A 72,089-nucleotide genomic window follows, 5' to 3' on the forward strand; every position below is an offset into this window, starting at 1 on the left:
CAATACCGTGTGGTACCTTTCGGACCTAATATCTCTGTTTGTGCCTTCGTACGTGTGATGTGCCATGTTTTACGACCAGCTTTAAGTAATAAAATAACAGTCTACGTAGATGATCTGTTAAAAGCAACTCCTACCTGGGAAGAACACATAGCTTTATTAGAGGAAGTGTTAGAGGCTATTGAGAGAGGCGGCATGAAACTAAAGATTGAAAAGACAGAGTGTGTTAAAGAGGAAATAGGCTTCTTGGGATATACGATAAGTGGAATAGGTATTCTGCCTGACCCAGGCAAGCTAGCAGTCATTGAAAAATTTGAGGCTCCCAGGAACAAGAAGCAGTTGAGATCGATGTTCGGTCTTTTCGGCTTCTATAGCCGTTTAGTTAGTGATCAGGCTTTTAATGCGCCCTGTCTGCACCTCCTGCTGAAAAAGAATATCCTTTGGGTTTGGACAGCAGAATGTCAACAGGCGTTTGAGGTGCTTAAACAATCTTTAAATAATAGTCCTATTTTACATCATCCTGATTTTGAAAAACCATTCCACATGTCTGTTGATGCTAGTGGCTACGGTATAGCTGTGGAGGTATTCCAAGTAGAAACTTTCGCAAGTCGATCTTTACAAGCAGCAAAGCGAAATTATGGCATCTCAGAACTAGAAGCATTGGCAATTGTATTTGGGGTACAGAAGTTTGAGCAGTATCTATTAGGTCACAAGATAATTGTTTACAGTGACCATAAGGCGTTGACCTTTTTAAAGAACTGTAAGTTGAGGAATGCTCGTTTGGTAAGATGGTCATTGTAACTCCAGCAGTTTGACCTTGAGGTAGGATATATTCAAGCGAAAGACAATCTGGTAGCTGATGGGTTATCTAGAAGTGCGGAGCTCTGTGATGACGCGGGAATTACAGCAACAGACCTAAATGAAGTTCGAATGTTTGCATTGCACGAAGTAAAGGAAGAAAGTGCATTAAAGAGAGTTATTAAGAACTTGAGACGTGAGCAGAATGCAGATGACCAACTGACATTAGTGAAGAGCTACTTAGGAAATGCGAACTACCCTAAGGTTTCGCAATACTATTGTCTCCATAAAGGTATTCTGTTTAGGAGGAAAACGGTAGGTGTTTCGGAGTGGAAGCTGTGCTTTCCCTCACAACATGTAGACTTACTAATCGACTATGTACACCTGAGGTATGAGCACTACGGTGCAAAGAAGTGCATTGCAAAATTAAAAGAGAAGGTAGTGTTTGACAACATGTACCGCCGTGTGGCCAAGCGTCTAGCATCTTGTGTAGTGTGCCAGATAGTCCGTGCTGCTAACACCAGAATACAGGGGGATATGCATTCAGTAGAGCCTACTGAAACCCTAGAATTACAGGCTTGTGATTTCTTTGGCCCTCTTCCTGTTTCGAGAGGTGGTTGCACCCATGTTTTTGTTGTTGTGGATGAATTCAGTAAATATGTTAAGCTATACCCAATTACGTTGGTAGAAAATTGGAAAAGGATTTCTTCGTGAACGTTGGCGTTCCGAAGAATTTGCTGTCAGACAATGGGCCCCAGTTTACTTCTGATAGATTTAAAGAATGCATGGCTAAGGCCGGTGTGAAACATCTGAAAATATCTGCGTATTTCCCCCAAGGAAATACGAGTGAACGTATTATGAGAGAATGAATAGGCTTTGCAGGACTTATTGTGCTCGGAAACACTCAATTTGGGCGGAGCACATTAAGTATTTTTAGGATGTAATTAACAACTTAAGGCATGACGCAACTGGTTTTGCGCCTTGCGAATTGATGTTTGGCCAAGAACCGCACAATGTGATTGCAGATATGGTAGAATTCCCTATTCTAACGCAAATATCCACAGACGAGAAGAAGTTAAAGGCTAGGGCAAATATAAAAAAAAGAGCATGGGAAAGGAAGAAGAGTCATGACGCGAAAGCTGTACCCACCAGTTTCGAAATAGGTCAGTTAGTCCTTGTCAAAACCAAGGAAAAATCAAAGAAAATAAATGCAGAAACAAAGAAATTTATGTTCGTATACCAAGGACCTTTCAGGATCGTAGGAAAACCACATGCCAATGCATATAGGCTAGAGTACCCTAAGAGTAAAAAGCTATTAGGTCTCAGGAACGTGATCGACCTAAAGAAATTCATAGGTAGTGAATGAATGCTGTAGGGAGGAGGTTGTTCTGTAGCCTCTACACAGTGTGGCAGCTGTGCAGTCCCAGCTGTGTGAGATCTTCTTTCCAATTTCAGGTCTCACTCACTCTTCATCTTTCCTATCTACAAAAATTTCGACCCCTTCTTTCCAATACGAAAATTTCCTGAAACCAATGAATGCTATAGGGAGGAGGTCGTTCTGTAACCTCTTCACAGTGTGGCAGCTATGCAGTCCCAGCTGTGTGATATCTTCTTTCCATTTCAGGTCTCACTCATTCTTCATCTTTCCTATCCACTAAAGTTTCGACTCCTATTTTGCAACACATTAAATTTTCCGTCATGGCTACTAAGCCATGAGTTCTGTAACCATTCTATCCACGGATTAGTAAAGAAAAATACCTAATGTGACAAACCTAACAGTGACGTAAACAATAGAGAAGTATGACGTAATTAAGATATAAATGTATTTGAATAACAATAATGTATAGAACCATGGTAATATAGTAAGTACAGAGTGTTGTCTTATTGGAAATGGTCCCACAATAATATTTTAAAAAGATATACAAATTCGTGTACAAGCAGGATCTGAAGTGGCAGTAAAACCTAGTGTATGCATTAAAGCTAACTAATAAATAGTAAGAAAGAGTGCTTAGTGTTATGAAAAATTTGTAGAAAAGTTGTAAGAATGAACTCACCTCGTGTAGCAAGGAATGGCAGTGTAATAGAATTGAGCAGTGTTTGTCGTTGAGACGTGAAGGATACGTCCCTGAAGTATTTATAAGATTGGAGCTGGCCGTTATTTGGTGTAGTGTGTGACAGGACACACCTACACGTATTGAGGTTATGAGTTGGAGGCGTGAATGCGACCATAGGTACCCTTAAGTTAGATGAGACAGAGCAGCTCATGGTGTCCTATAGGTTTAAGGAATTTAGCATTACGCTCGTCCATAATTACTTGATGCACTTTGGTGGTAGGTCGAGAGAGACTACCTGAGGTTTCAGCGTCCGATCGGGTGGAAATGGATTGCCACGTGAGCAAACTGATTAGCTGCAATACACTATGGATATGAAATAAATGTGCTATCCTGTGCTTTCAATTTTAATGGAGTGAGTATTACTTGAGTTCATACACTAACAAAGTAAATAAATAAAATAATGACAGACGTGAAACATTATTGATAGCTCAGCATAAATACTCTTCGATGAAGTGAGTACACAATTGCAGATGTGGAACTGACACAGCAGCAGAGGACTAATAAGTGGATTTTGTAGTCAACTAAACGTAGTGTGTTTTGAACACTCAGAACTGTACTATTACCAAAAGTTACTCATATGTACAAAGAAGCTGGGAAAACCACCACTAATCAAATATACTCATACTATCTCTAAGAATAAGGTAATCAAAGATGAGTCAGCTAAGTGAATAAAATACAGATTTGTCAGGAATGTACCGAGCATTGGTTCAGTGTTCCGGCCCAGAAATAATATATTGAAATTAAATAGGATTCATGATTGTACGCCTTGAGCATAAATTTTCTCTAGTACGTGACTAACGGCGTTTTGAGCCATTTGTTTACCGATTTTATGACAATTAAGTAACCACGAGAGTAATATTGAAAAAGTGCTGTTAACTTTGTTCCAGCAAAATATTGAAGGATAAAATGTATATATCCCCATTTCATTGTGACCCACCCATAGAAATTAAGTGAACAGAGTCTGAGGCACTCTTTTGGTTTGTTCTACAGGACAAACCAGATAATGGCAGCCTGGTAGCTGCGTGAAAGCGTGGAGTGACTTGGACACAACTCACAGTGACCCCTCCCCTTTCCCCATATAATTTAGAGTGAATGTAAAGGACGCACACCATAGCAACTTCCCCTCCTCTACCCATGTGAAAGGATGTGTAGAACGCCAGCCAAAGCGGCTACAACCACGTGTGTAAAAATTATTTGTAAAATTATCTTCCAGGTTTAGAAAAGACTGCTAAGATATAATCATCTGTTTATGTATCTTGAATAACTTTTATTTTTTTTGAGTTTGTGTATGTAAAAATGTATTTAATGGATTTGAGATTTCCTTAATTTTATATATACAGGGTGTTTCAAAAAGAATACCACAACTTTAGGAATTTAAAACTCTGCAACGACAAAAGGCAGAGCTAAGCACTATCTGTCGGCGAATTAAGGGAGCTATAAAGTTTCATTTAGTTGCACATTTGTTCGCTTGAGGCGCTGTTGACTAGGCGTCAGAGTCAGTTGATGCTAAGATGGCGACCGCTCAACAGAAAGCTTTTTGTGTTATTGACTACGGCAGAAGTGAGTCGACGTCAGTTGTTCAACGTGCATTTCGAACGAAGTATGGTGTTAAACCTCCTGATAGGTGGTGTATTAAACGTTGGTATAAGCAGTTTACAGAGAATGGGTGTTTGTGCGAAGGGAAAAGCTCTGGACGGCCGAGAACGAGTGATGAAAATGTAGCACGCATCAAGCAAGCATTTGTTCGCAGCCCAGGAAAATCGACTCGCAGAGCTAGCTGAGAGCTGCAAATTCCACAATCAAATTCACTGGTCACTCAGTTAACGTGTAAAATGCGAAGGCGACTCTCCGCAATTAGAAATGCATGTTCTCACAGCAGCTGACGTCAGTGTGGTCGATTTCCTGTTCTCTTTCTAAGACGAATGCATCTCTCACAACTTCGTTGTCAACAGGTGTAGAACATTGACCATATCCATCAGCCTCTCAAATAGCTATTACGTCTTTCAATGGTCCTCTTGATCTCGCCTTTCAAGTGCCTATGCGCAATTTTTCATTATGCATTATTTTTGGACCTAACATAAACTTGAAAAATGATATTTATTCCGATGCTGATAGAATTTTCCGAAGGTATGGCACTGTAGTTGCGTTTTGCAGCTATCAGAATGTATCATTACTTACGAACTTACGAACAGACGCCACAGTAGCTGCGGCGTAGTAACCGTACTTCGCAAGATCTCTGTTAAACCTTGAGCCCCTGAGCACACGACACACACGCAACACTCCGTAATTGAGACTGACGGCCTCACGCGACGACTGCCCGACTTTGTTCGGGGAAGGAATTTATCAGGGCGTGGCCCATCCCAGGGTACAAGGCAAACATGGCTAACGTGCCACTCCCTTTAAACGCAGAGGCTTGATCAGTAGCTACATGTGCCCCGCTGAAAGTAAGCCACATGCATGCATATGGCTTACGTTGCGCTTGCACGAATTTATCATTCGATTTAATTTCATGTGATGTATCTGATCATTCTATTTAATTCATGTAATGTATCTGATCATTCGTGTCCATATTTCCACTATCATTAACAGTTTTGTTGTTTTAAAGCAAGGATAGGTGAATATGTCATCATAAATCTGTAATGCAAACCTGGAATTTTTTTCTTCTGTAAGAATAAAACTCAAAACAATGTGTAACCTGTTTTCCAGCGTAACTGCCATGTTACCAATATTAAAGCTTTCATTTATTACTTAAACACAGCCTTAGGACATTCACTACACTTTTTTGTCGGGATATAAGCTGAAGGTGACAACATTGGAACATTTTCAGGAGAAAAACATGAAACTCAAATGTTTCGAATGCAGTTCTATAAATTCACAGTGCAGCTTCAGCGAGACACTATCGAATGTCACTTATCATCTCAGGATTTGTAGTGATAATACTTCCAAACCGTATCCGGAACATACATTTTTTGGCCAGTTTGACACAAAAATTGGTCGCCAGTGATGAGAACTACAAAGCTGTGAGCTGTTTCCTGCAGATGATACTTAGGCTTACAGCATGGTATCTCCTAAAATCTCAGGTGTCAAAAAGTTGAAATTCACATAAGGATTCTGTTGGCTCTATGGAGAAATTATCAGGAGCATTTATATTGACCTAAGTTGGTATTGATAGCAATGTAAGACAGTTACAATAACTTCGCTATCGTACTTCGTCGGACTATATGAAACAGCACTTGTGACAGATAAACTGAGTGGAACGAAAAAGAGACACTCGAAGGGTCTGCAGTATGCTGGAATCGAAAGACGTAGAAAATTTTGTGGAAAGGTAAGTTATGGAATGAGTAGGTTCTCTGCAGGATCGGCGAGGAAAGAAACATACGGAGAACACCAAAAAAAATGGTTCAAATGGCTCTGAGCACTATGGGACTCAACTGCTGAGGTCATTAGCCCCCTAGAACTTAGAAATAGTTAAACCTAACTAACCTAAGGACATCACAAACATCCATGCCCGAGGCAGGATTCGAACCTGCGACCGTAGCGGTCTTGCGGTTCCAGACTGCAGCGCCTTTAACCGCACGGCCACTTCGGCCGGCGGAGAACACCAACAAATGGTTCAAATGGCTCTGAGCACTATGGGACTTAACAGCTGAGGTCATCAGTGCCCTAGAATTTAGAACTACTTAAATCTAAGTAACCTAAGGAGATCACACACATCCATGCCCGAGACAGGATTCGAACCTGCGACCGTAGCGGTCGCGTGGTTCCAGATTGGAGCGCCTAGAACCGCTCGGACACAACGGCCGGCAACACAAACAAGAGGAAGGAATAGGATGATAAATATGTGTTAAGACATCAGGGAATCACTTTCATGGTAGTATAGGGAACTGTACAGATAGGAATATATCCAACAAATAACTGAAGGCTTTGTGTGTAAGCTACACTGTAAGGTAAATACGTTGGATTAGCAGTGAAAGTTGTGAGGGGACACATAAAACGGGGTAGAAGGCTGACCAGAAATAGATAAATGGCAAAATCCCTATAATATTTAGAGAAGAGACTATATTTTGTTTCATAACGTAATGGGTCGCTAGACTTCCCTGTGAGGACGACAATGGCCGGAGACGACCAGCAGATACCGACGTGATCGATGCTACTCATTCTCCTGATACTAAGAGCAACAGACACTATTACTCAAATTTCTATTGACTTTGGTAACGTTTTTATCTACATTCACATTGTCATTACAATGCTATGGTTATGGTAGCAGTATAGCCGATAACTAAATCAAAATATGGTCACACAGATCTGACAGAAGATACAAATAAGAACAAGAAAGTGTTTACATTGATTTCAGCGGTCTCATTCAAATTTTAGATGTGTGCATTGAAAGAAATCGAATGAGTGTGTAGTCATGTTTGTGCTAGTACAGTCTTGCACCTTTAAAATTTCATACAATTGCTAAAGCTAAATATTATTATCGTATTGCTTACTGTGCCTCGTGTCACTGAGCCAATTTCAGTCTGTGCACTGTAGATTTCTGAGGTTTCTTACACTGCATTCAGCGAATGCTATAAGGCGTCATTCACTAAATACTTTGCCGCCTCATCATTTTCTAAGGTAAGGCTGTTACATTCAGCATCGACGAGTACATCTACATCTACATTTATACTCTGCAAGCCACCCAACGGTGTGTGGCGGAGGGCATTTTACGTGCCACTGTCATTAACTTCCTTTCCTGTTCCAGTCGCTTATGGTTCGCGGGAAGAACAACTGCCGGAAAGCCTCCCTGCACGCTCGAACCTCTCTAAATTTACATTCGTGATCTCCTCGGGAGGTATAAGTAGGGGGAAGCAATATATTCGATACCTCATCCACAAACGCACCCTCTCGAAACCTGGAGAGCAAGCTACACCGGCCAGCCGCGGTGGCGTGCGGTTCAAGGCGCTTCAGTCCGGAACCGCGAGACTACTACGGTCGCTGGTTCGAATCCTGCCTCGGGCATGGTTGTGTGTGATGTCCTTAGATTAGTTAGCTTTAAGTAGTTCTAAGTTCTAGGGGACTGGTGACCTCAGATATTAAGTCCCATAGTGCTCAGAGGCATTTGAGCCAAGCTACACCACGGTGCAGAGCGCCTCTCTTGCAGAGTCTGCCACTTGAGTTGGCTATACATCTTCGTAACGCTATCACGCTTACCAGATAACCCTGTGACGAAACGCGCCGCTCTTCTTTGGATCTTCTCTATCCGACCTGGTACGGATCCCACACTGATGAGCAATAATGTTATTTCAATAACATAATTGATCAACATAAAAATGTAGCGTTCATGCCCGTAATTTGTGAGTCAAACATCCTGAAATCCACGTCTCATCCGCAAACATCATCGACTTGTTTCCACTTCTTACTAAGCGAATCAAAACGAGATTTATCAAATCAGATTTTAAACTCAATAATATTAGCCCAGAAACCAATGGCTGATATGAGCGTATGTGGTTTTCACGTGAGAATAATTTCCTTATCGGATAGTAACGCTTTTAAGCGTATCATACAGTTGATGCAGAAACAAAAAAAAACCGAACTCATAACGGCGAGCAGCTGTACACCTGTGAAACTGGACGTTGCAGTTCTGCTGTATGCGGAGAGTTTCCTCTGAAAATCGCATCATAACAATCGAATGCGTAACATATCGGCTGTATAGACGTCTGGCAGCTGTCACTTATCCCACGTCGCTACAACTAGTTAATCCTGGAGAGTGGGAGATGGACTATGTTGTTTTCTTTTCGTGTGCACAGGAATTACAAATGTCACTGCAGCTGCAGATTGGATATGTGAAAAAAGGAAGAGATTTTTAGTTATCCCGAGTGAGTTAGCAGTGCCTTTACTGTTTAGCGGCTTAAAGACACGTTTTATTTCTTTCATTTCAGTCATTTCTCCCAGCTTAAAACTCGATTCAGCTACGAATTACAGAGTTTTCTGGCATACGTGCGATCCATTACGAGCCTGTAGTTGAGCTCAGAAGAGAGGGACGCGTGTGGAAAATACGAATTCAACTATCACAGGCACAAATAATTGTTAAGTAAGGCACGAACGTTCTCGACATTCAGTTGTGAATATGCAAATGCAAGAATCGAATCAGCAGAGAGCATGGTAGTTGGTATCTTGGTGTTGGACACAACTAATGACCTTCATGCGTCTGTCATTTATGTTAAGGAACTGCTTTCTTTAGTTTTATATCTGTTGGTGTATAAAGTAAACAATACGGGAAATTAACTGGATTTTAGAGTCGTTTGTGTATTTCTGATCCTATCCTGCGTACTCCAAATGTTTTGAGTTTCATACTAAACAAAATAAGCTGCAAAGAATTAACGCGTCAAAGATTGTTGATACTTTTTGTATGTAAATTCCGTCGCATTTATTTCATATAAAAATGGTTTCTATAGTCATTAGCTAATAACCATATTATATTGATGAATAAACAATAAATAGTGAATGGATCTCATGCATCCCTACCATAGGTTCTCTCAAAACTAACAGATCTGTCTACATCTACATCTAAACCCATACTCCGCAACCCACCTGACGGTGTGTGGTGGAGGGTACCTTCAGTACCTCTATCGGTTCTCCCTTCTATTTCAGTCTCGTATTGTTCCTGGAAAGAAAGATTGTCAGTATGCCTCTGTGTCGGCTCTTATCTCTCTGATTTTATCCTCATGATCTCTTCGCGGATATACGTAGGAGGGAGCAATATACTGCTTGACTAACCGGTAAAGGTATGTTCTCGAAACTTCAACAAATGCCCGTCCCGAGCTACTGAGCGTCTGTCTTGCAGAGTCTTCCACTGGAATTTATCTAACATCTCCGTAACGCTTTCGCGATTACTAACTGATCCTGTAACGAAGCGCCCTGCTCTCCGTTGGATCTGCTCTATTTTTTCTATCAACTCTATCTGGTACGGATCCCACACTGGTGAGCAGCATTCAAGCAGTGCGCGAACAAGTGTACTGTAACTACTTCCTTTGTTTTCGGATTGCATTTCCTTAGGATTCTCCCAATGAATCTTAGTCAGCCATCTGCTTTATCGGCGATCAACGTTATATCATAATTCCATTTTAAATCACTCCTAATGCCTACTCTATGATAATTTATGGAATTAACTGCTTCCAATTGCTGACCTGCTATATTGTAGCTAAATGATAAAGGATCTTCCTTTCTATGTATTCGCAGCACATAACACTTTTATACATTGAGATTCTATTGCGCCGCGCGGGATTAGCCGAGCGGTCTTAGGCGCTGCAGTCAAGGACTGTGCGGCTGGCCACGGTGGACGTTCGAGTCCTCCCTCGGGCATGGGTGTGTGTGTTTGTCCTTAGGATGATTTAGATTAAGTAGTGTGTAAGCTTAGGGACTGATGATCTTAGCAGTTAAGTACCATAAGATTTCACACACATTTGATTCTATTGCCATTCCCTGCAACATGCGTCAATGCGTTGCAGGTCCTCCTGCATTTCAGTACAGTTTTCCATTGTTTCAACTTCTCGATGTACTACAGTATTATCCGCAAAAAGCCTCAGTCAACTTCCGATGTTATCCACAAGGTCGTTTATGTTAAATGTGAATAGCAACGGTCCTACGACACTCCCCTGCGGCCCACCTGAAATTACTCTTCTCTTCGGAAGACTTCTCTCCATTGAGAATGACATGCTGCGCTCTATTATCAAGGAACTCATCAATCCAGTCAAACAATTGGTCTCATAGTCCTTATGTTCTTACGTTGTTCATTAAACGACTGTGGGGAACTGTATCGAACGCCTTGTGCAAGTAAAGAAACACGGCATCTACCTGAGAACCCGTGTCTGTGGCCCTCTGAGTCTCGTGGACGAATAGCGCGAGATGGGTTTCACACGATCGTCTTTTTCGAAACCCATGCTGATTCCTACAGAGTAGATTTCTAGTCTCCAGAAAAGTCATTAAACTCGAACATAATACGTGTTCCAAAATTCTACAACTGATCGACGTTAGAGATACAGGTCTATAGTTCTGCACACCTGTTCAACGTCGCTTCTTAAAAACGGGGATGGCCTGTGCCCTTTTTCAATCCTTTGGAACGCTACGCTTTTCTGGAGACTTACGGTACACCGCTGCAAGAAGGGGGGGGGGGGTGAGGGGCATGTTCCTTCGCGTACTCTGTTTAAAATCGAACTGGTATCCCATCAGGTCCAGCGGCCTTTCCTTTTTTGAGCGATTTTGTTGTTCAACCCCTCTCTCATCTATTTCGATATCTACCATTTTGCCACCTGTTCGACAATCTAGAAAAGGAACTACAGTTCAGTCTTCCTCTGTGAAACAGCTTTCGAAAAAGAAATTTAGTATTTCGGCCTTTAGTCTGTTATCCTGTGTTTCAGTACCATTTTGGTCACACATAGTGTCTGGTCATTTTGTTTTGATCCACCTACCGCTTTGACATAAGACCTAAATTTCTTAGGATTTTCTGCCAAGTTAGTACATAGAACTTGAATTTCGAATTCATTGAACGCCTCTCGCATAGACCTCCTCACACTACATTTCGCTTCGTGTAAATTTTGTTTGTCTGCAAGGATTTGGCTATGTTTACGTTTCCTGTGAAGTTCCCTATGCTTCCACAGCAGTTTTCTAACTCAATTTTTGTACCACGGTGGCTCTTTTCCATCTCTCACGATCTTGCTTGGCTCACACTCATCTAATGCATATTGTACGATGGTTTTGAAATTTTTCCACTGATCCTCAACACTATCTGTACTTGAGACAAAACTTTTGTGTTTGGCCGTGAAGTACAGTGAAATCTGCTTTTGCTAAACAGAAAAATCTACCTACCGTTTTTAATATTTCTGTTTACGGCTGAAATCATCGATGCAGTAACCGCATTATGATTGCTGATTCCGTGTTCTGCGTTAACTGTTTCAAATAGTTCGGGTCTGTTTGTCACCAGAAAGTCTAATTTGTTATCGCCACGAGTCGGTTCTCTGTTTAACTGCTCAAGTTCATTGGTTCGCTGATTTACTTAATGTATGTAACTAAACTTAAACGTTGTCATTGCATGTTAGGTTACAACGAAATATAATTCTAAAAACTGTCCAGGAACTTATGAGTAGCTTAATGAAACGTACTAGTGAACTAAATACACAGACAAGTGTGATTGTGGTTTTAGGTACACTCCTGGAAATTGAAATAAGAACACCGTGAATTCATTGTCCCAGGAAGGGGAAACTTTATTGACACATTCCTGAGGTCAGATACATCACATGATCACACTGACAGAACCACAGGCACATAGACACAGGCAACAGAGCATGCACAATGTCGGCACTAGTACAGTGTATATCCACCTTTCGCAGCAATGGAGGCTGCTATTCTCCCATGGAGACGATCGTAGAGATGCTGGATGTAGTCCTGTGGAACGGCTTGCCATGCCATTTCCACCTGGCGCCTCAGTTGGACCAGCGTTCGCGCTGGACGTGCAGACCGCGTGAGACGACGCTTCATCCAGTCCCAAACATGCTCAATGGGGGACAGATCCGGAGATGTTGCTGGCCAGGGTAGTTGACTTACACCTTCTAGAGCACGTTGGGTGGCACGGGATACATGCGGACGTGCATTGTCCTGTTGGAACAGCAAGTTCCCTTGCCGGTCTGGGGAATGGTAGAACGATGGGTTCGATGACGGTTTGGATGTACCGTGCACTATTCAGTGTCCCCTCGACGATCACCAGTGGTGTACGGCCAGTGTAGGAGATCGCTCCCCACACCATGATGCCGGGTGTTGGCCCTGTGTGCCTCGGTCGTATGCAGTCCTGATTGTGGCGCTCACCTGCACGGCGCCAAACACGCATACGACCATCATTGGCACCAAGGGAGCAGCGACTCTCATCGCTGAAGACGACACGTCTCCATTCGTCCCTCCATTCACGCCTGTCGCGACACCACTGGAGGCGGGCTGCACGATGTTGGGGCGTGAGCGGAAGACGGCCTAACGGTGTGCGGGACCGTAGCCCAGCTTCATGGAGACGGTTGCGAATGGTCCTCGCCGATACCCCAGGAGCAACAGTGTCCCTAATTTGCTGGGAAGTGGCGGTGCGGTCCCCTACGGCACTGCGTAGGATCCTACGGTATTGGCGTGCATCCGTGCGTCGCTGCGGTCCGGTCCCAGGTCGACGGGCACGTGCACCTTCCGCCGACCACTGGCGACAACATCGATGTACTGTGGAGACCTCACGCCCCACGTGTTGAGCAATTCGGCGGTACGTCCACCCGGCCTCCCGCATGCCCACTATACGCCCTCGCTCAAAGTCCGTCAACTGCACATACGGTTCACGTCCACGCTGTCGCGGCATGCTACCAGTGTTAAAGACTGCGATGGAGCTCCGTATGCCAAGGCAAACTGGCTGACACTGACGGCGGCGGTGCACAAATGCTGCGCAGCTAGCGCCATTCGACGGCCAACACCGCGGTTCCTGGTGTGTCCGCTGTGCCGTGCGTGTGATCATTGCTTGTACAGCCCTCTCGCAGTGTCCGGAGCAAGTATGGTGGGTCTGACACACCGGTGTCAATGTGTTCTTTTTTCCATTTCCAGGAGTGTATTTTTACACACTTTCTAGTTACGCATCTTACTAACCCCAGTCCCATAAGAGGCACTAATTACAAATAATTAAAGTATGAGTTTATACAGAACTGAGTTTTCTAGGGTCACTGATGTATCTGACGATATCCCTGCCTTTATCAGACACTTGTGACGGAAAGAAGATAATCCAAAATATAATCACTAAATAGTAGATGAATGATTATCCATCCTTATAGATCTGTGCTGCAAATCTTGGAAACGTTGACGAAAGTTACGAATTTACGTAGCAAACATCCCAGTACGTTCAGTCACACTGTAACGCGAGGCTTTTCTTTGAATGTGTTCGTGTACTTTCACGGCGGGTGCTATGTTCATACTACACGTTACTAATACGTCTTAGTTGTATACCTTTCCTCTGTGGCTACTGTTCCACCATTGCTGTAGAACACTTTGGCGGCGAATGAATGTGACTGCTGTGGCAGGACCATTTGTCAGGGAATGTTAGATTCAGAGGGCGTAAGTTGTGACAGATAGGCAGCTCCATTTCAGAGACTGGTGCTTCTTTTGAATGCAGTTCGTTGAAGGGAAGAATAAATAAGACATTAGTGGCACACAAAACGACATGTATACGGAGAAATTATGATGAAGATATGTTTTAATATTTGAATGTGGATTTTTGCCCTGCGACTCATGTGGATTACGAGCATTATTGATGTTTTCCCGCATAAAATCAGCAACGTGAGTGAATAACATGTACAGAGTTAGAAATGAATTCTTGTGACTATTCTGATTCGCCCCTCCACGAATTCCTCTCGTACACCAACCTCTGCCTTTCAGAAGGCCACTTAGTACCCTACGTGTTGAAGAGGAAGTCCCAAACTCCGAGTAGCGTAGGGGGAAAATGCGGCAGACCTGCACTGCCGACTAGGCAATGTCCTAGCGAACGTTGTTTGCCATTGCCTTCCACCAACCGTAATGTAGATGAATGATGGTGATGAAGACGACACAACAACACTCAATCATCTCGAAGCAGGGATAAATCCCTGACGCTGCCGGGAATCGAACCCGGGAACCCGTGTGCGGGAAGCGAGAACGCTACCGCACGAACTGAACTGTTTCTGGGATGTATTCCAATCTCAGTCTTCCCGTACGATTCTTAGCCTCTAGAACTTCCTTTACGAGTATAAAGTGTATCCCTTCTTCTTGTCAGTATTTTCCACACGTTCATTTCTTCTGCGATTCTGCGGATAACCTCCTCATTCCTTACGTTATTAATCCACATGTATTTGAAAGTTCTTCTGCAGCACCACAAACCCTTGGAATCCCTTCTGTTCATGTTCATGATTCACTACCATTCAGTGCTATGCACCAAACGTACAGTGACGTACATTTTGTCCTTAAGCTATGTCTTACGTTAGCAGTAGACTTCTGTTGGTAACAAATGTCTTCTTTGCCAGTGCCATTCAGCCTTTTATGTCCTCCTTGTATCTTTCTTCATGGCTTGTTTCGCTTCCAAGGTAGAAAAACGTACAATGACGTACATTTTGTCCTTAAGCTATGTCTTACGTTAGCAGTAGACTTCTGTTGGTAACAAATGTCTTCTTTGCCAGTGCCATTCAGCCTTTTATGTCCTCCTTGTTTCTTTCTTCATGGCTTGTTTCGCTTCCAAGGTAGAAAAATTCCTTAACTTCATATACTTTGTGATCGCTAATTTTGATGTTGAGTTTCTTGCTATTATCATTCCTGCTACTTTTCATTACTTTGGTCTTTCTTCCATATACTCTCAGTCCAATAGGCCACACATAGAAGGAAATTTTGCATTGTGAAAAAGTAAAAGAATACTTAGAAAAACATAACAGTTACAAATCCTTAACTGAAAGGAATGGAATTTTGTGCAGTACATTTACAACGAGAACTAAATTATAGTTCCTCGTGAGGGGTGAGGCCAGCGTTACAAGGCCAGTGGCAAGTGTAGGGAGCTGGAGTGTATAACTCTGTAGAAAAGGACACACAGCAGGCTGTCCAGTTCCAGTACGCGTACGGTAAGGCTGTTCAAGTAAGCAGCCAGAGTCCTCTCTCGGGTAACGAGAGTCCATTAGGTACAGTGGCCGCTCCGGGAATCCGCCTCGCTGTGAGTCCATCGTAACGGACTCCGCTTCCAATTCTATCGATGCACCGTGAAACGACGGCATGAAGGTATCTGTACACAAGACACAGTGAAAGTGACACTGAATACCAATAGTTGTACAGGGAGTCAATAGGTGTGACTTATGTCAGCTCTCTTGATAGCTGCTTGCTATAGAACTTCAGCGCAAATAAGAATGGTTGGAAAGAGTTGAACAGAAGAAAGGGGTAGGAAATAGAATTTCTTTTGGGTATTCTAAAGTTAGTCATTAGGTATTGTCAGTTGTTCTGCCGGACTGTTTTCAGAAGAAGCTCTGAACAGTAACAAAAGACAGAATCTCTGGGTTCTGAAACCAAGTTTGCCTTAATTGTTATTTAATAGGTTATACTGCCATACCAAAGAAAAAGAACTCAACTGTAAGAAAATCTTTAATTATTTATGCGATGTTTATCCATCCAAACCTCCTCAGTAAATTAACTTTACAATTTGTATGGTGTACTAGAAATATTTAATAATTATTATTATAATTATATGCATAGTAATGTATACGTGGAATTTAAAACGTGTCACAGTTTCAACATTAGCAGCTTCCAATTACGTTCTTGCTGGATGATAGTAATGACAGTCGACAGAAACACATAACAGCGTAAATGTGGAGAAGTAGTTGACTGGGCAAAGGAAGAAGAAGAAATGATAGTGGATGAGTAGATGAGATAGAAAGAAGAAAACACAAATAGAAATGAATGAAAAAATACAGATGTTACAGAGTGACAAAGGCGCTTCTTTCTGGTTGAAAGAAATAAAAAAGGTCTGATGCACAGGGAAGATACACAGACGATAAAAGGTAACGCATTAATAAGGCATTGTTGGAAAAATCCATAAATACTTTGGGAAACGAATGCAAGTCATAGATATCCCTATATTATTTTGAGAACAGAATGCAGCTCTTAAATAAAAAGCGCTCAAAAATCTAGACTGACCTCTCCTGGAGTAGTAAACCCGTGTCTGATGCATTCGTTAGTTAAGCTTGACGAAAGTCGTCGAAGGAATTCGAAAGACGTTGGTGTAGCCCTTATTTTCGGAGACGCCCAAGGAACTTACTGTGACATCGTTGGCGAAAACTGTAATATACTGATTATTCCTTGCTGCTGTAGTGTTATCTTGAAGCTGTGAGAAAGGAGGACAGGAGTTCCAGGGCGCGGACGCAAGGAGATGCTGATGGCAGACGAAACGAGGAGAGATATTGTTACGTGAAGTAAACCGTAAGGGGAGAGCTTTGCGAAAGTGCAGACGCCCCCAGAAGCGGTCCCAGGGCATTAGTTACTCTTCAAGGAATTATCATGTAACTTCACATGTCGTCCAGACGCTGTGGTAGGTTGCCACCGTAGAACTTTGTAACCAACAGGCACGTACTACCGTATAAAGCCAGCTTTTTATACCAGCCCTGAGAACAGCAACGTCAGTAGACTCACAAGGGTTAAAAATAGAGCGAAAACGTCAAAAACCGTTGACCTAGCAGTCCCTAGGCCGGGGAGCCCGAGTGGCGGGCTCAATGAGGTACAATGTTGCAAGCCTTATTTGGAAGAGCAGTTACGGTTAGCTTTCAACTGAACTATGTTGATACCAACTACATTAACACCCCCGCCTTAGGAGCAGTAGAGGGGACCTAACTAATTCGCGATTGGCAGGCACCTGCAAGAGACCTACGGGATTGGCTGGGTGGTTTTAAGTGGGAAAAACATTGCCCCCACGCGACTCAAAACCCCTAGATTCCGCATTTTGGCAGAGATCTCAGTCAGACGATCTGGACGCCAAATCCGGGTCCGTCGACTCCAGCCTCGGTCCAGTTCCGCGTAAGTCTGCTCTCTCTCTCTCTCTCTCTCTCTCTCTCTCTCTCTCTCTCTTTTGGACTGACTCAGTGAACAGTGTCACAGTCAGTATGTTTTACCATGAAACTAAGTTGTTGCTTTAAGATGCTGCTAGTGTTTGCTGCTGTGGTTAGCATCCACTCCTGGAACATCTGCATTGGCTTCTGTTGTAACAGTGTTATTCATGCTTTTTCTAACCCTAGAACTAGCCTGCAGTGTATTAGTTAGTACTGTCTGGAATAAACAACTATTTCAAAACCCCGTTTGTCCAAGAGTTTCCACAACGAGTTCCCTACCGAGCCTCACCACCAACATTTCTATTAAATGCTTGTGCCACTGTTGGCTCAGATAGAAGAAAACAATCAAATGCCTTCACTGTGAATTGTCCTTCTGCCTTCTGCTCTGTACCCCTCGGGAGCGCAGACTGACCAGCAATCCCTTTTGCCCTCTGCCCCCTATGTCAGGACACGACAAAACGCCACGATTTTCTTATGAAAGAGGCAGAAAGCCGGAACTACACTTAGGTTACGCAGTTATTCCAGTAAAAGGTGAAGGTCCGCTTCTGGCCTTAAATAGCCCAATGAGGCCCGACGGACTGCCGTGTCCTCCGTTGCCAAAGTCGTCACTGAATGTGTTTCTGAATGGCATGTCGTCAGCTCACTGTTCTCCCGGTCGTTGTCGGGTCTCTTGACCGAGGAACCGCTACCACTTGGTCAAGTAGCTCCTCAGTTGGTGTCAAGAGGCTGAGTGCATCCCGTTGCAGTCCTCACATCCACGAAAAATCTCTTTCAGTTCCGGGAATAGAACCCTGGTCTCCCGCAAGGCAGCTAGTCGCACTGACCACGTAGCTACGGAGGCCGACAATTGCACCACAACCTCCAGAAAATATCTCGCGTGTAGATCTGAAATGCGAATAGTCGGAAATGAGTCCCAATTTCACGTCGCACCTTACTTAGTTAATTTAAGACAGGTAATGCCTAAACTGGTACGAAGTACCTTCTACCATCCACTTTAGAGTACACGTATATTGGTTAATACGGGATTGATCTAGGTCGAACAGTTCATGTAATTGTTGTTAGTATAAGCAAACAGGCTGATTTCGGTTATTGTACATTACTCATAGACCAAACTGAAATGTCTAAAACATAGATGTGACAAAACATAAAGAAGCACTCTTTTGTTTTGAACCAACATAGAAACCACCAGTTTGAGTAGTATGGTCGTTTGTTGTGTTTGAAGTACTTTATGATGCCCGTAATGAGAGAGGTCCACTTTTATTGAATGACTTGTTTCATATTTCGTTCAGTCAGTGCTGAATCGGGATATTTAAAGCATAACGTGAGTGGCAAATCGTAAGGTCAGATATTATTTCGCGGCTGATTAAGAATTCACAGCTGCCAACGACCGTCTGGAACTGTCATCAGTGGGAGTGACAGAAAAAAAGCTGTCGCAAGAGTGAGCAGTTAATCTTCTCATTGGGTAAACAATTATCTTCGCGACTAATTAATTTCGACAGTTAATGGAAGCGGAGGAAAGTTCTAATGTTCGCTGTGCTACAAACGATCGACTGTCGATGGAAGCAAAATCGCTCGTCAGTCTTTCAAGACACGTTGTTCTTCAAAACACACATTCTCAACTCTGCTGAAATTGGGTTCGTGGAAATGGCCCTATAACTTTTCAGAATATGGATCTGACTTCTGACCTAGGACTTTTTAATGCGTCCTCTTGATGGTTCACTCTATTTTTCTCTATCATTGCGTTTCTTGAAGCTCTACAAGGGCCCCAATTTTTTGAAAGTTTCCCCTGATATCCTACACAGCGCTGAGAAGATGTGTCAGTAATTCTTTTCATAGCATTGTAGCTCAATTTGGAACTTCACTTTCTACGTTCATCAATTTAGTAATGATCGTTATTGTACTTTACAACATTAATTTAGCGTTCACCTTTACCATGTCGTCTCGAAATCCTCGTCTCAAGAGTACAGCATATTATGCGTATACTGAAGTACCACTGTTGATTATAGATTGAGTATGGAGTGCAATAGGGATACTCGATCTCAGAGTAAAACTCTTGTCTTTTCGCTACAAGAAAAAAACTACTCATTTCCTCAGCGTCTTTCATGTTTTTCTTTATATTGAGAAGTTTTTATTTAGTACATACGTAATATCAGATTTACTGGTGAAACCTTGCATATAATATTCTTTTGTGTGCTGCAGAGATAGTTTACTTTGTGCAGCTAGTTGAATGTATACTGGGACTCGATTAAAGCATTGTGCACAAGAACCAGTAACATCTCCCAAATTTCCCAACTACATTAGTTTCAGTTAAATACCAAATCATTCTCAAATATTCACCAACGTAACATGTACCACTGACTTGCAAATTACGGTAAAAAAAACGTATAATTACTTACAGAATTACATTAAATTTCGGCTTTGGAGTCAGCGACGCAGGTAGAAGAGGTGCTTTTGTCCTTAACAATGTCATCAGAACCCCATTCCTAAGTTCTGGTCGTTCCATTTTAGTATTGTCTTTGAAACAGTGACATCCCTGAAGAATGTAAGTCAGCAGGCTTTCGTGGCCGTTGTCACTGAAGTTAAAATCTTTTGGGTTATTAGGCCGTGTCATATTCCCTCTAAAATAATCGACGTTTCGACCCCTCTGCTGCGATATTCTTCCGGATGTTCCGGTGCCCACAATCGCTATGTAGGGAAGCAGCCTACTCACGCCGTAGTAAATTCATATCAGTCTATCCATTGTGTGCCAGCCAGTCCGCTGTAACTTGCTCTGACGTCATAAATGTTGCGCAATACTTTAAAAATCAAGCAAATAACCTGAAACGGTTCTAGCATGTCAGGAGTAATACTAACTTAATACGTGTTGAATATCAGTTTTTAACCATTTTCGAAATTTGGACGTTTTTCTGTAAAATTCATCAGCGCAATAGAAAAGAGCTAGAGACTTAAAATTATATATTTAGATTCCTTTTTCATAATTATTTAATAGAAACAGTACTTGGGATCTCACAAATTAAGATTTTAGTTGAAATTCATAATTTTCTGGTTTTTGTCTGAAATATTAAGGAAGCAAGATAGATTAAGTAGGCTAATAAATAAGGCTAGGATGTTTATATTTAAGTAGAATGGAGATCCGCTATAACCATAAAGATGTGAGAAGTTTCATTTGAATAACTATAAAACTATAGCGATAGCGTATCTCCAAAGGGCAAGTTCAGAGCTCGTCTACTGCGTGCAGTGTAATTAAATTAATTCTCTCGCCCGAAATATTTAACTTAGCCACGTCAAACTTTCATTATGATTACTTACCTGTGTGTTGAATGCACATTTAAATTGAGAGTTTCATCGTCCATCAGCAAAAGAAGCTATCATTTATACAGCAACTTAAAGTGGTGCATTACTAGCCCAGCGGCTAGTTGGGAGAGCCGATTTGATCAGGCGTTCCCTTAGCCGTCCGCACCGCGGCTTTATATATAAGAACGCTGCGAGAGGACGAAAGGCCCCAGTTCTCTCCAGACGCTGAATAGCACACCATCTGTGTCGGGAGTCGCGCTGCGCTCGGTATCATTGCTATAAACAGCCGCGGATGCCGTATTAAGTCACTCGGGATACGCGTAACCATGAAATCATTTTCGAGTGAAGTGTTAATTCTGGGATGACTTTAATATTCTATCTTCAGTTTGCGTATGTCGTATTTTCACGTGGCGCCACGGGACAGACATTCTACCATTATTTAGCGTGGCGTTTGATGAACATTATTATCAAATTATGGAGAGCTTTCACTTAAACATTTAATTTGGACAGTTATAGTTGCATCAGCGCATTAGACTCTGTACTGCTCTGTTAGTTAGATTGTGTGGATTCTTTTTTTTTGTCTGTGACTTTCAGAATATACTGAACTATTTTTAGAAATTCGTTTTTGATTATGAATCCCAGACAATCTCCTAATTTCTCAGAGCTATAAGCTGTAACTATAAGTGTATTTCTCAGATGAAGTGGGCAGTAGGAATTCTAACTACAGGCTTCACGTTTTGCTAATCACTTTCTGGTTGCCAATATTGTAGTTAGAGAGCCAGTGTTGAGAATGGCAAAACAACACTATAAACAATAAGAACACTTATATAACAATTAATTCACTTCCGCCGCCCCACATTTGGTGCATCGGCCGGGAAAAAACTGAGTAAAGTGAAAGTGATTTTTAAATATTCGGATTCGGGAGTGAAATGCGACACGCAACTAAAGTGTTACGTGTGCATGTGGACGACGCAAGTGGATTAACAACGCATCTGGATTGACGGAGCTGGCACTGAGTCTAGTGGCGCTGCCGGCATCTCGAGAAGGCAGTTTCGTCTCACCGCAGTCGTCCGCCAGAGCAGCCGGAGCCGCGACTGCAGTTGCGGGCCACGCAAACACACTACAGCCGTCGGAGTGCCGTCTGCAGTTCAGCGCGCTGCATCACATCAGTAATCCTGGTACGCCGCGCCCGCAACGCCATACGTCGTGCAGAAGGAACTAAATTAAGTGAAAAGCTGTTAAAAATTTTACTAACCTGCACTAAAAGACTGTCGGAAATGGAACTGCCAGAAGAAACCGAGGTTAAACTTAAATCAGAACTTATGTCTGTTGAGGGAACTATATATCCAGACAACGGTTCAAGTGTAAATATGCATGAAAGTAGTAACGTTAAAGTGAAATATGAAGTATTGTCTCCTGACAGTAGTGTGGGAAGGGGCAATGATTCAGTAATAGAGACCCCTGTATTAAAGCAGAAAGCGGAAGTTGTTAATTTATTGGATGATAGTTTCTCTGTTGAACTGAAAATGAAACAGTCATCAGAGGTTGTAGGGTTTAAACAGGATAAGTTAGATATGACTGATCAATCAGAAGTTTCATTTAGATTTGATGATTCTGGTGTTGGAGCTAGTTTTTCGTCACCTGAGTGTGATAATAAACCAGCTAGTGAGCAACCCAAAGATACTGGGGCTATTGATAATGATATATTACAAGCAATAGCTGCCAGTAATGCAAAATTGTCAGCCAGTAAAGCTAGAATGACAGTTGAATTAATATCTGAAACAACTGAGGTCAAAAGCAGTAATGCAAAAATGTCAGCCAGTAATGCTAGGTTGACAGCTGAATTAAAATCAGATATAATTGACGCAAATAACAGAATTCTGGCCAGTAAAACTAATTTTGATAAACGATTGGAGGAAATGGACAATACCTTCAAGGGTGGTTGCAATAAGTTGAAAGAGGATCTGGACAGTTTAAATTCTAAAATTGATTACAACCATGAGGATATTAAGAAAAAGGTTGCTCAACAATTTTCTGAAATGTATAAAATAGTAAAATCCGAAGTTGCTGAGGTTCGCAAAGACTTCCAAATGGAAGATGCGAAGCCGGAGCACAAGTTAACAGAAAAGATGGAGGCGGAATCTGAACTGTGCTCAGATAGGTTTAAAGATGTTAATATAAAAGTAAACATACGTCAGGCAGAAGTAGATGCAATCAAAACTGATACTACTCATATTGTGCAAAGAGTAGATAATGTTGAAATGAGAGTAGAAAATATTAGTACTAACATTGCTAACATTGAGAGTAAAGTAGCTTCAGTAACTTCTGGTAATGGTAGTATGCAACAAATTGTAGCTGCAAACGCCGCTTTTATCGGGTGTCGGCAGTTCTTGCGGTTCGATCCAGATAAAAATATCCACCCGCTAGATTTCTGGAACGACTTTGAAGATGTGATTCCACCAACTTGGTCTGAACGAGAGAAAATCTCATTTATTAGAAGCCATTTAGCTGGTGACGCCATGCGTTGGTCAGCTGATGTTATGTTGAAGTGTAAAACATTAGCGAAATTTAAAACAGCTTTCATTAATGAGTATTGGTCTAGTAATAAGCAAAATGAAGTGTTGAGAGAATTTTGGAGTGGGAAACGCTTCAATGTGGGCAAGGAATCTATTAAAGAGTTTGCCAGGTCATGGATCTCACGTTTGTCACATTTGGCCGAAAAGCTGAAACCTGAAATGATAATACTAGGTCTTGAAGCCAAACTGCCATGGTATTGGCAAACTAGAATTATATCAGCCCCTAGAGACAATCTTGATCGTTTCATTGAGTATTTAGAACGTGTAGTGCGTGTTGCTGCCAATGAGGAGGAAGCACGTAATAACAGAAATGCTAATAACACTAGTAGTAATTTTAAGAACGAGCAGAATGGCAATGTAAACATCAGAACAGTAGGTGTTCGCCATCCTAAGAACGGTAGGAATTGGAGAAATAATTATCAGAACCAACAATGGCATCCAAATGATAGTAATTTTGTTCCAAACAAAATTATACAGGTAAACAACAGTGCAGAAAGCAATGCTATGCCAGTTAACTATAATGGAAATAAAGGAAACAGTAGTAGGCCGAGGCAGGAAAACTAGTTCCCGTCTATGAGAACACTGGCGCGCACCAGGAGGCTACTTTTCCTAAGCCAGTAGTTACGGTAATTGGTAAGACAGATCAGAATACTCATACTGAACATGTAGATGAGGAGTCGGTAGCATCTAAGGATACAACAGAAATATTAGATCACTCACAGTATTTGATAGATACCGTGTTAGAGACGCTCTCTAAGTAGGAAGAGAAAGAGAAGGCGCAGCAGTGTAACGATAGGGAGGAGCTACAAAATTCTGAATTGTCAGGTGAAGAAGCAGAAGAAATTCATGCTTATATTTACGATGAGGATGATGTGCTCATATCTAAAGTCCCTGTGCCGGAGGTTGATACTGTACTAATTGATTTAGGAAAGGAGGTAAGTGAGAATGTAGAGGGTAGCCTGTTGGGGGTCGCTGAACTTAGTAGCTGTGACCAGTTGTCACTGGAGAAGGAACACGACGATAATAGTAAAAGTGGTTTAGCTGTAACTAGTGTTATGCCTGGTCTGGAGGCACAGAGTCGCTCAGACTACAGTAATTTGGGTCATGTTCAGCAAACTGAATGTAATGAAGTCGTGTGGTGTTTCGATTTGAAATTAATAGACCGACTGGAAAAGGCAGCTGAAAATGTAATTCAGGAAACCCCTACACACTTTGACCTAAATGTAATGAAGATAGATGTCGATCACTTTAGTTGGAGACAAGTCCAAAAGGAACTATTGAATGAGTTTGAGGCACCACCTGTGCAAACTAGAATAAGCCACCCTATAATAATAGTGAATGTGTTGGGTATCAATGTACGTTGTCGCTGAGACAGTGGAAGTGAGGTGAGTGCGATATCTCAGTCCTTTTTTGATGCATTACCTGGTAAAGACTAGCTTACTGTAATGAGGGTATCAGGACTAAGAATAATTGGTGCTACTGGCAAGGTGTCAAAAACGGTAAAGCAAGAAGGTTTGCTGCCCTTTAACATTAATGGTAATTTAATTGATCATCCATGTTTAATTGTAAACAATCTCAGTATTGAGGTTTTAATTGGCATAGATTTCTTGTGAAAATATCAGAGTGTTGTTGACTTTGAAAGAAGCCAGTTAAAAATGGTCTTGCCGATAACCGGAGTAATTACGGCACCTTTTATTGATAAACATGTTGTAACTAATGATGAAACTTGGGAGCTGCCTATACGAGTTCTGAAAAATGGGAGATATTGGGACAAAGGTATTAATCTTAGTAAAAGTAAGCTAAACACAGAAGAAGAAGAAGCAATTATTTTGGACAAAATAGAAGCTAAATTGCAGAAAATCGATAAAATTTCAGCTAATCAAAAGGAAGAACTGAGACAGGTTTTAAAAAGGCATCATAAGGTATTTTCAGATCGACCTGGCGTGGTCAAAGGTTATGAATGTCAATTAAAGGTGAAACCTGGCCAAGCGTTTTTCAGGAAGCCATACGAAATACATGTATGCTGTAGGGAGGAGGTTGTTCTGTAACCTCTACAGAGTGTGGCAGCTGTGCAGCCCCTGCTGTGTGAGATCTTCTTTCCATTTCAGGTCTCACTCACTCTTCATCTTTTCTATCCACCTTAAATTTCGACCTCTTCTTTCCAACACATTAATTTTTCCGTTATGGTTATCAAGCCAATAATAAACAAATGAATTCTATAGGGAACAAGTTGTTCCGCAACCTCTACACAGTGTGGCAGCTGTGCAGTCCCAGCTGTGTGACATCTTCTTTCCCATTTCAGATCTCACTCATTCTTCATCTTTCCTATCTACAAAAATTTCGACCCCTTCTTTCTAATATGAAAATTTTCCGAAAACAATGAATGCTGTAGGGAGGAGGTTGTTCTGTAACTTCTACACAGTGTGACAGCTGTGCAGTCCCAGCTGTGTGAGATTTTCTTCCATTTCAGGTCTCACTCATTCTTCTTCTTTCCTGTCTACTAAAATTTCAATCTCTTCTTTCCAATACGAAAATTTTCTGAAACTAATGAATGCTGTAGGGAGGAGGTTGTTCTGTAACCTCTACACAGTGTGGTAGCTGTGCAGTCTCAGCTGTGTGAGATCCTCTTTCCCATTTCAGGTCTCACTCATTCTTCATCTTTTCTATCTACAAAAATTTCGGCTCCTTACTTTGCAATACAAAAATTTTCCGTCATGGCTATCTAGCCATGAGTTCTGTAACCATTCTATCCACCGATTAGTGAAAAAAAACCTACTGTGACAAACCTAACTCTGACATAAACAACAGAGAAGTATGATGTAATTAAGATACAAATTTATTTGAGTAACAAGTATGTATAGAACCCTGGTAATATTGTAAGTACAAAGTGTTGTTTTATTGGAAATGGTCCCACACAAATATTTTAAAAAATATACAAATTCGTCTAAAAGCAGGATCTGAAGTGGCAGTGAAACCTATTATATGCTGTAGAGCTAACTAATTAATAGTAAGAGAGAGTGCTTAGTGTTATGAAAAATATGCAGATTATTTGTAAGAATGAACTCACCTTGTGTAGCAAGGAAGGGCAGTGTAATAGAATTGAACAGTGTTTGTGGTTGAGACGTGAAGGACACGTCCCTGATGTATTTATAAGGTTGGAGCTGGCCGTTATTTGGTGTAGTGTGTGACAGGGCACACCTACATGTACTGAGGTTATGAGTTGGAGGCGTGAAAGTGACCATAGGTACCCTTATGTTAGATGAGACGGAGCAGCTCATGGTGTCCTATAGGTTTAAGGAATTTACCATTACGCTCGCCCATAATTACTTGATGAATTTTAGTGGTAGGTCGAGAGTGACTACCTTTGGTTTTGCGTCCGATCGAGTGGAAATGGATTGCGACGTAAGCAAACTGATCAGCTGCAATACACTACAGATATAAAATAAATGTGCTATCCTATGCTTTAGATGTTAATGGAGTGAGTGTTAAATAAGTACATACACTAGCAACATAATTGAATAACAAAATGGCAGACGTGAAACATTAGTTATAGATCAGCATAAATACACTACAAGTATGTAAGTACATAATTGCGGATGTGGAACTGACACAGCAGCAGAGGACCAATAAGTGGATTTTGTAGTCAACTAAACGTAGTGTGTTTTGAACACTCAGAACTGTACTATTACCACAAGTTACTCACATGTACAAAGAACCTGAGAATACAACTACTAATCAAATGTACTCATACTATCTCTAAGAATAAGGTAATTGGAGATGAGTCAGTTAAGTAACTAAAATACAAATGTATCAGGAATGTACCGAGCATCGGTTCAGTTTTCCTGCCCAGAGATAATAAATTGAAATTAAATAGGATTTATGATTAAATGCCTTGAGCATAAATTTTCTCTAGTACGTGACTAACCGCGGTTTGAGCCATTTGTTTACCGATTTCAAGTAACCGTGAGAGTAAAATTAAAAATGTTCTGTTAACTTTGTTCCAGTAACATAGTGGAAGATAAAATGTATATATCCCCATTTCATTGTGACTTACCCTTAGACATTAAGTGAACAAAGTCTGAGGCACTCTTTTTGTTTGTTCTACAGGACAAACCAGTTAATGGCAGCCTGGTAGCTGCATGATGGCGTCGAGTGGCTTGGACACAACTCACAATGACCCCTCCCCTTTCCCCATGTAATTTAGAGTGAACGTGAAGGACGCACACCATAGCAACTTCCCCTCCTCTGTTCTTGTGAGTGGAAGTGTAGAACGCCAGCCAAAGTGGCTACAACCACGTGTGTAAAAATGATTTGTGAAATTTTCTTTCAGGTTTAGAAAAGACTGCTAAGATATAATTATCTGTTTATGTATTTTGAATAACTGTGTTATTTTCTTTGAATTTGTGTATGTAAAAATGTATTTAATGGATTTAAGATTTTCATAATTTTACATATCTTAATGGGTTTGTTTGTCTAAGGCAATATGTATGCCAAAGTGTTTCATTGATTTTGCTTAAATTTTGAGGGATAATGTTGCTTAAGAGGCAGTGAACATGCTAACCATTTAAATAATTAAAGTAGGTAATCACTTTTCTTTTAATATTTCTATATGTGTATATTTCAATTTTAATTTTTCGTAGGGATTTAAGCTGTACTCTTGCTTCCCTTTTTGTAATTAAATTTTTTTTCATTCATTAACATTCAAGAACAAAAAAAAATTTAAGTAGAGGGTGATGTAGGGAGCAGCCTACTCACGCCGTATTAAATTCATATCAATCTTTCCATTGTGTGCCAGCCAGTCCGCTGCAACTAGCTCTGATGTCATAAATGTTGCACAATACTTTAAAAATCAAGCAAATAACCTGAAACGGTTCTACCATGTCAGGAGTAATACTGAATTAATATGTGTTGAATATCAGTTCGATAACTTTAATCATTTTCGAAATTTGGAAGTTTTTCTGTAAAAATCATCGGCGCAACAGAAAAGAGCTAGAGACTTAAAATTTATATTTAGATTCCTTTTTCATAATTATTTAATAGAATCAGTACTTTGGATCTCACAAATTAAGATTTCAGTTGAAATTCATAATTTTCTGGTTTTGTTTAAAAATTTAAGGAAGCAAGATAGATTAAGTAGGCTAATAAATAAGGCTAGGATGTTTATATTTAAGTAGAATTGAGATCCGCTATAACCATAAAGATGTGAGAAGTTTCATTTGAATAACTATAAAACTATAGCGATAGCATATCTCCAAAGGGCAAGTTCAGAGCTCGTCTACTGCGTGCAGTGTTATTAAATTAATTCTCTCGCCCAAAATATTTAACTTAGCCACGTCAAACTTTCATTATGATTACTTACCTGTGTGTTGAATGCACAATTAAATTGAGAGTTTCATCGTCCATCAGCAAAAGAACCTATCATTTATACAGTAAAGTGGTGCATTACTAGCCCAGCGGCTAGTTGGGAGAGCCGATTTCATCAAGCGTTCCCTTAGTCGTCCGCATCGCGGCTTTATATATAAGAATGCTGCGAGAGGAAGAAAGGCCCCAGTTCTCTCCAGACGCTGAATAGCACACCATCTGTGTCGGTAGTCGCGCCGCGTCGGTATCATTGCTATAAACAGCCTCGGATGCCGTATTAAGTTACTCGGGATACGCGTAACCATGAAATCATTTTCGAGTGAGGTGTTAATTCTGGGATGACTTTAGTAATCTATCTTCAGTTTGCGTATGTCGTATTTTCACGTGCCGCCGCGGGACAGACATTCTACCAATATTTAGCGTGGCGTTTGATGAACATTATTATCAAATTATGGCGAGCATTCACTTAAACATTTAATTTGGACAGTTATATTTGCATCAGCGCATTAGACTCTGTACTGCTCTGTTAGTTAGATTGTGTGGAATCTTTTTTTTTATCTGTGACTTTCAGAATATACTGAACTATTTTTAGAAAATCGTTTTTGATTATGAATCCCAGACAATCTCCTAATTTCTCAGAGCTATAAGCTGTAGCTATAAGTGTATTTCTCAGATGAAGTGGGCAGTAGGAATTCTAACTACAGGCTTCACGTTTTGCTAATCACTTTCTGGTTGCCAATATTGTAGTTAGAGAGCCAGTGTTGAGAACGGCAAAACAAAAGTATAAATAATAGGGACACTTATATAACAATTAATTCCAACCCGCCGTCCCACAGCTAGAACATTGCAGAGGGACCGAAACGTTCATTATTTTAGAGGAAATATAATGAGGCCTAATAACGCAGAATAATTTATCCTCAGTTCCTGAAGAAACTTCTCAGAAATTCACGTTAAGTTACAGCTTAAAGGCATTTGCAATGAGATAGGTACATTAACATAAATGTCCACAGCCAACAAATCAGTTCTTGGAAGAAATAGTTCACAGTGCTGCTGCAAGGCGTAATCGCCTTCTACGTCTACATGGGTTGAAAACCATATTTAAGTGATTCGCAGAGGGTTCATCGAACCACCTCCAAAAATTTCCGTATTATTCCAATATCGTATAGCACGTGGAAAAAACGGACATTTATATCTGTCCGTGGGAGCTCTGATTTCCCTTATTCTACTATGATGATCGTTTCTCGCTATGAATGTCGGCGTCAACAAAATATTTTCGCATTCGGATAAGAAAAGTGGTGATTGAAATTTCGTGAGAAAATTCTGCTACAACGATAAACACCTATGTTTTAATCATGTCCACCCCAAATTCTGCGTCATTTCAGTTACATTCTCCCGCCTATTTCGCGATAACGCAATACGAGTTGACCTTCTTTGAACTTTCTCGATGTACTCTGTCAGTCCTGTCTAGAAAGGAACCCACACAGCGCAGCAGTATCCTAAAAAGGGTGGACAAGCGTAGTGTAGGCAGTCTCTTTAGTAGACATGTTTCGTTTTCTATGTGTCCTGCCAAAAATTTTCTATGTGTTCCTTCCTGTTAAAGTTGTTTCGTAATTGTCAGTCCTAGGTATTCAATTGAATATATAGCTTTTAGAATTGACTGATTCATCGTGTAACCGAAGTTTAACGGATTCCTTTTAGCACCTTGATTTTGTCCTGTATATGCTGCTATGATCCCTCGATCTTCGGGAAAAATTAAATTGAGGTCTCTCCCTGTGGTTTTTAGTAGATTCTCACTTGCACCCCATGGATCGGATACTTCACAGTATTGTAGACGTTGTACGTCTAGTAAGTTATTATGGCCCTGAGTATGAAATTTAGAGTCGTCTCTCTTGTATGAAAATAATTTTAATGAACTGAAATGTGGCACACATTAATCAGGATGCGAATAGATCCACACACTGGGACGTTTTCATACAAGGACTAGAAACTTCGTCCAGTCAGACTGTGCGCTAGCCATAGACCATTCTGAGTGGTAAGCCACTGTTTATCTCGATGGCCTACGATTTTGAATTTTAACACCGAAATTACAGAATGTACAAAGAAGGCTCGTTTTCATTGTTACTCGCCGTAAATAACTTTGCGTATTTGAATACTTAAAAGTGGTTATGTATACCGCTATTTTCCATGCTTGCCATTAACTCGGTTAATAATCTTTGAGCCGTCATTTCTTCGTTGAATCTTCCTTCACCCGTCCCTGCATTCCTTTTGCACTTACACTATGCTCAATAATTGAGGTAAATGACAATTCCGGTAAGATTTTGCGCTTAAAGAAGCGACTCATTTATTTTTAAGTTTTATCTCAATAGGTTAGGTTAGGTTAGTGTTGTTTAACGTCTCGTCGACAACGAGCTCATTAGAGACGGAGCGCAAGCTCGGCTTAGGGAAGGATGGGGAAGGAAATCGGCCGTGCCCTTTCAGAGGAACCATCCCGGCATTTGCCTGAAACGATTTAGGGAAATCACGGAAAACCTTAATCAGGATGGCTGGAGACGGGACTGAACCGCCGTCCTCCCGAACGCGAGTCCAGTGTGCTAACCACTGCGCCACCTCGCTCGGTATTTTAATAAGAGGTCGAAGATGTTTCATTGATCTTAGGGTAGTTACTACATATTATAGCCCTCTTTGGTTAAGGATAGATGACATCTTTAGGAATATCATTTGTCCCTGTTTAATGACAGAAAATCTATTTTAAACTAAATACGTGCAAATTCCTGGCAGATTATAACTGTGAACTGGGCCGAGAATCGAATTCGGGTCGCCACGGTTGGAGTCTCTGTCCGGCACAACTTTTTAATCTTCCAGAAACTTTCATATCGGTTCACATTCCGCTGCATATTGAAAGTTTCATTCAAATATTTAAAATTTACAGTTCAGCGTCAGATGGGGACTGCTCTGTAAGCCTAACTACTCAGGCCACGTGGTAGTGTCGGTAGCTGAAGACGGGTTGCTGAAGATGGGCGAAGAGTTGAAACTAGTGGTTCAGCACTAAATCGGCAATAGGCCAGTAATAAAATTCGTATTTCCTTCTAGGACATTTACACCTTTGCCAAGGAAATTAGATGCTCCTGCACGCTACTTAAACATCCTTTTTCTTTATTGCTATTTAACCAGACGAGCGTAGCGCCTTATGGTTCTCTCTTTGACCTGACCAGGAATTCAAATATTGAATAACTATCAAAATAGTAATAATTCCCATTAAAATAATAATAAGTGACAAAAATAATAACATTAATAGAGGGCATTAAGAAGGAAATTTATTAGTGTTGCACATATTAGTATTATTAGAAGTAGACGGGATTATGGAGGACGAGAAGACTGAATTGAAAGTGGGAATGGCTGCTATGAATGAATAGAATATACTGTGAGAACGACATGTTTGAATGTGTAGAAGCTGAATTTGCAATTTTTCAGAATGTAAGCTCCACTTTCAAATACTTTCGATTATTTCAATACATCATTTTTCAGTCACTTGCTGTTTTGACTTGCTTTTCACGTAGGATTCATATGTATACTCGAATGCAACATGCAATAGTTTATGTTACTAAGAGAATATTTCGCATGACTATGGCCCTGTTATTCCATTTTAGCATTTACAGTTTCTTCAGAACTAGACAAAGGTAACAGAGTTCCGATTTCTTGACGTAAAACGGATTAACTGTTGATGAAAGGCCACAAAATACCAAAGGAATTCTACACACGCCTGAAATTAAGGAAAAAATTCTTTCCATTATATGTAGAAGAGGGACGTAATTTCGAAAAGGGTTGTAAATTCAGTGGATTGACCAAAGTGAGCAAGTTTCATAGAACACATACACTTCAGCAAGTGTGTCACCAATTATGAAAGTACAACTACTGTTCGCTCGAGGTTAGTTGACTCTTTAACGTCAATGAACGTGCCTCGTTCGCCAACACAGAAGTACAGTTACAGCCTATCTCAAAGCTGCGGTGTTAACAGTATGGTGTATGATCTGAGGATTTACTGGCAGTGTATTGGCCAGCGACTGGTGCATTATGCCACGAGGGCCTTCCACTCTGTCTCTCTCTGCAGTCTGCTCTCTGAATTCTGGAGAGAGACGTAGGGCCCACTCCACTGTCATGTCAACGTGTGCTGCATAATCGCTGTGCTCTTGTACCTCATAAAGGCACATCTGCAGCCCATTGTTCATCTTTCTTCAGCTGTGCTGTCTGCTGTTTCGACAGAATTTCGCTTATACCTGAAGGCAATTTTTTCTTTTCCACGCTGTCTTTTCGTGCACTTGACCTAAAATGAAAGGTAGCTAGTAGACTACGTAACATTTAGAAACCACCCCCGCTCCGATTTTCCGTACTTTTAACCAAAGCACCTAAAAACAGAACGTTTGCTACTGTTTGTAATTTGAGCTTCACATATCGTTGTTAACAATATTATCAACGTAAGTAGCCAATTAAAACTTATTCGGTCTCAAAATATATCCATAAATTTCTGTTATGTTACGATCTCACAAATCTAAAGAGCTTCAGTACAGTTAAACACCTGGGAGCCGCGCGGGGTAGACGTGCGGTCTTGGGCGCCTTGCCACGGTTCGCGCGGTTCCCCCGTCGGAGAATCGAGTCCTTCCTCGGGCATGGATGTGTGTGTTGTGGTTACCGTAAGTTAGTTTCAGTTACATTAAGAAGTGTCTAAGCCTAGGGACCGATGACCTCAGCAGTTTCCTCCCATAGGAACTTACCAGCACCTGGGATAAACAGTAATGAGCAACTTAAACTAGAACAATCACATAGATAATGTTGTGGCGAAGGCGAACCCAACACTGCGCTTTACTGGTAGAACACTTTGAAGAGAACACTTAGAAGAAGCAACAAATCCGCTGAAGAGAATGCCTACACTATGCCTGTCCGTTCTCTGCTGGAATATTGCTGGGCGGTATGGGTGGCTAACCAGAGGGGATTTATGGAGGCCATCGAGAGACTTTAAAGAAAGGCAGCTCTTTTCACTCTCTCGTGAAATATGGGAGAGAGAGTGTCACGTCCGTGATACGCGGATTGAGGTGGCGGTCATTAAAGCAACGGTGTTTTACCTCGCGTCGAGATCTTTTGACAAAATTTCAATAGCCAACTTTCTCCTCCGTAAGACAAAATGTTTTGTTGACACCCACCTACATAGAGAGAAACGATAATCGAAATAAAATAAGAGAAATCGGAGATCGCACTGAGAGATTCAAGTGTCTGTTTTTCCTACGCTTCTTCCGTAAGTGGAACGGTACCCTCTGCCAGGTAATTAAAAGTCAGTCCTGTAGATGCCGATGTAGGTAACAAACATGGTATGTTTTGTGCAGCAAGACGAAGACGTCGTTTAAAACAGGCACGCTAAAGCGTTCTACTGCAGAACTTAATTCTCTTGCATCACATTCAACAACTAGCTCTTTAGCTAATGATAATTATGGTAGTAATGAAACTATTGCAGGTAAAATCGTCTGAAAATCACTTTGGAAAGTTAATGCTTCTAAAAGTAATCAAACCTAAGAAGCTACTAAAAAACTTAGCAAGTATGATAAATATTATATAAATTTAAGATCCTCAGTGTGTTCTATGCTGAAAAGTTCTTCTAAATAGAGCTGTGTGCTCTGTTAAAATTCAACGTCATTTGGAATCTGTTCGTGGCGATCTTAAAAACAAATATGTTAAATTCATCATTAGAAAGGATGACGAACTCTTGAAATTAAAAAGCAATGTAATAAATGTAATTTTCAAGTTAAATCATGCAAATTTTCATTACCAAAGGTCAAATCTGACGATGCAGCTGGCCTCGCAATAATGATTGTAATAGGTACAAGCAGGGAAAGGTATCAGTAGAGAATATTCTTTACTGCACATTCCTGCGAACATGTACTACTGTTGAAGTTCTAAATTCTTTCCTTAAAGAGAATAAAATAGCGTGGGACAACTGCACTCATGGCTCTGCTGTCGGAACAAGTTATTCGGGGTACGTAGTTTATCAAATATATCGACAAGGACGTTTTTAATATCCACTGTATGACCCATACACAGGCCCTTGCTGAAGAAAAACTGCTTAGTTACAAAACTTCTCTTGGTGAGCTCACCAAAGTCATTAATTTCATAAAATCTGGCCACTAAACAGTAGTTTATTCAAAACTGAAGTGTATATATTTTTGCTCTTTACAGTACAGACGACAGATGGTTATCTGTATGAAAGATACTACCCCGAGTTTTAAAACTGAAGGACAAGTTGCATTTGCTCCCTTTAGAAAACAATTTCAAACTGCAGAGTAGCTTAAATGACTGGTTGTTTCAAGTACCCCATTTGAACGATATTTTTGCAGAGATCACTGAACTTAAATAACCGGTCAAGGCAAACAAGTAAGTGAATCTACTAATCACAAAGAATTCTTACTTAGAATAATTTGAATGCAACCTAATGAGTTTGACTTTCTCGCAATAATAAGGAAAATAAGTCGGACATTTATTTAAGTAGTTACTCAGTATCAGAAAACTATAATGAAGCAATTAGGCAGTACTTTCAGAGTGAATACTAGATAAAATAGCAAAATAAATTGTGGATATCAGACGCAGTTATTCTCAATGCACAAATTTCGATCATGTCATTAGAGGAATATGACCTGCATGGAACTGAGATCTAATACCTCTTCGGAAGAAAAATTTAAATTAATGCCTTTAGCGGAATTTTGTTGCAATGTAAAAGATGAATGCCCTCAAATGCATGGTTTCTCAGCGAAGAAGACATAAAACTCTCTCTAGGTGCCTCCTGTGTCAGCTGATTAAAGAACCACGAGCTTTCTCCCCGAGTGTGCCCCGGCCATTGAAAGGTGCTGACTGTCGTGTGCGTTGCGGCCTATCTGTGCTACCGCCTGTCACGTCACTGGTGCCCATTTCGGGACCATATAAGGTAACATCGTGATTTTTAACCACCTGAAGCAGCTGTGGAAGACGTAACGCTGGACCCGTCATGAGAATTCCGCATACAACAGTAAAGCGTAATAGTGAGTATGGATGCCAAACATTTTCTTTACATATCTGGTTATTATTAACTTCGGTCCGTAATGACCATCTTCGGACCTGAGTAAACGAAGTGTGAAGTAGGGTTTTCATAGAGGAAGCATGTCTATTACCGTTTCCATGTGGTATTTACGTTTTATATGTGAACGTTGAACCTAATTTGTCTCATAGTTAAGACTGTACGAATTTTACACATGTGGACTCTATACGATTAGTCAACTGTGTTTACCCAATTATGAAGACGATCATTACGCACTGAAATTAAGAAAACAGCATATACAGGGTGCCTCACTGACTATTGCCACCTAGAATGACTCCGAAAGCATGATAGTGGCTGAAACGTTTGTGGGACAAAAGTTGCATGGGACAACGAGGGCCGTAATATGACATTGGTTTCTTGCTGCTAAGTGGAGTCGCTTCTGAGATATGAAGGTCAACTTGGTTTGTTTTTTTTATTGGGATGCTATAGTTTGGTAATTATTTTCTGATAGTGGCTATCGAGACGAATCCAGTGATGTGTAACAGTAAGGTCTTTGGAGCTCAACGAAGATCAAAAAGGTGGCATGAACGTCCATTTACAGGTGTTCGCAGTGATGACCATTGGCAACAATACAGTGCTGCAACCTTCTCACCATGGATTGGGTGGTATTCCTTACCACTTCGGCACTTATCGACAGTTCTCTCTCGTATCGTGCAAATAGAAAATTTTCGTCGAATACGACGTGTCCACCTAATGTGCCATTCGACGATATTTCTTCCAATAACAGAAATAATGTTTCTTGCAGATATGTGGTATACTTCCTACCATTAAGATTTCCTTCGACGAAGTAGGGGCCTCTAATTCTGTCGTCCATAATTCCACACCATACGTCCACCGACCACGGTTTTCGGTGTGCAACTTGCAGCAGCCAACACGGGTTTTCAGTTGCCGAATAATGCATGGTATGCAAATTAACATTTCCATGGTTCTCGAATGTAGCCTCGTCATTAATAAAGTCGAATTAATAAATGTGTCTCCCTCTGAATCTGAAGTTGAGCCCATCGGCAGAATTCAATGCGGCGCATACGATCCGTATCAGTTGATTCTTAGTGGTGACTGATATGGTAAGGATGATATTTATGGCAGTGCAGGATCAACACTACTCTTCCCTTGCGATATGACGCGAGCTAACACAAGGGTCTCGAACCACAGTGCCAATAGTACCAATTTCCGTTTCCTCGTTAGTAACTTTTCTTTGCCGGACATGTTTCCTGTGCGTGAAAGACCCAGTTGTTCTCAATTTATCATACACATATTTAAATGTACGACGTGTAGGGTCAGTACGTTTAGAATATCTTTCAGCGTATAAGTCTCTAGCTCTCAGTGACTTTCGTTGGCATTGTCTGTAAATGAGAAGCATATCGACTTATTCTTCGAAGGAATACATCATTCACATTCGCCTGATTCGACGATACTAGTCTTACCTAATTAACTACGTATTATACTTTCACACGATGTCATTTACTCAACAGAGCAATATGGGTTAGCGTACTATTTCTGCAGGTAGCTATGACTGACAAATCCATGATCGAACTGTTCAGTTTGAAATAAAGAGCATAATACGAAATAATAAACCTGTCAGAAATTGTTACGTGTGCATAACAATAAAGGGCAAAGGTTGTACAGGATAAAATTACAACTCTGTGTCATCTTCTTAAGTGTGTGTATCTGCAGACAGTATTTACTTCTATCGAAACGATTTCATTTCTTCACGGTTGTCTTTCAGTCATATCATTTTACCTATACTACACTTCAAATTAACTTCATTTTTAAAAGACGGTATTGGTGGTTCACTTTCGTTTCTTTAATTATACGTCCTTCTGTGGTGGATCGATTGAAGTACATATGTTACTTACAATTTCCCTGGAATTTCTTTTCTTACAACTATATTTGTCTTATTTCTGAAATTACTCTTTTCATGGATCTACATTCCTCCTCAATTGGTCTTCCAGCTTTGGTATTCAGTATCTCAGTATCTACGACACCAGAGAAATCGGACGCACCGAATAATTACTGCGTAATTGAGTGCCTCGATATCTTGTGCGCTGATTCCTTGAAAGCTTTTTTCCTTAATTTCACCCTACTCCCCTTCATTAATTAACATTTGTGGTGAGTTATTACTATAAATGTGACAATTGCGGCACTCCTCATTAAGCTCTATTAACAATTTCTTTGATAACAAATATAATTTTTTAATTAAAAGCTAAAGGCATCTGCAGTGCAGGAGATTGAGCATTGAGAAATTCTTGTAACTCTAGTAAATTTACTAATGTCAAAGACAAGCATTTTACTGTCTAGTTACTGACACTATCACAATATATTCAAAATAACCAGTTCTGGTAAATCTGACACTTATTTGTTGTTGTTTAATTAACTACCGTTTTTGTTTGACTATGACGAAAACGCTATGTTTTCCGAACTTTTCAATTTTATTAAAGTTAATAGGCAGTGCTATTCAATGATCCATAAATGGTCAACTTGTAGCCATCCGCACAAGAAAAACATAGATACATAGTTTGTTTGATACGTTCCACACTATTTCAATCATGGCATCGAGGTGTGTAGCGTTGAATGTAAGTGATGTCTTAAAGCTATTTTCCATACCACAAGAGCGTAGTTCTGAGCGAAATTTCTTCCATATTTTAACAAACACTTATAGAGCAATGCGACAGAAGCACGTTTCACTAACTTCGATTTAGAATAGGAATGTTATTAAATAATGAACTCATTTGTTTCTACAATTGTAGATACAATTTGTATGGAAGAATCAGAGAAGTCGTCGCGTTTGCGTCTAACGTATATACTTTTCAGATCACAGTGACATAAAAATTTAATAATTCCAGTGGTTCGGCTAAATTCTGTGTGCTTTCCAAGTCATCTTCCAATGATCTTTCAGTTCATTACGACGTATGGTAACTTAATGTAGTTCTCTTTATTAGTCGAAGAGTAAAAGTTTGAAATAATCACTTTTAGGTGCATGATTCGAAATGTCTGCTAAGTTTTGATAGAAAGGGACAAATATATGAAAATCATTTCGAAAGCGGTTAGAAACATATCTTAACATTGTAACTATGGGAATATCTTAGGATATTAAAGCTCTGTAGTACACTGGAACGCAGTTACGGAACTACACCTTTTGCGTGCGTCGATATTCCAGCTATCCATGTTATTTGGTATGATTTGACTCAAAGATGTAGTCAGCCGAAAAATCTTTCCCATCAATATTTTTCTACACTATGACAAGAAATTATATTCGTTCATCGTACGTTATTGTGAACGAAAATTCTTAATTTTAGTCCTATACCTGACGCAAAATAAACCGTGATTGGTCACTGAAAATAGCCACCATCATCAACCACAAATTGTTCTCGACTGAGAGTAAGAGATGCTACCATTCCATAGAAATTGTATTGTAATATTCTTATTGAAAACATTTCGTGTATTGCGTGAAGTGATAACTGAGTCGCTGTTTTACTAAATTGACGAAGATATGAACGCTGTAATTTAACTACTGGTATTATTGAAATATCAGAACTGTCGAAGATAAATGCGTTCGCCCGTGCGTGGGATCGCTACACCTAATAGACATGACGTGACCACTATGAAAGGTGGCTACACTGAGTCACAGCGCCAGAGATTGCGCCAAAGAGTATTATTCAGCCGCCTCCACTGGCTGTGTTTGTTGAGAAGTGATAGTGGAGAGTTTTTGTCGAGAAGTCGTCGTGGAGAGTGCATATTGAGAAGTGGGCAGTAGGAGTTCTGATGTAGCCGTGACTTGTTGTGAGCACGTTGTATGCAGTTGTTCTGATGGGCTAGACAGCCGATGCTGTTCGATTGCGGATGTTGTAATGATCAGAGTGTATTTTTCGTCAATATATATGAAGGTAAAGAAAATCTTTTATTTTTTATTTCAAATGTGCTGAATAACAATGCCTCTTGGTCACACGTTCAGTCAACAAAGCATCTGGCTTGTGTTCATGTATTAGACTGTAATTCGGGTTTCTATGTGCAATTGTAGTATTTCAGTTTTATTTAATTATTTCAGTGTAAATGGTATTTAAGATACCTTGTCTTATTGAGGAAGAACCGTGCCAGATGTGTCCGTTGAATCACACTTCCACACACAGAACAGTTACATTTCTGCTTTGTTGTTTCGTAGCTATTATAGTTGCTGGGGACTTAATTAATGAATTGTGTTAACGGAAGTTTTGTTTCATTCTTTGTTGTTATTCTATGTAGTCAGATTGCGTACTGATACTAGTCAGGGCCAACCGGTTACGAGACTGCGTAATCGGACAGTCAGCTACTAAAATTAAAATTATTTGCATATTATAAATAATTAAGCCCCCATGCACGTGCCGACCGCTGCTTCGGATCGTCCCTTGGAATCTTCTGATAGTAAAAGTAGCAGACAGTAGTATTGTTGTAGTAATTTGTAGTTTAGTAATTGTAGTCTATATTGCATGTGTAGATTTGGTAACTGAACATTTGTAGTTGTCTTGTCATTCTTTCAATGGTATTTTGGCAGAATTTAATTTTTGTTGTCTTGTATACAGGTTTGACAATTTTGTGCAATTATGAAGATTTCAATTTTTCGTTAATTGTGTTTGAGGGAAGCATTTCGTGTGAATGGTATTGTTGGTGATAAAGTGTCATATTGTGTGTAATTTTCGTATAGTGACGAGTTTTGTATGTTTTGTAAATGATTACGCGGTCGATGAAAAAGGCAAAAATGATGGATTGTGAGAATGACGAAATTGTTAACATGGCACACTCGCCAACACAGGAGAGCAGTATGATGAATAATGAAGTAGAAAACAATTTAATAAGTCGGGAAAATAGTTCGGAACCAGTTCAAAGTTTTTCACAAGCAAAAAATTTTCAGAATGCGAGATTAACGACAGAAGATTCTGGAATAGTATCGAACACAGATAGCTTTACAGGTATCATGAAGGAAGCTGGTTTTTCGGGAAATGTTAGAGGCGAAAAGAATTTCGAGCCAGTTAATATGGAGCAGTTAATGAGTGCAATATTAAATTTGGGATCACAGTTGGGATCTGAATTACAAATAGTGGGATCACAAATAGGAACAATTAAAACGAAGATGGAAACTTTGGCAACACGGTTAGACTCACGAATAGGGACATGTTTCAAAAATTTGAAAGATGAATTAAAGAAAGAAATTAGAGAAGAAGTACAACCGATTTTGAATGCTCACAATAAGAGATTAATTTCAATAGAAATAAGACAAAAGGAACAGGATAGTGAACAGGAAGAAAGAGATCGCGTGATACTACAAAAATTTTCAGAGTTAAATTTACAACGTGCACACGATAAGGAAGAAATATTTGAGAGAATCGAGGTATCCATACCAAATGACAGAATAAATAACCTAACACAACAATATGAACAGTTAACTACTAAATGTGTCAATACTGACACCCGAGTCGCGACACTTACGTAAATAAACAGAAAGAAAAAATAGGTGACTTATCGGAAAGAGTGGACGAGATTTCAGATAAATTGACAAATCTTAGTTTACATGGGGACAGAGATTCAGATGATACAGCTCCATTGCCATTTGCAGAAACAGAAGAGTACCAGAGCATAAATAAACATGTTGAAAATCATGGAAAATTTAATGAATGCTTTAAAAGGGAATTTGAGGCATTACGAAAGCAAGTCAAACAAATTGAAGGCGAAATCGTAGAAAAAGACAGTAGAAGAAATTTAGAATCACAGATAGCAGAGGAGTTTGAAGAAAATAATTTGTTTCATTTACGAGATGCAACAAGAGAGCGCCAGGCGCGCGAACTTGACAATAATCGACACTGGGACTAGGACAGACGCGGTAGGTCTTTGTCGCCACGAGGAGAGAACTTTGACTATAAACACTTCTTAACTGTTCGGAAATTTAAGATCTTTCGGAATTCTAAGAATGACATATATCCATGTTCATGGTTAGATCAATTTATGTACGCACTTCCACCAAACTGGCCACTAAGTCACCAACTGGAATTTATGTGCGGCTATTCAAGTCCTCAGGGGATTCACTACACTAAGTGAATATGTGCCGTAGCGTGCACAGGGCCCCGAGCTGTAGTGGTGCTATTTCCCTTTTAGTTTTCTGCACCGCTGCCTACTCTTTTACTATTCTTTGTATCCATCAAAATAACTCTTCAACTATCAATCTATCTAGAGAGTCGGTTAAGAATAACCGGATATGACTATTTTACCCAAAAGTGATTTCGGAAATTACCGTTTGGACTTACTGTATCTTCAGCAGCATTCATTCGTAGTTTAAACGAAATTTTACCTGTTTATCTTAGTGACAATATTACTTCATATGTTGACGATACTCTTATTGCTAAACGTTCTTGGAGTGAGCACAACAAAATGTTGGATTCATTATTACGTATTTTTGCAAGAGTTGGCATTACAGTGAACTTGGAAAAATCTGACTTGGGTCGTTCTCAGGTGAAATTTCTTGGTCATATTATCTCTACAGAAGGTATTCTTCCTGATCCAGAAAAACTAGACGCTATTCGTAATTATGCTGTTCCTATCACAAAACGCGATGTTCGTAGTTTCCTTGGTGTCTGTAATTTTCTTAGACACTTTGTTAAATTGGATGATTTGACCGCACCTCATTTATGTGAACTATCTGGAAAGAAATCTAATTGGTGTTGGGATGAGGAAGCTCAGTCAGAATTTGAAGAACTTCGTGATGCTTTAGTTGCTGCTCCACTTCATTCACATCCGGATTTATCTAAAGATTTTTGTTTGGCGACGGACTCATCACACAAAGGCCTAGGTGCTCATTTATTTCAAGAGATAGAAGAAAACGGCGTTGTAGTACAGAAAACTATTGCATTTGGAAGTCGTGTTCTCTCTAAATCAAAAATAATTATTCGATTACGGAACTTGAGGCTTTGGCTGTTGTATGGGCTTTCACAAAATTTCTCATCTTTTTGTATGGAAGACATACTAAGGTTTCCACTGATCACCGAGCTCTGGAATTTCTTATGTCAGCAAAATTAACACATGGAAGATTGTCACGATGGGTGCTGTATCTACAGGAATTTGACTTTAGTATTGTTTACATAAAGTGTTCTTCAAATATTATTGCTGATGCTTCATCACGTGCACCTATGGGTTTGAAACAAAGTGCTGAGGAGGACTGCAAAGAAAACAATTATTGTTTGATGTATATTCAAGGTGTTGCGTTTGAGAATTTGATTTCGTCTTCGCTCCAGGACATCGCTAAGGAGAGAAACAAGGATCCAATCTGGAAGGACATTAAGGAGAAGTGGAGGAGAAAGGAAAGCGTAGCGATTAGACAGTATTATTTAGTTCGCAATGATATTCTTTTTAAACGAAAATCGGTCGACAACTCTGTTTGGTTTGTTTGTATTCCTGATGAGTGGGACAATAAATTGATTTGGTACACACATTTCAGTTATGCACACTTTGGTCCCAGAAAATGCTTTCATAAATTACGAGAAAATTGCTACTTCAGTATTATGGAAAAACGTATTCGATCTGTCCTTGCCAAATGCAAATTATGTCAAAAGGCTAAGCCGCCAACTATTTCTCACAGAGCACCGTTGTTTCCTATCATTCCAGCGAAATTAAAGGACATGGCTGCAGTCGATTTGTTCGATCCAGTGGTTCGTTCTACTAATGGTTTTGCGTACATTTTGGTAGTAGTGGGATTGACATCAAAATATGTGTGTTTTACACCTTTACGCAAAGCAACAGCTCGTTCAGTATGTAACGCTTCCATCAAACTTTTTCTTAAAGAAGTGGGTCATGCTGATAAGGTTATATCAGATAATGGATCACAGTTTCGCTCTAAAATTTGGCTTCGTACTCTACGGCGTCGTAAGATTAAACCAATTTTCTATTCACTTTTTCACCCTCAATCTAACGCTTCAGAGAGATGGATGAAGGAAATCAATAAATTGTGTCGACTTTATTGTCATCAGAATCACAGAACATGGGATCAGTATCTTCATATTTTTCAAAACATTCTGAATGAACTCCCTAATGATTCAACTTCTTTACCGCCTATATTGATATTAAAAAAGAAAGCACCGACAAATCGCATTTCTGAAATCGTTCCTTTTCCACCTACACGGAAAATGCGGCATTCTGAAGTTGTCAACCTGGCTCTACTAAATATTGCATCTGCAGCTGCTAGAAGAGAGAAATCAGCTAAACGTCCTGGTCGTTTAAAAACCTTGTCAGTTGGTCAAAAGGTGTTAATTAAGTCTCACCGTTTGTCTCACAAAGTAAAAGGTTTGTGTCGCAAATTTTTTCTGTTTTATAACGGTCCATATAGGATTCGCAAAATTATTCATGATAACACTGTCGAAGTAGAAACTCTTAAATCTCGACGCTCTAAGGGAATACATCATATATCGAACGTTAAAATTTTTGTGGAATGGCATACTTTTGAGAGACTAACAGTTACATGTAAACACGCAGAGAATACAAGGATACCGCGCCGTGTTCCGGCGGCGGCACATACTCAAAGCAACAGTCGTGTCTGCGTGGCGCACATGGCAGTCGTTGACCGCAAACAATTACTTCCTACGTCACGCGTACCTACAGCTGATCGAGCGCTCAGTGCGGATGCACTGACAGCCGTAAACAAATACACAATGTAATTCCTCCGCATAAATTCAGTATAAAGCTATAGTAACTTGATAAATTATGTTATTATCGTTCAGTATTTTTCAGGATACGGTTCTACAAAATATTTAAGAACTTCAGGTAAATTCTGTGCGTGTCCGAAGTTAAGAGGACTTGCTATGGAGAAATTTTCAGGAAGAATGTTATTTCGAAGAAGAAAGCAATAAACTAAAAAGGTAACAATTAATTAAGTTTATTTTTCAGGTAACATATTTCCACTTAGGTACGTACCTTAGACGTAATTTGCTGCTCGCGATTACGTGATTTATACTTTGTGTTAACAGATTTTGACATCGATTGATTAATGAACAGAGTTGTTACTTGTGTAAATTATGCATCGCTAGGCTGCACTGCTTTTTCACTGATGTCATATTATTCTGTTATGTGCCTGCTGTGCTTATTTATTTAAATTATAATTGTCACAGGATTAATTGTGCTGATATGGTTATGTACGTAAGTAATAGCTTGTGATTTATCTGCTTGCGCCTTCATGTTTACTTATTAAGATTACATATTTACATTTATTTGCTTATGCTGATATGATGCTAATGACCTGTTTATTATGTAAGATACACATTTGCTGCTTTGCGTATGGGTTGCATATTTATACATTTCTGTTTGTTGTCATAACTAGTCTTTAATTTGGTATATTGAAATGCTGATACGAACATGGAGTTTAGGCCACAATATGGTATTAATTATAGATTGTTCGCTCGGCAGAGCCTCGTTGTAGGGATTGAGCTGGACATTCTGTTCTCCACTGGTATATTGTCTCCCTATTGCATGTTTTGCTTACGCTCAGTGCCTTATATTATTAAGATAAGAAAATGAACTACAATAATGCTACGAACGACATTAGTACAAGAAACTTCATTGAAGTCACATGAGCAGGTGGTTTTATGGAAGCCGTATAAATTTATGCTAATAGAAAGGAAGCTAACGACATGAAATACCAATACTAGGTTTAGACCATTGACAAGTTATTACACAGCATTCTTCGTGAGCAACTGAAATAGTAAGTGACAACACAAGAAATACTCCACATGTTTGCTTCTGTTTTGCCATGATTGTTGAAGTGGTGTACACACTGTGAAATATTACGATTATTAAAACTCCGTACTCGTACTTACTTACTGAAAGTTATTCGAACTAAAGACTGTTAGAGGTCATGTATGCATTTCTTTTACTTTATGATGGACAAGGTAATCAAAATGTATTTTATAATTCATAATGAGTAGAAGATTTGGCTCAGGTGGACTACACAGAGGTTGTGTGTGGACATTGTGCTTTCGGATTGCATGGGATGATAAATTGAAGTTTGCACTAGGATTTTGTCTGTACTTGTTCGAGGAGACTGAGGAAGAGTTATTATGAAAGTGAAATGATATTGGCGATAAGGTTTATATGTGTCGACGTATTGAAGAGGTATTATTGAGGTATTGAGACTGTGTGAAGTTGATAATTATTGGAGTTTTGGTGGACAAGAGGTAAGGTAAATGATATTGATGATAAGGTTTATATGTATCGACGTAAGAGGTATTATTGAAGTATTAAGTTTATGTGATGCTGATGATTATTTGAGTTTTGGTGGATAAGAGGTAAAGTAAGTGAGGAGCATTTTTTTGTTGGTTTATATGGAACAAGGAGTATGAAGATGGCAGACTAGAACACTCAAGTAGAAGGAAGATTGTCTACACACACACTTTGTTAAATCACTAAGCAGTATACACTTTTTTTTTGGAGAGAGGAAGTATTTGCATATCTTGGCATACTGACAGTTGTTCAGTAACCGTACATTTTGATTTGGCTTGGCAAACATTGGTCTTGACATGATGACTATGACGTTGACTAACTATTATTGACTGTTATACACTGCTGCCATTACTACTTGATACACATGATGAACATCAAATTTTGACAGAATTGCATTTACACAGTTAACACTATTCAATTACACAGTAGTACTTAATGTGGATGAAAGATGAGTGAGTGTGTTTTGTGTGTTTTCCATTCCTAATCCCAAGTAATTTGTACCAAACTATCTCCTAAATATTATCTTACTTGTTTGTTGTGGCTTGCACTGACACCCATAAATATTATAGGTTTACTGATATTTGTGTATTTGTAATGGTTAATATGACAATTATCTGATATCATTTGTGTGTTTATTATAATTTGCATGTTTAGTGTAAGAGCATTGATAATAATTTTGTAAAAGCAATTGTGTGTGCCTTCAAACTGTTGTTCGTGCTTGCACCTATTCAACATTGCTGGGTGCCACTTGGAAATGTTTAATTTCTGCTGATGAACTCTGATGAACTGTCTAATTAGTGATAGTGAGTATTATGGACTGTTACCTGCACTTATTCAACATGATGGGCGCCACTTACAATGTTTAATTTATGCTAATGAACTCTGATGAACTGTCTAATTAGTGATAGTGAATATTATGGACTGTTACCTGCACCTGTGCAACATTACTGGGTGCCACTGTTGGAACTGCTTCTACTGAAATAATGTCACTTGTTTGTGTCTGCACCTGCTCAACATTACTGGGTGCCATTGATGGACTGCTTCTACTGACATAATGTCACTTGTTGGTGTCTGCACCTATTCAACACTGCTGGGTGCCACTGATGCAACTGCTTCTACTGAAATGATGACACTTGTTGGTGTCTGCACCTGCTCAACATTGCTGGGTGCCACTGATGGACTGCTTCTACTGAGATAATGTCACTTGTTGGTGTCTGCACCTGTTCAACAATGCTGGGTGCCACTGATGGACAGCTTATTCTGAAATGATGTCATTTGTTGGTGTCTGCGCCTGCTCAACATTACTGAGGGCCACTGATGGACTGCTTCTGCTGAAATGATGTCACTTGTTGGTGTTTGCACCTGTTCAACATTACTGGGTGCCACTAATTGACTGCTTCTACTGAGATAATTTCACTTCTCGGTGTCTGCGCCTGCTCGCCATTTTTGGGTGCCACTGTTGAAGCTGTTTAAATACTGTTTATGAGATGTTATGAGACTGCTATTTGCACCTGTTGATCATTGCTGGGTGCAACTGTTGGAACTGTCAACTACTCTGAGGAGTTCTACTTGTTTTTTGAACTATTGTAAGGATTTTCATGTGCATATTTGTATAAACTGATTTTTTGTGTGTTTACTGTTTATGAAATGTTATGAGACGCTTACCTGCACCTATTCGTCATTGCTGACACTGTTGATTCAATTCTTTAACCACATGATACTTGTGTAAACTATTATGTAAAATCACATGTATGCAAGCATTTGTATTCCTTACTGTATTTTATATATTAGGTTATTGAAGGGTCAGTGCAAAGCCAAAATTTATTTAGTTATGTGATATTTACTTATTAATATTACTTTTTAATTTTTGTCTGTATTTTTTGGATGAATTTGGTGGTATTTTCACCACCAAAGCTGGCAAAAATACCATCAAATTCTAGCCCGTGGAGGAGGGGCGTATGAAAGGTGGCTACACTGAGTCACAGCGCCAGAGATTGCGCCAAAGAGTATTATTCAGCCGTCTCCACTGGCTGTGTTTGTTGAGAAGTGGTAGTAGAGAGATCTCGTCGAGAAGTCATCGTGGAGAGTGCATATTGAGAAGTGGGCAGTAGGAGTTCTGATGTAGCCGTGACTAGATGTGAGCACGTTGTATGCAGTTGTTCTGATGGGCTAGATAGCCGATGCTGTTCAATTGCGGATGTTGTAATGATCAGAGTATATTTTTCGTCAATATATATGAAGGTAAACAAAATCTTTTATTTTTTATTTCAAATGTGCTAAATAACTATGCCTCTTGGTCACAGGTTCAGTCAACAAAGCATCTGGCTTGTGTTCATGTATTAGACTGTAATTCGGGTTTCTATGTGTAATTGTAGTATTTCAGTTTTACTTAATTAATTCAGTGTAAATGATATTTAAAATACCTTGTCTTATCGAGGAAGAACCGTGCCAGATGTGTCCGTTGAATCACACTTCCACACACAGGACAGTTACATTTATGCTTTGTTGTTTCGTAGCTTTTACAGTTCCTGGGTACTTAATTAATTAATTGTGTTAACGGAAGTTTTGTTTCATTCTTTGTTGTTATTCTATGCAGTCAGATTGTGTACTGATACTAGTCTGGGCCAACCGGTTACAAGACTGCGTAATCGGACACTCAGCGACTAAAATTAAAATTATTTGCATATTATAAATAATGAAGCCCCCATGCAATTATTCCATCACATAATTCAGCAAATTACAGAAAATAGCACCAGTCATTTCAATAATAGGGTTACTTTGCAATCACGAACTCCTGTGTAATTATTTTTTGCGTAATTTCCGTTATTAGTGGGAAACACAACGGCCAATTTCACTGTTGCAGAGTTACGTGCGTAGGTAGAATATCGATAGGGAACCCGTAGGTATAAACAATTCCGCTAGAATTCAGCAACTAGGCATACAGGAACAAAAGGTCCTAGCGATACACTCATGCTTAGACCGTGTCCTCGTATTGAGAACATTTTTATTGGTTCCCTCTAAACCGGAAACTTAACCTTGTAATAATCGCACTTCAGAAGCCGCAAATTGTAGACAAACTGTTTGATATATCGACGCATATCTGCAGGAGAGGTGGGACATACAGTAAATAAGGAGAAAATATTAAATTATTATCTACAAAGAAATGGAAGCCGGTTATTCTGAAATATTCATCAACATAAATACCGAAACTAGAGAACGATTTACTGCTGAAGAAAGCCGAAAAGTTGAGGGATGCATTATTAAATTTTTCAAGTGGACCACTGATGGATTTTGCTGAGTGATAACATATTTTTCAAGTACGTTCTGAGGAACCAGAATGCAGGTTCTTGGAACACATACCCATTGGTGATAAAATGGAAGTACCGTTTATTTTAACGACGTAATCACTAACAGTAAACCTGTTAAGTCTGACTAAACATTCGTGGTAGATGTACTGCCTGGTAACGGCTATGGCGAGTCGATGAACGTCAGAGTCTCTCATTAATGATTTTTCGTTTGCAAGAAAGTCTGGCCTCCCGAAGTCGGCGTCGAGGCGTATCCGCTGACCTGGGAAACGTCTGGATAATCCAGCAGCATGTTTCACCTGTACCACGTTTACTAAAGGAGTTTCACATGAGGTGTTGGCAAGTACATTCCCATGTAGAGATCCTATTACAAGCCAATGTCAAGTTTAGATATATCTGTTGTATCCTCCAGCTTCTCGAAAAAGATTTTATCCACCGTCACATAGTGTACTCAGGAAAGCCATACCGCACCAGTCACTCGGACACCGTCAAGTTCCTTACCTCCACAAGGGCAATGACGCATATCAGGAATAGCCCACAAACGATGAGGCATGGCGCATGAATACGAGTAATGTGACTGAAAGCGATGTGTTGCAGGTATTTGACCTCGTTCGTGTTCTGCCATTAGCTAATATACACTCCTGGAAATTGAAATAAGAACACCGTGAATTCATTGACCTAGGAAGGGGAAACTTTATTGACACATTCCTGGGGTCAGATACATCACATGATCACACTGACAGAACCACAGGCACATAGACACAGGCAACAGAGCATGCACAATGTCGGCACTAGTACAGTGTATATCCACCTTTCGCAGCAATGCAGGCTGCTATTCTCCCATGGAGACGATCGTAGAGATGCTGGATGTAGTCCTGTGGAACGGCTTGCCATGCCATTTCCACCTGGCGCCTCAGTTGGACCAGCGTTCGTGCTCGACGTGCAGACCGCGTGAGACGACGCTTCATCCAGTCCCAAACATGCTCAATGGGGGACAGATCCGGAGATCTAGCTGGCCAGGGTAGTTGACTTACACCTTCTAGAGCACGTTGGGTGGCACGGGATACATGCGGACGTGCATTGTCCTGTTGGAACAGCAAGTTCCCTTGCCGGTCTAGGAATGGTAGAACGATGGGTTCGATGACGGTTTGGATGTACCGTGCACTATTCAGTGTCCCCTCGACGATCACCAGTGGTGTACGGCCAGTGTAGGAGATCGCTCCCCACACCATGATGCCGGGTGTTGGCCCTGTGTGCCTCGGTCGTATGCAGTCCTGATTGTGGTGCTCACCTGCACGGCGCCAAACACGCATACGACCATCATTGGCACCAAGGCAGAAGGGACTCTCATCGCTGAAGACGACACGGCTCCAATCGTCCCTCCATTCACGCCTGTCGCGACACCACTGGAGGCGGGCTGCACGATGTTGGGGCGTGAGCGGAAGACGGCCTAACGGTGTGCGGGACCGTAGCCCAGCTTCATGGAGACGGTTGCGAATGGTCCTCGCCGATACCCCAGGAGCAACAGTGTCCCTAATTTGCTGGGAAGTGGCGGTGCGGTCCCCTACGGCACTGCGTAGGATCCTACGGTCTTGGCGTGCATCCGTGAGTCGCAGAGGTCCGGTCCCAGGTCGACGGGCACGTGCACCTTCCGCCGACCACTGGCGACAACATCGATGTACTGTGGAGACCTCACGCCCCACGTGTTGAGCAATTCGGCGGTACGTCCACCCGGCCTCCCGCATGCCCACTATACGTCCTCGCTCAAAGTCCGTCAACTGCACATACGGTTCACGTCCACGCTGTCGCGGCATGCTACCAGTGTTAAAGACTGCGATGGAGCTCCGTATGCCACGGCAAACTGGCTGACACTGACGGCGGCGGTGCACAAATGCTGCGCAGCTAGCGCCATTCGACGGCCAACACCGCGGTTCCTGGTGTGTCCGCTGTGCCGTGCGTGTGATCATTGCTTGTACAGCCCTCTCGCAGTGTCCGGAGCAAGTATGGTGGGTTTGACGCACCGGTGTCAATGTGTCCTTTTTTCCATTTCCAGGAGTGTAGAACGAATGATGCGCTTGCTGTCAGTCTGTAATATTAATGAGCCGGCCGATGTGACCGAGCAGTTATGGGAGCTTCAGTCTGGAACCGCGCGACCGCTACGGTCGCAGGTTCGAATCCTGTCTCGGGCATGGATGTGTGTGATGTCCTTAGGTTAGTTAGGTTTACGTAGTTGTAAGTTCTAGGGGACCGATGACCTCAGATGTTAAGTCCCATAGTGCTCAGAGCCATTTGAACCGTTTGTAATATTAATGAAACTGTGTGAATAATTTACACGTACTAAGTCCAATAGAAGAAATAAATTTAAGTTCTCGGCTGCAAGGACGTCATTCTGTACCAGAAGTGACTCCGATTGGCTTGTATCCAAAATTGTGCCGAGTGTTCTGAGGGAAATTAACTGTTCATCATCGAAATGTGTTTCATACAACATAATGGAAGGATTCATGTTCAACAAGAAGAACGTTTCTCTTATGGGGCAGAGAAGAGATATTTATTTGGAGTCCAACGTAAGAAACTTTACGTATAAAGCTTGCACACTGCATATCCAACTACAGTGATCACAAGACCTCGGTTTTTAGCTAAAAACCTATTTTCGTCCTCATTAAAACAAAGGCAATAAAAGTTTTACATTCACGAATTACCCCAATTTATGATCGAAAACGCTAGTTTTATAGCACCTAAAAATAACTAATTTCAGATTAGTACCTGACTGTACCTGAATTTTAAAAATCCAATTAAACAAAATCTTTTATGACTAACATTCTGTTGTCGTCTTACCAGCTAAGAATATTTTATGGAAAATTGTAATATTATAGTATCTAATGTATCTAATTTCACGTTAGAACGTGATTGTACCTCGTTTCTAAAAATCCAAAAAATAACTACTCTACCTAACTTTTAACATACCAGTGAATTAAAAGTTTTATGACTAAAACTACTCTTCTGGTCTTCCCGGCTTCTTGGAAAACAGTAATTGAATGATAAGTGGTTTGTTTGCATGCGTGAACGCCAGTCGTGAGTCAGACGACGCCAGCATACGCCACGCTGTTCCAGCCCGCACTGATGCGCAGAGCGTTGTCGCTCGCTGTGAACCGTCAAATGGCCCGGAAGGGCAAGGAGGAGCCTTGTGACCTGCCTCGTCCGCCTTCCTGCCCTGTCGGAACAGCCTGCTTAGAACACCTCAACGTCTTCACTCAGTCGGTCAGCGTGCTGCTTGGATGTGGTGAAATATTTCACAGCGACAGTGTGTTCGTAGAAAGTCAATCATGCCGAAAGCAGCAAGATCGAAATCATCTCTGATTCGTCAGTGGTTACTAGAATTTGCTAATTTCTCTGCAGACGGAACAATTATTGAATGCAATGTGTGCAACAAAGGCGTAAGTAAAATGTTAACCTTTTATCTGTTACACCCACTCAGAGAACAGAGATGCCATTGTGTCTGAATTAAATTGGACCAGAGACATGCGAATGCAGAAATATTGATTCTAAATCCTTAATGTAGGTTAATTTTGCTAAGTAGATCTCGTGCCTGAATTTTTCCACAAATTACTTCTCAGTTCTTTTTATTTTAGGCACGTTCAGAACAGAGGTTGCATTGAAGTCAGCATGTTGCAGGGATTAAACACCAGGCAAATTAAAAACATAAATCAAACTTCAAACAAACGTTTGTGACTAAACCAAATGCAACAAACAAAACCGAATATCATCTTGACTGTTGAGCCATTGTTGCAGCAAGCGTGCCATTCAATGCAGTTGAAAGGTTCAAAAGTTTTAAAGAGATATACTGTCACCACATGCGAGCTAACATCCCAAAGATGTTCGGCCCACATGCGGTTCCTCTTCGTCGAAATGTCTTGGCTCAAACTCGTCTAGGGGTTGAAATGCACATGCCGCATTACACGCCCTAAATTAGACACTTCTGACCCATTGGTTAAATTGTCTGGCTGAAGACCAGTTTGGGAAATACAAACTTAAAATAACATACATTAACAGTAATAATAATATCGGGAACTAAATTAACGACCCATAAATGATGTAGGCCACACTGTTGCTATTTGGTTAGAATAATATTTATTCATAAAGTAAACTAATACCGAAAGAGGTCGAATTTAGAATTACTATTACACTCGATCGCATATCCATTTGACATAGTTCGATAATTGACAGTCTCATCGACCTCGTTAAGTACGCGAAATGTCAGAGTTCACACCAGGTGCGCGGCTGCTCACCACTCAGAGACTAAGTCCCGCGATACCACACAATGCGAAATTTTCTACGTGGTTTCACTTCTTAGCTACCTGAAGATCGACCGTCCGCTTTCGCGTCTCAATCCGAACTGTCCACTTTGGTGTCTCCAGCCGAACTGTCCGCTTTCGCGTCTGCACCAGCACTGCCCCTCTGCCCGTCCCCGACCACGTTTCCATCGCGCCAATTTCCTCGCTCAACTGGCTAGTGCAGTTCCCTTCCCTGAAGCCGTCCTTCTTATTGGCTGCAGCTTATTCTACATTATGTTACAATCTAACACATTTAAATAATCAAAGCTAGACCACTTTCACATTCTAAAAAGTAGCAATAATATCCATTACATAATAAACGTTAAATTCTTTTACATAAATCCAATACAAATTTCTTCTTAGCTTTGAATGCCACGGCCATTACCCTTGCACTAATGTGCTTTCTGATAAATAAGTAAAGAACCAAAGTAGCTATTATGCACTAAACTTGCCGACAAATATTCTGTTACCTAATGATTCAATAAGCTGTCATTCTGACATCGTTCAATGTGTTTTGTGTGGAGGAAATGATGATCTGATGCTTAACTGAAAAAAACAGATAGTTTAAATTTACTACATCTTTTAAACAAATAAAGTTACAAAGTTGATATTAACATTTGTCATTTTAATGATGCACTTCTATATGAAATGTCGATCGTTAAGATCGACCAAAGCGTTCCGATTTTAGCATTCAGGTCTTTGTTAAAAAACTTGTTGAATTCACTTCAACAGTATATCCTTAACTGTTACACATATGATCAATATTTAAGTTTTATTTCAATCACCATGAAAATGTATGAAGGATGGTGGATTAAAATTACTGTGGCTTCATTCCCTGTATTACTACAGAATTAAACAGTTTTCGTAAATGTTTCCCTTTATGGCCGATCTTTGGTTCGCCATATTTAACACTGCTACGTCGCCCTGGCCACAAACGGCTTCTACGGAGTTTCCCTATGACGTGGGTTCTCGTCTGTCTTACTTGTACACTACAGCGCCTAGGCCTGATACAGCACAATAGATGCCTGTGAATTTTTCCATCTCATGGCGAATCCGCGCTCTTTGTGGCACACGGTCCTGCACGACAGGGTTCGTTTCACAATTCCTGAAGCCCCACTCTTTTATCCATATAATTAAATGAGAGCGAAATGCTCGTTAACTCACACACAGCATTCCGTCAGAATTCACACTGAGAATGTGCTATTTAGGTACTTCATATGAAAAGACATTGTACAGGATAAGGGAAGATATAGGCGATTCATACAAGTGGATCTCTGTCGATGAGACAACTGACAGACAAAATCAACATGTGGCTAATTTGATTGTTGGAAAGTTAGATCCTGACACTCGCTCGCAGCGCATCTGATCTGCAGCAAGGAGCTAAAAAAGAATAACCAGGAAACATTTGCTCACTTCCTTAATAGACCAGCCCGCAAATTACTTTTTCCCACTAGTCTAGATGAAAATAAAGTACTTGTAATCTACACTGATGCCGCATACATGATTGCTGCTGTTAAATTGTTGAAAGTATTTTACCAAGCCTTGCTCCATAGCACATGTCTTTCTCATGCCATGAATCGTGTAGCTGAGACGATACGTCTCGAATTTCCACATACAAATAAACTAGTTTCATGCATCAAAAAAGGTTTTTATCAAAGCACCTAAGAATAAAGTTATTTCGAGAAGAACTTCCCAACGAACCGCTTCCACTAAAACCCATACTTACTCGCTGGGGATCGTGGCTAGAGGCCGTGGAATACTGAAATGCGTATTTGAAAGACATTAAGAACATCGTTCTTAAATTGCGGGAGGAGGCGGTGAGCATGACTTCAGCTAAAGATTATCTGAAGGCTGGCTCTGAGCACTATGGGACTCAACTGCTGAGGTCATTAGTCCCCTAGAACTTAGAACTAGTTAAACCTAACTAACCTAAGGACATCACAAACATCCATGCCCGAGGCAGGATTCGAACCTGCGACCGTAGCGGTCTTGCGGTTCCAGACTGCAGCGCCTTTAACCGCACGGCCACTTCGGCCGGCCCTTATCTGAAGGGCCCAACAATTTTAAACGACGCTACATACATAGAATCGCTTTATGTAGTTTTCGTCCCTATTATTATAGCTCTAGAGTCAATGTTACCTGCTGTATATGAAGTAATATTTCCTCGTCTGCTTGTTCTCAAGGTAAGTACAAAAATATGGCATGTTGCAAGCCATTCCCGTCATGGTGTGCCTGATTTTGGCTGCGATTTCTAACTGCCACTTTTCGAGCTTTCACGTGTACATTGATTATGAGCCAGTGTAAACATTGCTTTGAAGCAGTGTGTAGAGCAAGAACTCAGGAGCTTCGCAATTTCTCTGCAAACAAATATCAGCGAACTGATAGCCAAGCAGTAAAGATTTTTGTGCCTCTTATGTACTTACCTACGCACCATTTCTACATTCCTCGATACTGTCTCCTCAAGCTGTAATTTTCAACTGGGCCTTATGTTACTTTTACTAACTATAACAGTTTCCATCAGATCTACGGCATCTCGTCTGCCCATAACACCACATCACATTTTTGGTCGTTAGTGCACTGTCGTTAAATAGCAATGAAACTGGATGACATATGGAAACAGTGCACAGTCTTTTATCAGAATCGGGAAACGTACTTTACCCTGATAATCAACACTCTTTGTTTTTTTTTTTTTTTTTTTTGTCTGAAGTCTTCAGTTTTTCATTTCGTTCAGCTTCTGGATTCGCTGTCTGGCGCCATCGCCATTTCGCTTTTGCATCTTGGTGAAATGGCACTTCTGCGGGCATTCCCTACTACTTTTAACAGATTCTGCCGCTGTTTATTTAATAAATATGGAATGCCCTGAAACATGTATGTTGTGTGGCGGCGATGGCGAGGCATTGCAGAGTCTCTGACCAGAGAGCCATTTATCGTGGTAAGTCTGCGCTTGACCGCGCGAGTGTTGCGAGCAGTACTCTAGTAGTCGTCGTGCAGTGCACTCTGTCGGTAGCAGTAGCACAGTTCAGTTGCGTCCAGCACTCTGTCAGTAGTCGCCGTGCAGTACAGTTGCGAGCAGCACTCTGCCGGTAGCAGTAGCTCAGTTCAGTTGCGTCCAGTAGTCGGTCGGTAGCAGTCGTACAGTACAGTTGCGAGCAGTCTGTCAGTGGGCAGTCTGTGAGCAGTGCAGTATGTCGGTAGTAGCAGTCGAGTGCAGTTGTGTGTGAGGTGTCGGCGGGCGTCGACATGGCATTCTGGTCAAGATACAGGATGAGGTATATTATTTTTAAATGCGCTCAGCTAATTATGTAAATTAACTGTAACTAATTTGTGCAATAATCGCCCCAAAAATAATTTTGATTTCAAAGCAATTTTTTTTACAAACAAACCATTTAATTGAACCAATGATTTCCTTCCATCTCCTTTGAAGAGAAGTTTCAGTTAAATTTAAAAAAAAAAAAAAAAATATTATTTGCAATGCATTTCCTCCAAGCCGTGGCCAACAATAAGAGCAGAAACCTGACATGCAGTTATACTGAGGTAAGAAATTAATTCTGATTTTTGCACAGGGCCAAAGACCGATATTTCGGTTTAATTGAGTTATCATTATCACTGAAGTTTCATTAGCATTAAATTGTTTTTCATTATTTTCGTGACAGCTTACACCTTGAGTCAGATTGCGATTCAAACATTTAATTGTCATAGTCAGTACATTTCATGCAGGGAGGTTACGTTTGGCTCCCATCTATTATTTCTGTCCTTTTAAATTTTTGTGGGGAGGTTACACTTGGCGACACCCAGTCCAGGGTCGAATTTCGTTGAGAGTCTTTTGAAAAACAGTCAGATATCTGCTCTTATTTGCTTAAGTATAATTAGGATTTAGCCCAACGCTTTTACTAATATTGTGACTTTCTTTCTACAGGTCAACGGCAATTCATTGCTCTGTTGTATTTGTGTGTTGTTTTTGCATTGTGCTTATTTGTCTTGTGAATAATTGTGACTATTGCAAAAATGCCGCGGAAGACTGTGAATAGTGTATCGCGAGGTATTATGAATGAAATTACCGACTCAAACAACTTTACCGATAGGACATGTGACACGCAGTGTAATGATGACAATCCTGCGTTCACTAACAATCAGTGCGTTACAACCATTAATAATGATGTAGACCTTAATGATGAACAAACGAACTCGGTTATGTCCTCTGTTCATTTGACTACAATCGATGACGCGGGACGCCCTATTGTAATGAGCGCTGCCCAGCATAACACACCTGATTTAGAAAATTCAAATAACGTACAGACGAATTTTTCGAATGAAAATGGTCAGTGCACTGAAAATTCGACGGATTCATTTAACGCCACAATTGCAGGTACACAATCAAACAGCACAGATAATAGAGTAGGTAATGTTACTAGGGGTCAATTTATGGCATTTTTGCTACAAAATTTCAAACAACTTAGTGAACAGTATAAACAACTTAATAAAAAACTTGATGAGCAGAACAAACGACTGGAAGAAGAAAACAAATAATTTAAAGAACGGAACAAACAATTTTCTGAAAGTATTAAACAGCCGAGAGAAAAACACGATAATGTTAATGAACAGAACAAACAAGTTAGGGAAGAGATTACAGCTGTTACCGTTCAATGTCAGGACACTAAAGAACAATTACGTGTGGATACTGAGGCTTGTGCTAATAACAGTAATCAAGAAGTTGGCACTGTTGCACAAGAATTAAGTAGCACACGTGTAGGCACAACAGAATCACATAAAGACGAGATTAATGCAGTCACCGAACAATGTTCAACAAACGAAACACAGATACACGAAATTAATGCAATCACTGAACAATGCCCCAAAAACGCAGTACAGATTCGCGACGAAGTTAATTTAGAGTCAGTGGAAGTTTCACACATTCCGAATATGGAAGTTGACGAGAAATTAGCACGACAGATCAACCAAATTGACGAAAGTTTTAAAGTAACAGAATTAAAAACTATTTCAGTCACCAATGCGTCACAGAATCCGCCACGTTGCGAGCATTTGTCTGACTCATGCAGCGTGTATAATGTGAACAATTTACAGAGACTACGCGAATTAAAATCCGAAAAGCTACGTAACTTGAAGTACGAAATGACACAGACAAACAAATTCACACACAAACCCGACCGTGTTTACAAATTCAATGACGAGAACGTAGATTACGAGCAATTTTTATCCGCAAGAAAATGTAAGGAATTTAATAATGCCAGAACACAGATACACGATTTGCACTGTATACGACAATTTATTTTTGTACTTTCACCGCTATCACCTGTAATGCAGAAACTAGCTTTGAACCTGATGCGACAATTTGCTATTGCATTATCATCAGCATTGCCTGTAATGAGGAAACTTGAATTAACATGGTTACAACAATTTGGTTTTGGAATTTTACCGCTATTGCCTGCAACGCAAAAGTCAAAAATTATTTGCAGTGCGTAAATGACCTCAGGGGATTCATTACGCTTTAATGAATATGTGCCGTAGCGTGCATAGGGCCCCGAGCTGTAGTAGTGCTGTTTCATCTTTAGTTTTCTGCACTGCTGCCTTCTCTTCTACTATCCTTTATATCTATCAAAACTGCTCTTTAACTATTGCCCTATCTAGTATTAAGAATAAGTAATGAAAACCGGATATGACAAATTTTTACCGAAAGTGACAATTTTCATTAGGCACTCCAGAACCACGAGAACTTTAATAACAGATAAAATTTTAATCATCAGTATGTACAAAATTGTCAGCAGTCGCAACCACATTTTGGTAACAATAGATGTTTTTCACTACAATAGCATGAAAGTCAACCGCTTAGCATACCTAACCAACAATGCAGTCTACAAGGTCAACCAGGCTTTAATGTTTCGCCGCGTGCACGTATAGTCCCTGATACAAGAAATAGTAACGTACGGCAGCAAGGAAACAACTACGTACAAAGAAGGCAGTATTTCAATTCCTATCGTAATGCACCGTATAGGAATGACTATTACGACAGACGTAAAAATAATGAGGACAATTTTCAGCGTACATCTAACAACAGTAGGTCATACCAAAAGCAAAATTATACACAAGAATCTATTCTCATGAATGAACCCGACAGTAGTTATCATCTGGAAGAAGTAATAGAACAGTTCAAATAGTAGAAATGCCACAGAACCCTCCTGTCAATAATAACACGTCAGACAGAATCTGACTAGATACTGTACAGGACGCTTCTTCCAGTAACACGATCACTACTGTAGACACGCAAAATGTTGTTCACGAAAATGTAATTACTTTTGACGATATCAGAGACACTCTCTTGCAGGAAAGACCAGTTATTCAGAAAACCATTTCACATCCTGTTATCGAAATTAAAATTGGTTCATCGAAATTCTCAGCAGTAATTGATTCCGGCTCACCTATATCAGTAATAAATGAAGAAACTTTTAACGAGTGTAACAAAGAGAATACCTATCCGACATTACCTTTAGGCAAAACAAAAGTGAAGGGAGCAGTATCGAGTAAAGGAGTAGACGTTAAATTACAGACGCATTTATCATTTTGTATTGGAGGTCATACTTTTCATTCTAATTTTTGGATTATTCCTTTATTGACAACAGACGTTATTTTAGGTACGAATTTTCTGGTACAACACGACGCAGTTATTGATTTTCAGAATTCTTATTTAATATTAAAGGATGAAAATGTACAACTTGCTTTAGAATTTCAGCACTCACTATCTTCGGAAGAGCAAACAATTAACCGCACAGAGGTCATTTCCGCAACACGTGACATAGACTGTAATCCCACATTGTTCACGAATACGTACGTAAACAACTATAATACTCCAGACGAAACTGACTACGACGTAATGCAGATGATTTCCGATAAAGTTAGACAAAGCAGTGCAAATACAGACGACGAACGCACGCAGTTACACAAAATTCTTTTACAGCAAGCTCCAGTTTTTGACAACATTCCTGGTACTATGTCCGGTTTTATGTATGAATTTCAAGTCAAACAGCACGACACATTTAAAGCAAAGCATTATCCCATTCCATATATCCACAGAGAACAGGTTAAAAATGAGTTGCAGGATATGCTTGACCAAGGAATTATTGAACCAGCAGTTAGTCCGTACATAAACCCGCTACATATAGTTAAAAAAAGAGATGGCTCACTTCGCCTTGTACTTGATTCACGTCACATTAATGACATTATTATTAGTGAAACAGATCGACCACAGACATTAGAGGAACTTCTACAGAAATTTCACGGTACAGCTATTTATTCTACACTAGATTTGAAATCGGGATTTTGGCAAATTCAACTTCATCCGAATTGTAGAAAATATACAGCTTTTCTTTGTTTTGGGGACTGTTATCAATTTTGCAAATTACCATTCGGCTTAACTATTTCTTCTGCAGCGTTTATTCGCGGTTTGAACACAATACTTCCGACAGAACTTGAAGACAGAATTACAACGTACGTAGACGACATTCTTATCGCAGAAGCTAACTGGTCTGAACACAATGTGATTTTAGAACGACTGTTGCAAACCTTTCATGCACAAGGAGACACTGTTAACCTCAGTTAATCGCATTTTGGTAAAACTTCTATAAAATTTCTTGGACACGTAATTTCAGCAGAAGGCATTGCGCCTGATCCGGAAAAACTGCAAGCTCTACGTGACATTACTGTTCCTACGACGAAGAAACAATTACGCAGTTTTTTGGGCTTAATTAACTTTTTTCGTAAATTTATTCATCATTCTGCTTTAGACACACCTAGATTATGCCAATTAACAGGTAAAAACACTATTTGGTCATGGGATAAGCAAGCACATTCTGAATTTATGAACCTGAAACATGCTTTGTTGAATGCTCCACTTTTATCGCACCCAGATCTTACTAAAAAATTTTCCGTTGCCACCGACAGTTCCAACACCGCTTTAGGCGTATACATTTTTCAGGAAATTGAAGAAGATGGTACAACAGTAATTAGAAACATCGCATTTGCAAGCCGCATTTTGTCACCTGCTGAACGAAATTACTCCGTTACAGAATTGGAAACATTATGTGTTGTATGGGCTTTTACGAGATTTCGGCACTTTCTTTATGGCAGACACACCACCGTTTACACAGACCACAGAGCGATACAATTTATACTTTCGGCTAAATTCACTCACGACAGATTAAGCAGATGGAAACTTTATTTACAAGAATTTAATTTTACAATAGTTCACATTCCCGGCACACAAAATGTTATAGCAGACGCACTATCGCGTTCCCTGAGCAACAATCAGCAAGACGTAGCAACCAACTTCTGCAAAGCAAATTTCAGTGTCATGTACATTCAGCAAGTTGCATTTGAAAACTTTATTTCATCGTCATTACAGGACATAGCACAAGAACAAAATAAAGACAACGTGTGGAAAGAAATTAAACACCTTTGGCAAGATAAGAATAATGTTACGATTAGAAACCATTACACTGTACGCAATGACATTCTGTTTCGCCGCTCTCATCCTGACAGCAACAATTGGTTATTATGCATTCCTCACGAACTGGTTAACAAATTAATCTGGTACACTCATTTAAGTTACGCACATTACGGAGCACGAAAATGTTTTCTTATACTGAGACAGAACTGTTATTTTACCAACATGGAAAAACGTATACGACGAGTTTTAGCGTCTTGTAAAATTTGCCAGAAAGCTAAATCAGACACCACTTCACATATTCCTCCTTTATATCCTATTGTACCTGTTAAATTAAGACATATGGCCGCAGTAGACATTTTTGGTCCAATTCCGAGAACTAACAGAGGTTTTTGCTACATCTTTGTCGCTGTTGAGCTCACTTCAAAATTTGTTACTTTCACTCCGTTACGCAAAGCTACTGCTAAAACTGTTTCGAAAGCATTTGTAAAAGATTTTCTATTTCATGTAGGGCATGTGATGAAAGTAATTTCTGACAATGGATCTCAATTTCGTTCTGGCATATGGACACGCATGTTACGAGCTAGAAACATTTCTCCGATTTATATATCCAAGTACCATGCTTCTTCGAACCCTTGTGAACGGTTAATGAAAGAAATTGGTAAGCTGTGCCGAATATACTGCCACAAAAGACATATTGATTGGGATACATACATACTCTCATTCCAAGATGTAATTAATTCCATTCCAAATGAATCCACTATGCTATCTCCGTCTGTTATACTGAAAAACGTTGAACCACCAAACAAAATTAAAGAATTAGTAAACTTCCCTAAATGTCGTCGACTAAGACACCACGAAATAATTGACATTGCGCTGAACAACATCAAACGTGCCGCAGAGCGCTGGAGAAGACAGCAAAAACAGGTTTGTACACGCCGCGACTTTCACGTTGGACAGAAGATATTAGTGCGTACACACTATTAATCCAGCAAATTAAAAGGTAAGTGCAGTAAATTTGAACTTCTATACGCAGGACCATATCGGATTCGCAGCATTCCTCATCCCAATGTGGTACACGTCGAAACTTTGAGAACCACAAAATCGAAAGGCAACCACTATTGGTCAAATATTAAACCCTTTATTGAATGAAGACACTTTATGATACAACACACTATGATGCCATTTACTAATTTTTTTTATGACCACTTATGCAATTATATTCACATGACTAATTATTGATGATTATCGTATTTTTCTTGGCAAGTGCTCGGCAAGGTAAGGTTAGCAGGTCGCTTTTCTTGTCGTTACACATCAGACCGTGCACATTTTCCATTTTTTTTGTGTATATGATTGTATTCGAGTTTTGTTTGTATGCATTGTGAAATAGTTAAGATATAACACACACCAGTTGACTTTGACATTTTTTTTGCCCTATGATATCTCAACATCGTGATTGTTTTACATTTTTCTTTTTGCTGCTGCATTGTGATATTCTGTGTACATTTTTGCGTCTGAACACTGTCAATGTCTTTGACATATTACGTTTTCTGTCATGTTATGCTGTATGGTTAATTATGTCACCATAAACCAGTCATTATTTAGTGGATATATGATTTAAATGCAAGACATTAATCTTTGTTCATCAATTTCAGAAAGAAATAACGTGTAAAGGAAATAAATTAAATAGAAATGGGAATTTCACCTACGAAATAAACGAAAGAAGATGCAATAACTTTATGAGGAAGAGTAAATGGATCAGGATTAACAAGCATTAACAAGAATATACTATACTCATCGTAGAATAGCAGTCTTAACTAATTTTTTCTTTCAGAATACAAGGTGATTCATGCAGGCTGTCAGGCAGAACTACACATCTTAGTTTTAGTAATGAAATATGCTAGAGATAAGGAATAGTTGTGTAATGAGTAATGAAGTGATTTTTTTGCAGATGATAATGAATGCTGATGAATAATGATGAAGGATATGCTGTTATGAATAATGAAGTTTTTCTTTATAGGTGATGATAATAATGAAGTTATGATAATATGGATAATGAAGTGATTGATAATGAAGTTTTTTCTTCACAGATGAGGATAATGTTGAAGTTATGTATTTATGCTATGTAGTTATTTAAGTATTTGTTGCAGTTTGCTTTGACAGCAGGTGTTATATTGCATAGTAGGATGACAGAAAGTTTTGGAAAGGACAGCTATGGAACACATTTTTATACACATTTCACTACCTGTTAATTCGAAGTTCACTACTTTTCAGCATAATATGTGTTTCTTCTTTCAGGTCAATAATCCATTTTGTATTTTTTTTCCAGGAAAAGCTTTTCATGATACTTACTAAACCTGTTACTTATTATACCTGTCCTAGTACTTGCATTTTTATTTTTTTTACCCATTTGTGTCTATCATTTATAAATGTGATCACATATACTGCCTTGTTACATAACCTTGCTACAGCTGACTCATGACGAATGACGTTACCTATCCTCATTTGCAGCAAAAGCAAATATTGTTATGCCTCAGCAATTAATTATCGATCCCAATGCAATGCATTGTTAACAAAAAAATGTATTACCAGTCCCAAATAGTGATACTAGTTTAAGACAATTCTGAATAATACTGATCAACTCTGAATAGTATGTCACTTCAGTAATGACTTCTTAATGATACAATATATATATATATATATATATATATATATATATATAAAATGCTTTTAACTGGCTATTAACTGCCACTGTTTATTGTAATGAGACTACTTATAATGCCCATGATTATTAATGCTATGATTGTAATTAACTGATTTTTAATAATGACTTCTTAATGATCTGAATAATACTGAATGATGAACAATGTTTTATTCTATTCAATACTTGCTGGCCACTGAGTGCCAATGATTACTGTCACTAAATGAATTATGTTATTAATTATGCCATTAATTAGCTCCTGTTTTCAATGATGATTTTTCATGTTCTATTACTGGCCACTGAGTGCCAATAATTAATGTCACTAAATGAATTATGTTATTAGTTATGCCATTAATTAGCTCTTGTTTTCAATGTTGACTCTTCATGTTTTGGTAAATGGCCAATGAGTGCCAATAACTTGTATCACTCAATGTATTATGTTAATGCTAGGCCAATAATTGACTCTCCTTTTCAATTAAGACGTCTGATGAACATTATTCTGTCATACTAAATATGCTTTGTAACTGGCCAAGGACTGCCAGTGTTTATTGTAATACGATTACCCATGATGCCAATAATTTAATTTTATGAACATTATTCTGTAATACTAAAGTCATGGTACAGAAATGTTCAGTAACTAGGCTATGAATGCCGCAAACTACTACTGTAATTCTCAATATTATGTGACTTAATGTCCTTCACCTTATGAGCTAACTACCTTGAATTACTGGAATGTCGATTTGTCCTGTCCATCCTCATGATCATGGAGCACTATATTTGGTTTTTGCACTAATTCTACGTTGGTGTGCCTTGTAAGAGCGTGATGTTGACACGACATGCTGTCAACCACCGTGAGCGATGAAGACGTTATTATGGTCCCACTGTTTGGTGTACCTAGTGTACTGCCAAAACAAAAACATGGAACATTACTACGACAGTTCAATGTCTTGGCTACGCTGATAAATTCTGATGGGAAAAGAACTTCAAATTGTGTCACTAGGTGTTGTACTTCTGTGGAAAGATATGGACTTTCAGAACAGCTGTGTGCAATCTAAAGTGCTACAACCATGATGCAATCCTTCCCTTTCCTATCCTAATAGTGAAGATCATTTTTTTTGCTAACATCATTTATGTTCATGGGTTATACATTTTTATTTCGATTCGCTGAACTCCAGTGCGAGTACACTTATGTCACTTGTCGACATGATTTTTTTTTTTTTTTGCCGTTATGTTTATTTGTTGTGAAAATTCCGAAGACATTTTTTTTTCGATTTGTTCTGAAGTACAGTATATGTGCACTCTTGTCTTTTATATTGTATATACATTTTTATTTTGATGATATGTTCTGAACTACAGTGCATGTGCACTTATGTTATGTGTTAATATGTTTTCTACTGAACTTCAGTGCCTGTGCACTTTTCTCATTTTTCAATATGATTTGTACTCATTCTGTATGTTCAATACTTCAGTGCGTATGCACTTATGTCATTTGTTACTCATTGTATATACATTTCGTCATTTGCTGATATGTTCTCAGCTGCAATGCATGTGCACTCATGTCACTTGTCAACATGATTTTTTGCCATTCTGTTTATTTGTTCAGAAAATGCTAAAGAATTTTTTCAGTGCGTGTGCACTTTGTTATCTGTCAAATAATTTGTATATACAGTTTTCTGATTTGCTACTATGTTTTGTACTCATATCTTGTCTTTGTCTGAAATGTTTTGTACTCGGTGCATGTGCACAACATTTAATTCATGTATCTAAATATTCTGTAGATTGTACAAGTTGATTAATTAAAGAAAAATTTTGCCGCGCTTGGCAAGTCCAAATGACTCACCATCGCTGCCAAATTTTTGCCCCCCCCCAGTGGAGGGTTATGAAACACGTATGTTGTGTGGCGGCGATGGCGAGGCATTGCAGAGTCTCTGACCAGAGAGCCATTTATCGTGGTTAGTCTGCGCTTGACCGCGCGAGTGTTGCGAGCAGTACTCTAGTAGTCGTCGTGCAGTGAACTCTGTCGGTAGCAGTAGCACAGTTCAGTTGCGTCCAGCACTCTGTCAGTAGTCGCCGTGCAGTACAGTTGCGAGCAGCACTCTGTCGGTAGCAGTAGCTCAGTTCAGTTGCGTCCAGTAGTCGGCCAGTAGTAGTCGTGCAGTACAGTTGCGAGCAGTCTGTCAGTGGGCAGTCTGTGAGCAGTGCAGTATGTCGGTAGTAGCAGTCGAGTGCAGTTGTGTGTGAGGAGTCGGCGGGCGTCGACATGGCATTCTGGTCAAGATACAGGACGAGGTATATTATTTTTAAATGCGCTCAGCTAATTATGTAAATTAACTGTAACTAATTTATGCAATAATCGCCCCAATAATAATTTTGATTTCAAAGCAATTTTCTTTACAAAAAAACCATTTAATTGAACTAATGATTTCCTTCCATCTCCTTTGAAGAGAAGTTTCAGTTAAATTTCAAAAAAAAAAAAAATATTATTTGCAATGCATTTCCTCCAAGCCGTGGCCAACAATAAGAGCAGAAACCTGACATGCAGTTATACTGAGGTAAGAAATTAATTCTGATTTTTGCACAGGGCCAAAGACCGATATTTCGGTTTAATTGAGTTATCATTATCACTGAAGTTTCATTAGCATTAAATTGTTTTTCATTATTTTCGTGACAGCTTACACCTTGAGTCAGATTGCGATTCAAACATTTAATTGTCATAGTCAGTACATTTCATGCAGGGAGGTTACGTTTGGCTCCCATTTATTATTTCTGTCCTTTTAAATTTTTGTGGGGAGGTTACAGCCCATCTTAGAGATTTGCAGATAATAGGAAATGACAGTAGCACAGCTATTTTTAAAAGGGGTTTGCTTCTACATTTTTGTTCACTATTCATTACAACCAGCAACACTTAGCAGCCCGGTAACCGTTAACAGGTATCTTTGTAAGAATTAGTGAACAAAGAACGAATGAGTATGTATATAATAGTCAGTCAATTCAGCCCAGAAACGTATAATAACGCGCGGGTGCCGTCGTCTTTTCTGTGCTTTGTATGAACTTCTTTACTGCTAGTTAGTCCATCACCGTTTTCACCAGGACAATCTCGAATATTTTTATTACTATGTGGCCTGTGCTTAATTGGTGCAGTGCGTTCTAATGTTCGCCGTTCGTTTCCCCGTTCGGACACTCTTGGTTTAATCTTACTAAAATGTCACGCCTTCATTGTCGACTACCCTAATTTTCAAAGTGCTGATTATCCAGGTACTCTTCATGTTCGAAAGACATTTTCTACTTGCTGGTGCTACGTTTGTTCCTCAGTATGCCTCCCGGATCCAAACATAGGGGTTCTTACTATAGCTACACTACTAGCCATTAAAATTGCTACACCATGAAGATGACGTGCTACACACGCGAAATTTAACCGACAGGAAGACGATGCTGTCATATGCAAATGATTAGCTTTTCAGAGCATTAACACAAGGTTGGCGCCGGTGGTGACACCTACAACGTGCTGACATGGGGAAAGTTTCCAACCGATTTCTCAAACACAAACAGCAGTTGACCCGCGTAGCCTGGTGAAACGTTGTGATGCCTCGTGTAAGGAGGAGAAATGCGTACCGTCACGTTTCCGACTTTGATAAAGGTCGGATTGTAGCCTATCCCGATTGCGGTTTATCATATCGCGACATTGATGCTCGCGTTGGTCGAGATCCAATGACTGTTAGCAGAATATTGAATCGGTGGGTTCAGGAGGGTAGTAAGAAACGCCGTGCTGGATCCCAACGGCCTCGTATCGCCAGCAGTCGAGATGACAGGCATCTTATCAGCATGGCTGTAACGGATCGGGCAGCCAGGTCTCGATCCCTGAGTCAACAGATGGGGACGTTTGCAAGACAACAACCATCTGCACGAACAGTTCGACGACGTTTGCAGCGGCATGGACTATCAGCTCGGAGACCATGGCTGCGGTGCCCTTCACGCTGCATCACATGCAGGAGCACCTGCGATGGTGTACTCAACGACGAACCTGGGTGCACGAATGGCAAAACGTCATTTTTTCGGATGAATCCAGGTTCTGTTTAGAGCATCATGATGGTCCATCCGTGTTTGGCGACATCGCGGTCGACGCACATTGGAAGCGTGTTTTCGTCATCACCATACTGGCGTATCACCAGGCGTGATGGTATGGGGTGCCATTGGTTACACCTCTCGGTCACCTCTTGTTCGCATTGACGGCACTTTGAACAGTGGAAGTAACATTTCAGATGTGTTACTACCCGTGGCTCTACCCTTCATTCGATCCTTGCGAAACCCTACATATCAGCAGGATAATGCTCGACCGCATGTTGCAGGTCGTGTACGGGCCTTTCTGGATACAGAAAATGTTCGACTGCTGCCCTGGCCAGCACATTCTCCAGATCTCTCACCAACTGAAAACGTCTGGTCAATGGTGGCCGAGCAACTGGCTCGTCACAATACGCCAGTCACTACTCTTGATGAACTGTGGTATCGTGTTGAAGCTGCATGGGCAGCTGTACCTGTACACCTCATCCAAGCTCTGTTTGACTCAATGCCCAGGCGTATCAAGGCCGTTATTACGGCCATAGGTGGTTGTTCTGGGTACTGATTTCTCAGGGTGTATGCACCCAAATTGCGTGAAAATGTAATCACATATCAGTTCTAGTATAATATATTTGTCCATTGAATAGCCGTTTGTCATCTACATTTCTTCTTGGTGTAGCAATTTTAATGACCAGTAGTGTAAATAGTGTGACACTGCCGCTATAGCACTAACATTAGACCATTTCGTCTTATTTTATGTTTGTTTGCGGTTAAGCTATTAATAGTGTTAGGTGTTTACAGGAAGTTGATGACATGCTCTCGTGGTGTCACATTTACGGATAGTTAAATTTTCTTATATATGAAAATGACTCCGCCGCTAGGCACAAGACATATTTTCGTGGAATTATCTTAATTCCTTGCAGCCATTTTATTTCCAGAACGATATACGGAAGATTTGGATGCTGAATCCAGAGCTGTTGCCAGACGTACACACACACACACACACATACACACACACACACACACACACACACACACACACACACACACACACACACACACACGAGGAGCAAAATGGAGATAACCATGCTCATCTCTTATGCTCAATCTTTGTATAATTTCCCCTGATATTTCACTTTTACGGACAGCTGTGAGGACGCGTCGTCAAACGTGCCTAGGCAATTAATTCAGTGCGAGCACTGCCCTCAAGAGACAGTCTTCCGGGTTCGTATTCCCGTTTGTCACATCGATTTAACCTACCACCAAATTTATGTACCGTACACATTAAACTGCAGCGTGAAAGAATCATCCTGGAAATAGCGTCTGGGGAAAATAGCGCCTACACTGAAACAAAGCAATTTGTCAGAACTTTAGAAAGGTACTCCAGTTAGGTATACAAGAGAGCTTATGTGAATTTTCGAAGGTTAGAGAGAATTACTCACTACATTGCGGCTGTTACTACGAGTTACGTCCGATTTTCTCAGTCAATAAGGGTATGGCACGCCAAACGCTAGTGCCTAGGTTCTCGTCCCGACCAGGAACGCAGTTTTCAACTACCTGGAAGTATCCAGCATTAAACACCATAACGACGCACCATAAGATCGGCATAACAGGATACTATCGGTGAGATCGTGACTGAATGTAGAATTTGTCCCTTACTGGAACTATATGAAGAGGGCACAGCCTATTTCCTTCCCAATCCTTAATACCATCCGAGATTGCGCTCCTTCAAGAATGGCCTCGACGTCGACGGGACGTTAAACCCAATCTCCCATCCTTCTTCCTTGGAACAAAATGCTTGATCGATACTCATGAAGAAGCAGTGAGAGAAGCTGTAGTGAATGCGTGGCTGGTTCTGTATAAATGACCATCAAATGAATACAAGACAGAAGTCAACTCTTTCTTATTTCGAGAGAAATCACGATCACTGTTAATACATTTTGCCCACTGTGAGACAAGAAAGTTGTGGGATTCATGGACAAATATTTGTAGTTACCTGCTGAATACAAAGGTAATAGGAACTAAATAAATAGGAAGTGCAGGAAAGCTTAGGCGCAATGGCTGCATGTGAAGAAATGATTGTCGGAAGGACTGGCTCAGCACATAGCAAAGTAAAAATAACCTTCGCCGAAACGAAAAGTTTCAAGGGCGTAGCATTAATAGTGCAAAGTGAATTGCACTGTTATTTCAGATGAGAGGGCGGATAGGTGGAAAAAATACTTTGAAAGCCTCTATGAGAGAGAGAGAGCGAGAGAGAGAGAGAGAGAGAGAGAGGATTTGTCTGATGCCGTGATAGAAGACGAGAGTCAATGTAGAAGAGACAGGAGATCTAGTATTAGAATCAGAATTTAAGAGCTTTGGAAGACTAGCTCAAATAAGGCAGAAACGATATATAACATTCCACCAGAATTTCTAAAATCATTGGAGGAAGTGACAACGAGAAGACTATTTACGTTGGTGTGTAGATTGTATGAACTTTAGGACATAGCATCTAACTTTCAGTATTACATCCTCAATACAATTCCGAAAATTGTAAAAGCCGACATTTGCGAGAATTGTCGCGCAATCAGCTTAACAGCTCATGCATTCCAGTTGCTGACAAGTATAATGTACAGAAGAATGGAACACAGAATTGAGGATGGAATAGGTGACGGTGAGATTGGCTTTAGGAAAGGTAAAGGCATCGGAGAGCAGTTTTGCCGTTGCGGTTGATGACTAAAGAAAAATCAAGACGTTCACAGGATTTATCCACCTGGAGAAAGCGTCAATCGGTCCAAGAAGTTCAAAAATCAGATAAAAATAGGGGAACGCTGTAGGGAAAGACAGGTAGCATACAATGTGCGCAAGAACCAACAGGGAACGATAAGAGTGGGAGACCAAGTGCGAAATGCTTGAGTTAAAAAGGCTGTAAGACGGGGAGTACTCTTTCACCCTTACTGTTTAATCTATACATTGAAGAAACAGTAACGGAAATCAAAGGAAGGTTATATAGCGAAATTAAAATCAATAAGATTCGCTGATAACATTGCTGCCGTTATTGGAAGTGAAGAAGAATTGCAGGACCTGCTAAATGGAATGAACAGTCTAACGAGAAGAAAGACGAAAGTAATTGGAAGTAGGATAAATGAGAACAGTGCGAAACTAAACTTCAAAACCG

Source organism: Schistocerca serialis, chromosome 1, assembly GCF_023864345.2.
Source record: "Schistocerca serialis cubense isolate TAMUIC-IGC-003099 chromosome 1, iqSchSeri2.2, whole genome shotgun sequence".
In the NCBI taxonomy this organism is placed as follows: domain Eukaryota; kingdom Metazoa; phylum Arthropoda; class Insecta; order Orthoptera; family Acrididae; genus Schistocerca; species Schistocerca serialis.